Consider the following 72,089-nt stretch of genomic DNA (forward strand, 5'->3'; position numbering starts at 1 on the left):
CTTAAAAATGTATATAAAATAAATCTGAAATAAAGTCAATTTAAGTAAAATTAACAATTTTGTACATATACGTTATGAATGTTGTACGTTTTAGAAAAACTAATCAATTACTTTATTTACGGTAAATAAATGAAATCTTTGCATGTAAATTAGAAGTAGGGCGAGTGCAGTCATGTTGGGACAGCTTTTAACTCATAACAATTTAAAAAGTGTCCAAATCTACCTGAATTTACCCTTTATTTAAAAAAATTAACCCCTACAATAACCAAGATGGGTCAATCAGTGTATGATTTTCACTTTATGAGTTCCACACTATGCTGCGTTCCAGGCAGGTTTTTGAGCACGTGAATTACGACTTCAAACCACGATTTACGACTCTGAACAGGGAGTATGCGTTCCAGGCAGCCTATAACCCGTGTTTTTACAACCTTCTACCTGTGAAAAGTGCACTGGAACGGCAGTCAAACCCGTGACTTCCCACTCGTGAACTCGTACTAGATCGATGTACTCCCAGTTCAGAGTAGTGAGTCGTGGTTTTGAAGTCGTTATTTACGGGTTACAGGTTGCCTGGAACGCAGCATAATTATCACTGGCCTACCTGTGCGTTAGGAATGACGGAGTGTCCCGGAAGTCGCACCTTATTTGGTTTGTCATGCGCAACGAAACTCAATTTTGCCCGCAGGTGGGAGGGTGATACAAGTCAAGAGTGCTTCGCTCTTTGAATCTCTGACAAGTAATAAACTTCTTTTAAGCTTGGTAAAACTTTTCTAAAACTTTTCGGAACCGACAGAAATCACCGGCTTGGTTGTTGTGAAGGACACACCGAGGAGCGCAGTCTTCTGCTCTGTTTGTTTGTTTGTGTGGTGGATTTGGACGCGGAACTTGGTTAACATGAGTTCTGCCGTGTATGAACATGTAAGTCTTTATTTATTTAATCTTAAAACGAACTTGTCTGTGTTTTCTTCAATATTGTCTGTGTCAAGGTCGACAGTGTTAAAGGGCAGACAGGTGTTTTTCGTTCAGTACCTTTGTAAAGATATTTGAATACGTTTACACGTGGAGGCTGATTTTGGTCGAGTATTTTAACTAGATATTATGTAAAATATAGATTAACAATGATAGTAAGTTAAATGTAAGCTACCTTTCAATTTACTTTTCAGCCAAGATACTTATTCGAGATGTTTCACACAGATAGATGTGGCAGTTCCGCGTGATCATTAATCCATCACTTTTCTTACACCGGTCAAATAAAGTTGGTTATTCACACACATACACACATATATATTCATATTAAAACTACATGCGATAAAAGTTGCAAATGTCTGTTATAAAAACTGTAAGAATTTGACACAGTTAAGTTAATAAATCAACATGTGGTACGTAAACAAGAGAATGTGCACGCGCCAGGAGAAACACCTGAGGTAAGGTGATGTATTGAAATTAAGTGTTTTATGAGACTGTGAGGTCTGCAGTTAAATGCTACTTGATTGCATAGCTAAGCATATCAGTATTAGACAGGAAAATGACATTGCTGTTAATACCAGAAGGTTGAGATGAGAAAAAAATGATAACCTCACTGTAGCTAATTCTGTGTATGTCTGTTAATAGAGTTCCTAGTGTCAGTAAAGGTTAAATGTCTTATCTTTTCGGCTGAATATTTAATGCATTACAGACCTTTAACAGAATATCCTTGCTTGTTAGTTTGAGAACAGTTTTTATGCGTTTATATATATTGCAATGAAATAAGCTTGATTTACCCAAGAAAACGCTTTGTGAGAGTGGCATAGTATGTGTATTGACCCCTGGCATCATTATTCATTTGACAGGTTTTATTTAAAGCAAATAACACTTGCAAAAAGCATTCATGGTTTACTTTATTGTTGATACTGGGACTCAAACCCTTGACTTTGCTGTTGCTAGCAGCATGTTTTGCCAGTTGAGCTATAGGAAAATAAAAAAATGCCAACAGACACGTTGCTTGGGGGTAAATTGATTATAAGAGATTTATTCAGTGGCAATTTGTCTCTTGTCTTATGTGGTTGTGTTTGATGCATCTGGGGTGTCTTTTCATGTCAGGTAATTGTTTTGATCCTATTTGTCACATTCACAGCTTCATTTTTGCTGTTTGTCTTTCAAAAAAAGTACCAAAATGCAATTTTTTTTTCCGATTTATGCAGGTATTTTCAAGTCCCAATACCAGTGGTGTGCTTTTAAATAAATCATTCACCTACTACACTGTAAAAAAATGAAGTTAAAACAACTTGGGTTTGCAAGGCAATTCAACCTGCTATTTTAAGTTTTGAATTGTGATAAGTTGACAACTTAAAAACAAAGTTGACGTTGTTTAACCTAATATGTTAATTTAAAGTAACACAAAATATATGTTGATTTTACATAATTTTGCACAGTGCAGATTTGTATTTAAATTTTGCAGATGCTTTTATTCAAAGTGCTTTACAGTGCTTTACAAGGTATACATATCTTTATCACTATGTGATTTACCCATGACATAAAGCAATGTGTATACTGTAGATACATGTGTTTATACAGTAGTTTTTTTTCTTTAATTTAAAACAAGCAAATAATTTTAAACTAAAATGCCGTCATGTTTTCATTTTAAATAGGGACAACATGACAAAACATCTCCCTTGAACATAAAGGATGGATGGATATATAAATAGATGGATAAATAGATAGGTGCTTCAAAGGAGGTTATGTTTTATGATGTGAGATTTTTGGCATTATGCAGTATAGATTAAATGTATTGTCTTGGCTACATTAGCTTAACAGAAACTATAACATAACAGAGGTGTGTCCTATAAATAGTTTGCAACATGAGTCATTTCTATAAGGTACAGTATACATATCTTTATCAGAATGTGATTTACCCATGTCATAACGCAATGTATATAGATACTTGTGTAAATTAGTTTCTTCTTAAGTTTAAAAACAGGCAAATCATTTTACTGTATACTAAAATGCCATCATGTTTTCGTTTTACTGTAAATATGGTCAACATGAGAAAACATCCTCCATGAACATAAAGGATAGATGGATAGATAGATAGATGGATGGATAGAAAGATGGCGGTTATGTGAGATTTTTTTCATTATCCTGGGTTTCTGGCATTATGCAGTTGCCTATAGATTTATTGTCTTGCCTGCATTAGCTAAGCAGAAACTATACCATGACACAGGTGTGTCCTATAAATGTTTGCAACATAATGAGTCATTTCTTAGGCTCTGTTTTGACTTTGCATTAGCTCTGTGTCATTTAAGCATGACCAAATTTGTAAAATATGAAGAGCTCAGATGCAAAACCAACTGACATGTTTTGTTTCCAGCATATTATATTAGACTCCAATGGATTCTGACAATAAACCAGTGTTTCTGAATGGCCTAAGGCCAGGATTAAGCAGATTTTAAGTGAAAGTATTTAATGAGTAGGGCTGGGTATTGGCAAGGGCCTCATGATACAATGCGTATCACGATACATATGGCATGATACAATGTATCATGATACGATTTTTCTTTATCAAAAATGTAAAAAAAAATAGAGCTGAATTTTTTACAACTTTTTTTGAGCCAAAGTGCTTCCACACGTCGGCTTTGAAAGCTGTAGGCTTTTTAACATTTTCTGCCATTTTATCACTCCCGCTTACTTCTGAGACATTGGCCGAATGGCCGTATATAACAGACAACTGAAGAGCAACAACTACAGCAGCGGTGGAGGAGCTTGTTTGACGCACACAGAGGGATTTTATGTTTTTTTTTTATATCGACACACTATCGTGGAAAAAATTATCACGATAGTTAGCTGTATATTTTTGCACAGCCCTATTAATGAACGTATAAAACGTGCTAAGAGTATTCAATTAATATCATTATCTTATTTTTGACGGGGGTGGCGTTTAGAAGCTTTTGCATCTGAGCTCCTCATAAGTTGATTTGAATTAGATGGATGTATCCATATAAACAGGTGCGCAATTAAAATTAAAAACGTGTGTCAGAAACTCCTCTAAAGGGTGCTTTTGCGTACTAACGTTGCTGGAATGTTGTTACATAGTTACCTAATTTACTGCAACATTAGAGATTTCTGTGTTTCTAATTAGAGCTGTCGCAATTGGTCGATACAATCGACTGCGTCGGCGCTGATAATTAATTTGAATCAATTCCACTATTTTACCTTTTTGAATTTTGTTCTAATGCTAAAATAACAATCGTTTCCATTACACCACTAGTAGGCGCGAAGCTTACAATGGTGCTAAATAGCACTAAAAGCTTTTTATCATAGGGGAACAATTTTTAGTGCTATATAACACCTATAAATCACCTATGAAGAACCTGGTTGTGATATAGCACCACTATAGCACCAGATATGGTTCTACATAGCACAATATGGTGGTGCTACTGTATACGGAACTTAAAATGGTTCCCCTATGATTTTGAGCCAGCGAACCATTTTTAGTGCTATTTAGCACCGTTTGTTTTTAGGGTGTATGCCTCTAATCGTTTTCAAAGATGATGAAGTGAGGTTGAGTGCAATGTCAAACGAGTTAGTTGGCAAAAGTTTTCAAAGGCCGAAGGGGTCTTATGGGAGTACTTCAGATTTGCTGGTAATAAAAGGCCGGTTTGTAAACTCTGTATGGTTTTGTTAGCACATCACAGCAGAGTTCCAAGCAGCATCTCCAGTTGCTTCTTTGAGAACCAATCCAAAAAAATTATGTGCACATAACTAAGACCTTTACTGCATTAGGGGAAGACAGATATGTACTGTTATTGTGAGACACACCTACCTACTCTAGATTTCCATGTATTGGAGTTTCTTCAGGTCTTCAGGCCTGTTGTAACTTGATCGCTACTATCCTTAAGTATTTTGAAGCACAGCTCTTGCATTGTTTTGGTTTGGGCTCTTGTATATACAGAAAGCCCTTGTTATAGAAGGTTAGTTTTCTTAAAGAATAACACATTTAATAATTGCATCAAACTGTCAGTTTATTAAAGATAGAAAATAACAAAAATATTCTGTGAAGTCTTCAGACTTTATAGGTAAGAGAAATGTCTAACGATGGCTTTTTTATAGATCTGTTATTTTTTGCTTTTAATTCTTCTAGGCCAATGCCATTAAATTAGGTTGGCTATAATTAGTTTTTTTTGTTGAGATGTGGGCTCCAGATGCAGAGGTTGATAGTATTGTTAGGAACATTCTGATCCAACCCAGATCTGTAGTATTAGTTAGTAATGACAATTCTGTCATTCTTGCCCTCACAAACTTTTGGGGATAAAATATCCTGTTCGATTGATCTTTAAGAAAGATTGCTTTAAATACTGTATTTGTGTTGGTGTAGATGACATTATGCTCTGTTAGGACTGGTTTTGTCATTTTATTCACTTCATTGTTTGAGCAGCAATCTGTTTTATGCAGACTGTTTTATAGATCTTCATTGGCCGATGATACAACTTGGGAGGTCTGACACAGGCACGCACGCACACAATATATAACCAGAGTTTATATATAGAAAATGTATATTTGTGTATAAAGTTGGGTATCATAGTTTTATTACGATTCCCGCCCGGTCCCGCCCACTCCCGCTGACATTTTTTCCTGTCCCGTCCCAATCCCGTGATAAATAGTGATTTTGTTTCCAATTCCGCGGGGTTCCCGTGACCCGTGGGATTCCCGAAAAAATGTCAGCCTCTAATACAGTGCATAAGAGCTGAGTTCAGTACCCTGTTTTCCCACACCGAGATTATGTGTGTCGTCATGTCCTTATCTGACTCTGAACTGCATTCCTTTTATGTCTGCCTGCAGTTTTTGGTAACGTGATAAAGTTATTGACCAGAGTGCGTCTGACTTTTTCTATTTTTACCCAAAGAAGGAAGTTTGTGGTGGTAGAATTCATTTCTGAAAAAAAAACCACTACGACAAGACCGAGCTGAAACTGACATGAAAGTATTGCGTCGTAGACCGAACTTAATTTATGCCTTGTCTTTGTAATCCTGTTTCTCTTTCCTCCCTAGGCTGTTTTAGTACATTTGTGACCTCTTACAAGTTTTTTTGAAAAGAGTAACGCAAGGTAACAATGTTGAGATGCAGTGTTGGTTCAGTATGTCAGTTTTATAAATGATTAATAGTTCTTGTTCTCTTGTTTCCCTGTTTATTAATTAACAAAGCAGTATGACTTGATAAATCATAATCAATTTAACATTCAAGTTCTCAGTCATCAGTTTCTCAGCGTAACATCAAGGCCCTGTTTGGGAAGGACTTGAAGGTGGAGTCGCCGATTTGGAAAATGCTCATAACATTAAAGGCATCCGTTCCCACTATCACTGCAAATCGCAGTCAAAAGCCACGCCTCCTTGGACCACATGCAATTTTGAATGAACATGTTGTTCAAGAAATTATTGATACATGCACTCTAAAAATGGGTGGGTTATTTTTGAGCCATGGGTAAATATTAATTGTAAAAAAAAAATAATAAATATATATTGATAAAAATTGAAGGTAGTTATAATAATTATTATCAATTATTATAAATATTATAATAATTATTAACCCAATGTTGGGTTGTTTTAGCCCCACTGTTGGGTTATTATAACCCATGGTTGCATAACAACAACCCCCATTGGATCATTTTAACCCAGCATGGGGTAAGTTTTAAACCAGCCAGTATTCTGTCCAATATTTGCCCATTATGGGTTAAAAATATCAACAATTTTGGGGTATTGGAATATTTTGTTTGTCAATACTGTGTTGGACTTTAAATCCCGACCACTACATAGAATTCTTTATATTTCTGAAATTAAACAGTGGCAGGAAGTACATGGCATGGCGGTGTGCCAAATTTTTTTGCTAAGGTTTGCATATTTTAGTGTGTTCTCAATGACATGTTTCCTAAAATTATTAATATTTCAGTATATTGCATCGGTTTACAAAATTGTAATGTATACACTGCCCTAAATGTTATGGTCCTTTGCCATATTTTATATATGGATGGATGGATGGATAGATATACATATAAACTGTTTGTATGTTTGTTTGTTTACATTTGAATCATTTAACTCTTTCCCCGCCAGCGTTTTGTTAAAAAAAGTTGCCAGCCAGCTCCAGCTTTGTTTATTTTCCCAAAAATTGAATGCCTTCCTGAAAATTTGCTTTAAAAATTTAAACATACAATCAGGGCCGCCTTAACCTAATGTGAGGCCCTGGGGCTGAGAGGTTTTAGAGGCCCCCCATACCCTCAATTTATAGTCTTATTTAATAAAAAAAGTGTAATATCTAGGTAATCTACATCACAAAATGCATTAGTTTCATTCAAGACATACAACAGTGAGTTTTCCCTCTTTGACCCAGAAAACACCATAATATCATTATTAACATATCACTGAGCCCACTTCAGCATAAACACAAGACACTTTATTTAACAACCACACACAGCAACTTGTGGTGAAAATAAAACCAAAATGTGTGAGAGAATGTTTATAAGCTCTATGTTTATATAGTTTTTGGAATATACAAAATTGCAGAAAACTCCCACTCACTAACTAAATGCTAACCACAGTTTTAACAATATAAGAAGTAAAGTTAGTTTTAAAGTGAAAATGCATTAATGTTAACAAAAGAGAAGTCTTTATAGACAGAATCTTGTTAAATGCATTAATGATAACAAAAGATAAGTCTTTATAGACAGAATCTTGTTTGTTATTTATTTTGTAGGCTATTGAAGAAATATTATGCATTGTATTTAGTGTTTATGCATACGCATGTAAAACGAAGACGTATGAATATGCACAAAACAGACAGGGAACATACCTGTATATAAGATCTTTAGATAAGGAGATTATAAATATGAATGGTGCGATCAGGGGATGATCATTTGAGATGGTCTTGTCGCTCTTTTCTTTCTTAGACTTGCACCTTTACCGTTGCGTCTCTTTCTCGTCTTTCTAAACCAACAGATGTGTGTACTGTGAGCTAATGCCGCGTCAAACTGCATCGCTCCAGGTGCGCACGCGTCACTGATATAAACGCGAGTAAACTTAAACTTTATAACAACTAACAGCATTATGTGCGGGAACTCCTTTCTTTATTTGGCGGCACAGTTTCTTGCGCACGTTTAGAGAGACTTCTGCATGCCAGAAACTCAGCTCCACGAGCACAGAGAGAGCGAGCGCGCGCGCGAAAGAGAGAGAGAGACCTGCACCTCACTGGTGCTTATTATGAAATTTCCGAAATTACTCTTTCATTTGTTGATGGATTATTTCCCGTTTCTCTGTCACACTCAGTCTAACATGCAGGAAGGCCAAGTTGACAACGCGCACTTAATTGCATTAGGCTACGCGGAAAATCCGTTACGTCTGATATTTTATTTCACGGTAAGTTACTACGGACCAATCAGCAGCCATGGAACGTGCATTTAAAGTGATTGACAGAAAACCTAACAAGTTACAAAACAATATGACATTTTCAGCTCATCATGAACGTGAACATGGGAGGCCCCTGAACTTGGGAGGCCCCTGGGCTTCAGCCCAGGTAAGCCCGTGCATTAAGGCGGCCTTGCATACAATATATCAAATGAGAACAGAACAGACTCTCTGCTTTAAAAAAAGTTTCCTCCCACCTTTGTTTTCTTTTTATTACCTCTCAAATATGGGTAGGTTTCTTAGAAAATACCAAATTTTGAGCAAAAAGCTGAGATAGTAAATTTTTGTTAAAGACTTGCAATGATCAAAACACGCACTGCGTCTGAATTGTTTGGGGGGAGGGGTTGCTTCCTGGTTGCATAAGTGGCATGTGGTGGATAAATAATAGCTGTATTATGGATTGCCAGAGAAACTCGTCATTGGCAGGGAAGCGTTTCCTCTTAATTGACGAGTTAACTCATCAATGGCAGGGAAAGAGTTAACTTAGTGATTTCTATCAGGATTTTCATATCATGTTTTGTGTGTGCTTCAATAACATGGTTTTCTACCGGCCGGCTATATAAAAAGAAGTCTCGCGTGTTAATACACCAGTCACTTCCGCATTCAAAAATAACATTCCATAATTGCCAGCAGTAACTATGTTAAATTTTTTCAGCTTGCCACAGGAGATGTCTCACGATGTTGTTTAAAAAGTTGCTTGGTCACTTCCCAACCGACTGACTCAGTTAGTGATGGAACTCTGTGTCAGCAATACAAGCCAACTAGACTTTGAAGAAATGTCGTAGGCTTGGTTTTGTGGGTTGTAAATGCTTCCCTAATAGTACCCAAGTCTTGCTAACTGACAGACAGAAAATGGTCATGACGTCAAACTACATGAATGTTGTGAAATTAGTCTCAAGTATGTTTAGTAACTGTTAGCATTTGCTTTAGCATTAATGCTAGTTTGATGTGGGAGAATGACAAGGGTAACATACAATTGACTTGATAATTGGGTGTTTTTGCTGCACAAAAACCTATACATTTTACATGTTATGTCCTTGGCAGATAGCAGTGTTTCCCATACGTTGATTTACTCGTGGCGCACCGCCACAGAATCAGCGCTGGCCGCCACAAATAGATTTTTCATGATCCCCATTTACATTTATATTTTACTGTTTAAAAACGTCTTAATAGACCCTTTTACTGTTTGTACACAATGATGACGTGGCAGCGTATGCGCGCGCATTTAGGCAACGGAAGTATCGTAAGAATCAGCAGTGAAGCAACACAAACAGTAAGTTATTTTAAAAAAGTTGACTTTATCAACATTTTCAACACAGCTACCAGATCCGTGTACTATAGTGGAGTGGATAGAAGACGTTAGCAGATGGCCAAAAATAAAGTTGCCAGATACATATATACGTATATTAGTATATTATATTTGAGCAACCAAACGCAACAACCAGACAATTTGATGCTGGGAAACCGTTTTAATAAACTTTCTGAGTTGCTACCACGTTAGAACCAATGGGGAATAACACTTCTTCCGTTGCCCAAATGCGCGCGCAGGCTATTTGATCACGTGAGCTGTAAAAGGGTCTATTCATTGTTGCAAGTACTCAGCGCGCCCTCCCTTTCTATGTTGCATGCAGCGCGCGCGACCTCTCTCTCTCTCTCTCTCTCTCTCTCTCTCTCTCTCTCTCTCTCTCTCACACATGAGCCTGAAAAGGTGGCGGTGTTTCAATGTCCGTTCCTCCTTTTTCGCGTAAACGTCAACAGTCACAGATTTTACTGACAGAGAAGACGGCGATGACTTGACGAAAGGTTAGCATTAGTGTTTCCCACACACACCTGTTCTCTCCCTCTCTATAATGCGATATGACTGCGCACGTGTTTTGTAGTAATTTGTGTTACAGTTACTGTGTATTTTCTCATATTTCTGAATTTGCACCAAATTGTCGGCGCTATACGCGACAATAAAACTCGCATTTATATAAAAAGGGTCTCATAACAAGACATTGATGAGAAGAGCAACAGCAGTAAGACTTCAATGTAAATGTATGGTGATTTATAGACCAGCTGTAAACATGCACGTACGTTTCGTAATTTCCTGTTATTTTGTGGGTTTCTTTCAAATATAAAAGCGCTTAAGTTAAGCATTTACTTGGATTCTAGGCGAAAAACAAGTCAGTGGCAAGTCAGTTCCTGAATAACACGACACAAACTTTAAAAAGTCAAATTCACTTATCAGAGGCACAGAACTGTTCCTGAAACTGACGTTCTCCCCAAACTGAAATTAAACACAGTGTTTCGAGTTTTTCTCGTCTGTGTCATGTTGATATCAAGAAGCAACGTGCACATGACGACGAGAGAGGTGACCTGCTGCGCAATCGAGTTACCCCTCCCATTTCTGAATGTTTAACTGAGATTTCTAATCCCGTCCGAATTGACCATCAATATTACAGACGTCCTGTGGTAAAATTACATTACGCCATCTACAACCGTAAAACTAATCCCATCCGAATAGGGCTATAGTCTGCTCATTTTATGTCTGACAACAGAACTGATAAAATGTAAATAATAGCAATCAGTTGTGTTAAAATCCAATATAACGTGACAGATCAAAGAGTAGAAGTGAAACATATTTCAGGTGCCAACACTCGATCAAACGCAAACACGTGATGACGTCACATATATGCTAATTAGAATGTGACGTCATCACCGCCACAAGTCTCTCAAAATCCTGTGGGAAACACTGGATAGGTTTTTATTTTAGTAACTTATGTTTGAATAATTATAGCAGATAGAGAAGTGGACAAGTAAAGTGCTAGACCTCAGTTACTGCAAATACAGAAAACATTGCAATAAATTCCTGTAGCTCTGGTGGTATGCACTGTGTTAGCAGCACAAAACGCTGTGGGTTCGATTCCAGAGAACACACATGCTCATAAAATGCATAGCTTGTAATGCACTGTAAGTTGCTTTGGATAAACATGTCTGAAAATTGCATAAACTGAACTTTAAGTTCAAACCACATCTGCTAGAAGTTTTAGTCCTATATGCTGGATGCACAGTATGTGATCTTTTAAAAAAATTCTCAGAATTTGTAAGCCTGTTGAACGGGTTTTGTTTTTTCTTGCAGTCAGTCAGTACCATGTGGTAAACAGTAATAGGGAATACATAGGTGACGTCCAACATTTCATAAATGCCACACCTTGCAATGAGTTATCACTACACATCTGTCCTCAAGGCTGTAACATCTTTACTACACCATTGACTGTGGCCCAATATGTGTTTTTTTCTGGGATTTTAAAATATTTGTCGTTTCTTGCAAATCACAGGTATTCAAAGTGAGTAGACTCTCAGGAAAAAGGTACAGAAGTTGTCATTGGGATGGTACCTATTCAAATGTGCTAGTATATACCATTTAGGGACAGATGTGTACCTGTGATGTACCAATATGATGTACCTGACGTTGTCATACTCAATTCTAGTCAGATTTGAGTCTGAAACCGCTCCGTTGGGCACATTGTGACAAAATACAATGCATATCCTGCTACATACTACATTCTCCCGTAGACACATGCACAACCTACGCGTACAATGTACGCAGGATTCAAAAATCCAGCAGCGTACAATTGCGCACACATGCACGCACTCTTCTGATGACAAAAATTTAATTACGCGCACTTTATGCGAACCCCACGTACATGTAGAAAATGGACTATATTTTGGCCTTGCGAGTGTAGTCTTTAACTCTTTCCCCCCATTGACGAGTTATCTCGTCAATCCACAATACCGCTATTATCTACTAGGTGGCGCACATCAACAACTTATATAAAACTCGAAAGTATTGCCCTAGGGTAAACAGCTGTATGTATGTGTACGTTTTGAGGATCGCTCTGCATCTGATCTCTATCAAAAGTCCTTCACAAAAATGGAATTATCCCAGCTTTTTGCTCAAAATGTGGTATTTTTTAAGAAACCGACCCATATTAGAGGTGATAAAAAGAGAACTGATGATGGATGAAAGTTTTTTTTTCATTGTTTGAAAGCAGAGGGTCTGTTCTTTTATTTAATATATTGTATGTTTATATATTTAAAAAAGTGCATTTTCTGGGAGGCATTCAACTTTTGTGAAAATCATGAAAAATGCTGGCTGGGAAAGAGTTAAGGGAGGAAGAACAGGATCACGGTTTGATGTCACAATCTTGGAAAGTTCAGGCAAATTTCAGGAAATGTATAATAAATGTTATTTGTGATTTCGAAATATGCTCTGCTCTAAAATGTTTCATTGGCTATAAATTACGTTTTTTTAAGTTCAACCTCTTATTCATTTGCTGTACCAAGTACAAAGATCAATTCCTGTTTTATTATGTTCTTTAACTTACAGTCTGTATGTGTTTATCAGTCTGGCTACTGTCTAAACTGACCTCCTGAAACAAATACTTTGTTGACAATAATATGTTTCAGTTTCATAAAGACTAGGGGAGACGAGTATAGATCACCGAGGTGAAGAGAGTTTTGGCAGCCAGGCAAGAATTCATAGCCTGGTCCAACCAGACTCTCGTACATTCATTTCATTTGTACAGAGAGTCTGGCCACGCTCCATTGCAAAGCGTTACTTCCGTTAAGGAGGGTCCATTGTTAAAGTTTAAAACTACTGGATCTCCCCAGAGTCACTCAGGATCTGTCAAAGCCAATCGCTAACGTGTGGTCGTGACGTATATAATGCACCGAAACCGTCCGAAAACAACAAGTCAGAATAATCAGACAAACAAAACTTAGCAAACCTGGTTCTTGCTCCGGCTTTAACTTCTGTATATTCTGCAGTTTTGCAACAACGGACCGAATAGATTTTCTCACGTCTTTCTCCGCTGCCATTACTGAACTACAACTCAAACTGACACATAACCTCAACGTCATCGTTCTTAGCCACCCCCATCTGTTCGCTGATTGGTCCTGCAGATTTTTGCAGGAGAAAACGAAACTATAAAGCAATCCCAGACGTACTGCTGAAGCGAAATGAAAATTAAGCGGAAGCACGTAGGAGGGCGGAGCCAGGCTAAAGAATTCAAGGATCTGTAGTTAATATTGTATTACATTAATTTTACACAGTAACGTTAGCTTCATAGTAGTCGATACACGTTAGACATCTCAACAAAGGTAATTAACTCTTACTTTGCTTGTTATCAGAAATAAACTACTCTAAGAGGACTTTGTTGTTATTGATTTTATTGCTAAAGTTTTTTATTGGAAAGTTAAGTTCCACAAAAGCCATTTGTTTATGTTGTTGCTGCTGAGACTTTATGCAGTAATATATTTATTTGTTTCAGCTTAAAGCTCGATATCTACTGTCTTATCACTCCATTTCCCCAGCAGTTCTTACTTTACAGAATGAACGCAGCTTTGCATTATGCAGATTACACCTGTGAAGGGCCATCTAATTAGATTTGTCTACCCTGGCTAATAAAAGTGAGAAAGAGACCGTACAGTTTAGCTTATGGCTCAAACCGAAAGCGATATTTCTTCACTATGGCGGTTTGCAGAGGGTTATGGCTAGTATCACGTCGTGTAATGGCATTATTAGGCCGTGATCACTGTGAGTGATAACAGAGACACACAGCAGCAAGTGACCCCCCGTTCCCCGATGATTCTCTTAATCTTATGCCATGATAGCTATTAAGGAAATTCATTTAAGCAGCTCGGGTGCCAGCCGGCTTTCTGTAAAAATGACTTTAATTGCTGTGAGTTATCGCCATGTGCTGATGTAATCGTGCTCACATCTTAAGGGGGGTTAACAAGTCTGACAAATTGATATAATACCAATGCGCTTCTTGCTATTTTAATGATCTTCCGATTCCTCTTCTCCTAGGGCATAGATGCTCAGATTTTTAACCGCTGTTTAATTGCACCCCTATCCTTACATGCACAATGCACAGTGCGTGAAGCTCTGGATTATACTGCAGTCCCTGTTTAGCTCCGCTGTGATGGCCCTGCGGTGGGGTATCGGTGATTTATGGACAATTATAGTCTTTTTTTTGTGGAGTTAAGAATTTGTGTATGTGTGTAAAGGAGAAATGAGAGAGGAGGCAGGCTGGTTTCCAGCTGTAGTTGTCAGGCTGGTACTTTTGGTGGTTGAATCCTCTGGGAATTCTCCCTGTGCAATCAATCCATCTCACAGAGGTTCGCTAAACACGCCTAGCAAAATTGTGGCATAATTCATAGCAAAACAAACCCAGAACTGTGAAATGATGTCCATATTACTGTTACTATTGCATACTTGAGGTTAAGGGGCTTTGTGCGGACTGAGATTTGCTGTTATGTTAAAGCCTCGATTTTAGCCTGGTATGAAGAAAATGAACCAAAAATGATTACGTTGATCCAATAAGGTCAGGTTGGACATATTTTTAATTGCTTTACACTACAGCTTTATGAATAAAACGGCAACCGTACATTTGTGTAACTGTCTGTATGTGTGTTTAAGGTCACACAAACGGGCCTAACCTGTTGTGATGCTGCAATCTGCTGAAACCAGTCTTGGCTTGTGTTAATGAAGATATTAGGCTGATTCACACCAATCTGACAAACCCCTGTGCATGACCATTTTTAAACATGCATAGATTTTCCGGTTTGGACATTGAGTATTTTTGTGATTTATGGTCATAAATGTGTATGAATTTGTAAAATAATGCAGTTATTTTATCTTGATTGGCTAAGGTTTAACCTTCATTAAATTTAAATAAATATTGTTATCATATGCTCACTCATTAGCTCACATTACTTCTTTAATGGAAGATAAGAAAAATGAAAAAATATAGGTTTTTTTCTAAAGTTAGTCATTAAAGGCGGAGTGCACACTGTTTGAAAGCCAATGTTGATATTTGAAATCACTTAACAAACACGCCCCTACCCCAATAGAATCTGGACCTTCTTTTGATAGACCCGCCCCACACATACGCAACCCCGGCAAGGATGTCGGTTAGTAGACACGCCCCTTACTGCTGATTGGCTACAAGTGTGTTTTGGTAGTCGGCCCGACTCCCATTTCCAAAGTGTTTTTCAAACATCGTGCACTCCGCCTTTAACATTCGGCTTAAAATTTAGAAAGTTAAAGGGGCAGTTCATCCAAAAAAAAAATTGTCATTTACTTACCCTCATGTTGTTTTAAATCTGTATGAGTTTCTTTACTCTGCTAAATGTGAAATAAGATATTTTATATAAATTATGGAAAGCACACAGTTGAATGTAGATATTGACTTGCATAGTATTTGTTTTTACTACTATGGAAGTAAATGGGTTCTGTCAACTGTGTGCTTGACATTATTTTTTTTAAATATGTTTCTTTGTGTTCAACAGAATAAAGACTCATACAACATGACGGTGAGTAAATGATGACAGAATTTTCATTTTTGGTTGAACAACATCATGATGAAAACTATTTGCTTAAGACTTCAATTCTATATGTGTTTTCTTCTCAAAATAACAAATGCAAATATGCTTAGTTGGTGTGTTGTAACGATGTGGTTAATGAGTTGACAGTGCTCTTGGTGTTTAGTTTATATGGGTGTCAGGAAGGAAATGTTGGTCTAGATAGACTGTGGCTCTATATCGAGAAAGAGAAAAAAGCTGGTTGGCAGGATACTTTGTCTGAACTGTTATTAGTTTCATTTAAGATATTTAAACAGATGTCACCCATTTTCCTGTGTCCCTTTCTTTCTGTTTCTCTTTGTAAATCTTCATGCCTTTGGTTCATGCCATTGGTTACATTTAGTGACAATTTAGGGCATGTTCACACTTGTTGGTTCTCTTGGTTCTTTTGAGCCAGATCATAAAAGGGGAAAAAAACAAAGTCTTGGCTCGCTTTGCATTTGCATTGGCATTTTTTAACAGTAAACAAAAAATACCAAAGCGTATGGTCGGCTTTTATGATGTGAATTTCTTTGATGTGTCGTGTTCAATGACTTCCAAGTGAGATCACAACCTTAAATCCCTCCTAACCTAAAAAATGCACTTTTAAATGTGTTTCTATCAAACAATGAGCCGCCTGTGTGTGTGCAGAAACATCCTTTTTTTTATACAAATCCATCTATTCTTCTTTGTGTAATCTCCTTTAAACTGCAACAGTCACACAATACTGTTGGGGATTCTCTATCAATGTGATGTTTTATTTATTATGAAATGCTTTCTTTGTCCTGTTTTAGGGTGGCAACCATGAGCAGGTCACCTTCATGACGAATCAGCAGAAGGTCGCATCAAAAAGGAAGACGCATATCATTGTTGGGGTCATTGTTGCTCTGCTGGTAGTGGCCGCTGTGGTCGGATTTCTCGTGTGGCTCTTTCTTGGTACAAAGGTTTACTTTTCACCATAAAACAAATATACGTCAAACTATCGTCATGCTACACCAGGGGTTCTCAAAGTTTACATTCAAAGGTCCAAATATGAATTCTTATCATTTTCATTGGTCCGGAAAAACTTTATGTAAATCATTTGTTTATATAACAAATCAACACAAATAGTTTGGGAAAAACATTAGTGTATTTTGCATTTAAAGTAAAAAAAATTTTTTAAACATAAACACAAGAATAATTCCAAAAGTAACCAGGTGAAAAATACAGAGCAACCTAATTACATAAAAAATGTGTGGTTGGTATGCAGAGACACTGACCAAAATTAGGGGTGCACCTATAAATTGGCTTATGATTCTTGCTATGCTTTTCAATGAATAACGGTGAAATGCCGCTACATCCAAAAGTCAGGGGGCGCTCTCGGGCAGAAACTTAACATGCGAAGAATCAGCGAAGAACCAGACACACGCAGCTCCAGGAAATTTCTTAAGGATATATTTATATTGCTGTTCTTCAAACCTTTTCAGGTATTTTCATGATAATAAAGAATATGTATACAGATTATTGACGAGTGTTGCTTTTTCAAATGCATGTTTTAAACGACTCAAACCAACAGTGATTTCAGATTGATAAGGACTTAATGATCAAAAGCCGTAGTACATGAAGTAGCTGTGCATAATATCTGGGTGTGATGGCTACAGCGTCACGCAGGAAATTTTTAAATAACTCGTTTTATTTTCGGACCAGGAATACTCTTAAATCTAAAAAGAAACAAAACTAAACGAATGGTTTACAAGTTTAATATGCACATTTATCAATCACATAGAAATTAATGCACTTGTAATATGAAGTGGACGCGGGTCCGGATCAAGTTCCCGTCGGGTCCGGATCCGGACCGGAGTCCGGACTTTGAGAACCCCTGTGCTACACCCATTGATACTTACAGTACAGATTGCCCCCACTCTTATTTTTGGCAAAATATTAAATACATTTGCAGTTACTATGGATAAAAGCATCTGTAAATGATTTTATGTAGATGCAATGATGTTATTTTGTCATATGTCTACTACAAAATAGAAATTGCACTGCTGCTGGTCTATGATATTACTGCATATCAATATTATTATTTTTTCTCAGTCAGGACTAAAGAATTGGAAGACACCTCCACCATTCAGAAACGGGTCCCGTCCATGCTGGTTTACAGCGGACAAATTAAACTACTTAAACCCGAGTACAGCTCAGTTTATGACAACCCGGAAAGCCCGGAATTCCAACAGGTGGCGAGGGATCTGCAGGGAATTGTGAGTGTTGAGCACATAAACACATGCAGCTTACAGAAAACATCTGTTGTAGGTTTGTTCTGTTGTGTAAAGCAGAATAAAGTGATGTTCAATGCCAGTAATAAAATGCAACTAACCAGTTAATCAGGAGTCATAAAGTATCAGCTTGAAAAAGCGATACAGCGGGGGAAATAAGTATTTGACACATCAGCATTTTCTAAGTGGGCTATTTGCACAAAATTTCCACCAGATGTAGCCATCAAGCAAAATATTGAATCCAAACAAAGAAATCAGAACATTTAAGTATACAAGTTGAGTCATAATATATAAAGCTAAATGACACGGGGAATAAGTATTGGACACACTTTATTTAATACTTTGAAGAAAAGCCTTTGTTTGGTGATTACAGCTTCTAGACGCCTCATGTATGGAGAGACCAGTCGTCTGCATTGCTCAGGAGTGATTCTTCCACACAAATTTTCTTTAAATCTTGAAAAATGCTGATGTGTCTTATATTTATTTCCCCGATGTAAATGAACTCTTCCCATATTTTTGTTATTGTGCTGTGCTTAAGTGTTCTGCCTATGTAGAGACAAACTAAGGTTGCATGACCCCTGAGGGATGCTGACTCAATAGGCAGCTGTCTATGTAGGCAGCGAGGAAGCTTTCCAAGTTTGCTGACAGGAAACGACAACAGCAAAGTTTAGGGCAGCTCTGATGCTACACAAAGCTGATATGAAAGCTATAGATGCCTGCAAGCTGATGGTGGAGAGCGACAGCCCATTCGTTTGTACCAGCTGTCATGTTGTTATATTATGCAAAGAATCATGACAAGGATCCCGGCTATTCTTAGACAAGGCAACCAGGACTTTGTTTTTTAGTCCTTATAGTCCCTCTGTAAGGCAACATCATCTTCAGCATGTGTGACGATAGATGGGGCTTTATACTAGCAGGCCTATTACTGTTTGATTTAGTTTACAACCATCTGTAGCTGTCAGGTTAATCTCAGTGAACACGTTCTGTCAAATGTGTGTGTTTTTCACCAACAAGCATCCAGTTAGGGGTTAGTTGCAATGTAATGGTTTAGTCACATTGCAGGTTGATTTATGGGTTAATCACGGAAAGAAAGAATTTAGGCCAAAATCAAAAGGAAAATGAGGAATTGTAGTTCGCATAAAATTAATAAAAGCCTATTTTTTTTTCATTTTAACATGGGTATGACATGTAAGCACCCCCCCCCCCCCCCAAATCTCATTGATGATATTATAATACAGAAATGAAAGTCATCTTCTCTGGACACAATGATTTATTATTGAAATCAGTTTTATTAAATTGAGATGATCCCATTATTTTTATATTACAGCTATGAGAATTAGTTTTTTATATAACAGTAGGCTACTGTGTGTGGTGTGTGTGTGTGTGTGCGTGCGTGCGTGTGTGTGTGTGTGTGTGTGTGTGTCATAATTCAAAATGCTTAATTTTCTGTATATAAAATACAATTTCTTAAACATTTTGCGGTTTAAATATTCCTCACTTTTTTGGATAGTTGCTGTGAGATTTATGTTATGCATGTTTTATTGTTTCTCACATAATATGTAATATATTTCATTGTTGCACAGTCACTGCAGTAGCAAAGGCTATGAAGAAAGATTAAAAAGAGGGTTCAGATGTTAAACATCTCTATAGACTAAATATGACCTCATTTATCTTACTGATTTTGATCAGTGTGGCCACAAAAGACACTGATCAGATTGCTATTTTCTTTTCATCACAAATGTTTTTGCACTGCATATCTTTGATTATCTATATCAATATACTGAGATCAATCACAAATAATGCTCTGTTTGTTTGCAGATGAATGACACGTTCACCAAAGATCCGTTCCTTTCCAAATATTACACCAAGTCAGTCATCACTGCATTCAGGTACTCTTTAGCAATTCAGATTCAGTTTTATATTATGCTGTCTTAATTTAAGAGCTATAAAAAATATATATATTTTTTTAATTAAAGAATGTGTCACCATTTTAATGCTTAGTGGTTTCTTTGATGGAGATTAATAACAGTCTCATGGAAACTGTGCAAATATTCCCTTATTAGAATATAAATTATTCATTTCTAACACTATTAATGAGGGTTGAAAGGCAAGCGTAACTATTACTATTGCATAGAATTGCTGTTCAAATCCTTAACCGCAAGTATAGGTGTTAAACTTTGGCACATAACATGCTGACATGAATGAAACCTTAAATTGTTATTTTTCTAATAAGTCAGGTTTGAGAATTTCACTCGGCATATATAAAGCTACTGTGCTGTTTTGGGTTTAGCCAGATTGTAAAAACATATATAGGGCTGCAACTAACTATTATTTTCATAATCAGTTATTATTTCAAATAATCGACTAATTGAATTATTGCATGAAAACATAAATTTTACTCAATTACATTTTTTCACTTATTATAGCTAAATAAGGCACTAAATTGTGGTATTCAAGTGTAGATGTGTACTTTTAAAAGTGCAAAAGCCACACACTACAGAGATTTACTTGTATAAACTTTTTGATTTTAATATTTTAAGCCTTAAATAAAAAGTTTGTGCAGCTTTAAATAGTAAAACATCATTAAATGTAAAAATATAAATAAACAAAACAAATCAAGTCTTCATGGATTTGCTCCTTCATGGAAGGAGATTTTGCCACAGATCAATAAACTCATTTTAATCTTCAACTTCAGACCTTGCTGAGAATGAACATCATTATTAACAAATTAAGTTATTATGAGATATAAATGTGATATGCATGTGTTTTACAGTAATGAAAACCTGGATTTTCCCCTTACTTTAAAAAGGATGCTTAGTTTGTGGTTCATACTATTTTAATGAAAACCCAACAACAGTTATACTCGCTTATTAAAGGATGAATTTAAACCTTTATTAACCAGCGTTCGTCTTCCATCATTTCCATGTCAGGGTTGCCAGATCTGTATAACAAAACCAGCCCAATGGCCATTTAAAAATTGGTCCAAAAGCATCCCAATGACTATTTACAGCCTAAATACCAACAAATAATGATCAAATCCTTCCATCTCTAACCCGCAGAAAAACATCCACCTGCAGAAACAAGTTAAAAAATAGCCAAATTCAGAACTCTGCCGAAAGGCCAAGGACCTGGCAACACTGCCTTGCTTTTAACCAAGCTGGTTGTGCAGTGAAAAGAAGCAGCGCCTGATTTTCATTTATTTTATTTCATTTCATTTATTCATTTATTTTTTGGGACAGTGCACATTAATGAACAATCCAACATTTTTGTACAGCCAGGTTATAGCATAAATGCTAATAATGTGCAGCTTGTGTTGTATGAAGGTAACAGGCCTGACTTTGAGTGGACAGTTTGTGCGGTCCAACGTTGGTGCGGGAGCCTGTAACGTCACAGACCAACTAATCTAACGATTTTATCGTCCTAATAATATATATACCAATATCTTTGTCAAGCACTACTTTTCTTTGAAAATATACAACAATGTTTTTGGTTCTGATGCAGTGACGGATTAACAGCTTATCACTGGAGCCAGTTTGACATCCCTGAGACGGACCAGGAGATTGTCCCAGAGCTGACTGAGGATCGTGTGATCGAGGCTCTGCGGAAGAACATTCGGCAAGGGAGCAGACGCACAGGCACCGTTGCAGTCACTGACACAGACATCACTGCTTCAAGTAAGATATATTTGCTTGTTTTAAAGAGGGAACAGAGGATGAAGATCACAATGGTTTCCACAAATTACAGTGTTGTCCCGAATGCAAGACATTTTTTCCAGATGGGGCCAGTGACAGTATGGTGTACTGGCCCGAGCATCTCTCACCCTGGTCCCAGGCCATCAGGCAGTCCTTTATGTTAAGCCATGCAATACTATTTTACACCTGCAAAAATATGGTAGGTGGCGCCAAATACACATAAAGGTAAACAGGCTCACCTGGACTGAAGCAACCTGATAAATTACAGTTGTTTAGCAGTTAACTGTTATTAAATCCAGATGGACTGCAGGTTATATGGTACTGTATGCCATATTAAAGAATGTGCGGAACCAAACTGTTCCCCTTTGACATATTAGAAGTGTTTTTAAATTAAAGCATTTTCTTTATAAGACAAGAGTAGGTCCTGAAAAAAGCATTTTTCTTTGAAAAGAAGGGTTGTCTTATAATCGGGGTCATCTTATAATCAGGACAATACAGTACTTGAAATGTACTAAAACCTTTCATTCTATTGTGCAGCAAAAATTTTTCTTATGCAGTAAATTCTGCTCTTCCCTGTATAGATTTATGGGTGCTATTTTATGCCGTGCCCTAAATAAGTAGTTCAGGGGTCTCCAACCTTTTTGTGAGCAAGGGCTACCACAATGGATAAAACAATCTGGAGGGCTACTGTTTTGAGATATTTTTTATATTATTTATTTATTTTATTAATGATAACATTTTTATAATTAGCTTGGCTTCTTTTATGTATATGTAGTAATAGACTAAATTTTTTTTTTTTATTTATTAGAATGTGCTTTTCGGGCACCTCTGTGCCCATGGGCACCCTGTTGAAAACCACTGTAGTATTTATCTAAAATCTGAAACTGTCTCATAATTTACTCATCCTCATGCTATCCCAGATATGACATATAGCACATATATCCATCATTAGACCTGATTTTTCAGGTGTTTAATCAGTGTTCCTTATTTTGGTTGGTTTGCATCTTTATTGGTTTGAACCACAAAACACGTGATGTCCATTTCAGTGGTCTGAGAGGGGTTAACGTATTATCACGTATCACGTATAATGAATGTCTTCTTGAACAAAAAAGTGGTATGAGGGTTTGGAAATTATATCGTTTTTATATATTGGTGAACTATACCTTTTTAAGTGGTCATTAAATTTTCTATTTTATAAGAGGCCATTGTACTATGAAAGCATATTATTTTAGTCTGACCGGTTTGTGAAGCACGTTTCTTAAGTAGATTGGTTTTTTAAACCTGTAATTCAGGCTTTTGCAAGAAAGCTGTTATTGGATGGACCCGTGCAAATCACACTGAGCAAGTCAGAAATCTTACAGAGCGATTTCAAGAGCAGCAAAGTGCCATTGATCATTAAACATGCAAAACAAGCATTTGCATAGAAGTCTTGACAGCACAGCAACAGTAAAAGCGCATTTATTACTAAGACTCAGAATAAAGGGGTGGAAAACTAAATTTTTACAATTTTAACAAAATATGCACTGTAGATCCTTGACCTATTTGATTGCATATTTAATAATGATAATTTAGAATCACTTGGTAGCCTGCAATGCACTGTGTTGCCGCCTCTGCTGTGCAGATCAATGCAGCAGAGTAAATCTCTCTCTTTCTGAAATGAAGCTGTTACTCTCTGTTCCTCTCCTGTCCCCATTTGCATCGTGTACATGGGAGCACCAGGCCTGATTGACACCCCTGCACCGAATAACGTCTCCACACAGAGACCTGTGTAACTGTGCTAAAGTAAAAACTGTATTTGTGAACGTTGGAGATGGAAGGGCAGGAAGAACAGAATGGCTGACAGGCTTCTGCAAAATGGAAGGAAAAAGGACATAAAAAGTACAGCATGAGTCATTTTTTCTCTCTCTCTCTCTCTCTCTCTCTCTCTCTGCAGCAACAGACCCTCGGATGGCCCGCGAACCCAAATCCAGTGAGTAAAGTGTGTCCCATTTCAGTCACCACTGCGCTGTAATTTTCCACCTGGGTTGTCGAGCTCTTTCCTGTCACTCATTGAAAAATGCCTGCCCGCCTCCATCTCACGCTTTCCCTATCTCTCTTTTTTTCCTTACACTTACCTGTCTGTGCACAGCAGTGCAGGAAAGTGAAGGAAAAAAATTTCAACCTCGGAAACTTTTTAAAAATGCTGCTTTTCAAGTATCTGCACCTAGATGTTGTTTGTTTTTTCAATTTAAAATTAAATCCAAATTGACATGACTTGAAAATGTACCTGAAATAGTGGTTACACTTTAGCATACGTTTATATTTGTTACCCTTAGCAAATGCATTAGCTACTGCAACATGCACTAACAGTGAGCAATATAATTTTTCAGGTATTATTAATCTTTGTTAATATTAGTTGTTTTCCAATTCCGATTGTTTATGTTAGTTTATTGTGTATTAACTAATGTTTAGCATGAACTAAGATTATGTTCATTGTTAGTATATTATGCATTACCTAATGTTAAAGGAACATTGCACTTTTTTTTGAAAATATGCTCATTTTCCAGCTCCCCTAGAGTTAAACATTTGATTCTTGCCGTTTTGGAATCCATTCAGCTGATCTCCGGGTCTGGCGCTAGCACTTTTAGCATAGCTCAGCACAATCCATTGAATCTGATTAGACATTGCACTAAAAATAACTAAATAGTTTCATTATATTTCCTATTTAAAACTTGACTCTTCTGTAGTTACATCGTGTACTAAGACTGACAGAAAATTAAAAGTTTCACTTTTCTAGGCAGATATGGTTAGGAACTTTACTCTCATTCTGGCGTAATAATCAAGGACTTTGCTGGTGTAACATGGCGGCAGCAGGCGTGGTGATATTACGCAGTGCCCGAAAATAGTCCCCTGCTATTGAAAGTAACCACTGCAGGTTATTTTTTTTGTGTGATGCTAATGGTCTAATCAGATTCAATGGATTGTGCTGAGCTATGCTAAAAGTGCTAGCGCCAGACGTGGAGATCAGCTGAATAGAATCCAAAAAGGTAAAAATCAAATTTTTAACTCTAGGGGAGCTGAAAAATGAGCATATTTAAAGTGGAGTGTCCCTTTAACAAATACTTAAATGGTAGACTCTTCACCATTGAAGAGGTGTCTCTTAAGAACATTGTTTCTTTAAATTTTTTCAATGTCAAGACGTGATTTATGTTTTCCTATGTTTCTCAGAAGAATGCTTTCACACTCTTGAGGCTGACACCACCGAAAAGAACTTTGTGTCCCCTAACCATCCCAACAGATACCCAGCCAAATCCAGATGCCAGTGGCAGATTCGGGCCCCTAAGGACCACGCCATCCTTGTCAAGTTTAGGACTTTCCACGTGGAGGATGACTGTAACAATGACTATGTGGCCATCTACAATTCTCTTAGTCCAGACAGCACTCGGGCCATCACAAAGTGAGTCATGGGATAAAGGGGTAGTTCACCCAAAGATTGTTTTTTTTTAGCCTTGTCAATTTCTTTTTCTACAAAAACAACTTAGTTTATTGAGTCTAATAGTTTATAACAGTGGCATTTTGTAGGCACCTTTTGAATGACATTTGTGACCCAGCTAAAATCATTTTCTTATGATTTATTGTTTTCTACATACAATCATCCTACATAATGTGAAAATATAACCTTTATATCTTTAATATTTACTAAGTAAGGTCAATGATTGAATGGGTCACATTTGTGGAACAAATATCAAAAGCGGCCAAAGGGGCATGTAAGCCAATTCCTCCAGTTTTCGCTCTCAGTACATTTTTTTTATCCACATTGATAGATCAGACCAATGCTTGTTTGTATAAAGACTCCTAATCATTTACGATTTAGTTGTACATTTTAAAAGTCAATGACTAGTGATAGGACAGTATGTTAAAGTGGCCGATATATCAGCCGATATTTAGATTTTTTTTATTATCTGCATCGGCCAGAAAATTTCTCTCTTACTTAAATTAGATTTTTTTATAGTTAAAAAGACACACCGTGTCACTCAATGTAAAACCAAAGTCTGACAGACAGTAAAATATCCAATAATTTTTCATTTTTTAACATGACGTTACATTGTGTCACACACAACACTACACTAGTTCAACACACAGTATTCAAACAATACCGTGAGATGTCAGATTAACTATGTCTTATAGATATGTTTTAAGTACTTTAAAAGGGTATATTTGTAAATGTTATGCTTAACAAATGTTTTTTTTTTAGTTTCACCAATTTTCTGTTCGTCTCTTATTTACTGTAATACCATTTGTTTTATATCGGCCTCATATCGCCAAAATGGCCATAAAGCTTTCTTAAAGGCACACCGTGGAACTTTTTAGCCACTAGGGAGTGCTAGACTTTTATTTTTCACGTCTAGCACCCCTAGAGGCCACAAGCACCACAGCACTGTCGCAAAGGAAAAGAAGACAACTCTTTAGGTCACAAAGTCCTCAGTGTACCTTCCAGCATGTCCTTGGGTTTCTTTTTATTAGTTGCTGCTTGGGACATGACAAAAACATCAGGAAAATAAATAGTTGCGCTCTCACGTCAGAATTTGAGTAAGTGGAGATGTAACGTATGCTGTAAAGCAGATTTTCGTAGGTTTTTTTGTGCTCTGGTTACTACCCGAAACCCCAAGTTTAAAAGTAAAAGAAATACAGACCTCGTCAGGCTATGGTAGACATGTCTTTCAACCTATTTTAAGTTTATGTACCATCACAAGGGTCTTGAAAATATATTATGAAGGTTGAAAAACTACATAGTGTCACTTTAATATCGGCATCTGCAATAATAATAAAAAAAACATATCGGTCGATCACTATCATGGACATTTATTTTTTGCTTTAGAAACTCTTAAATCCACCTGTCCGATGTTGATTAACTTAAATTTTTTCAAAGTTTGTCTCGTGCGTTCACACCAGATGCGAATGAAGCGTCAAGCATACATATTAAATCAATGCAAAGATGCAATACACATCCTGCAGCGCGGTTCACATGAATGGGCCAGCGCAAATGATGTGGTGCGAATTGAGCATTTCGAGCAGTTGGCATGTGTAAGGAGTTAAAAAAATCTGAACTTTGGCAGATATTCGCACTGCATTAACCAATCAGGAGTTTGCTCTAGTAGTGACGTGATTATGACGTAGCGAGCTGAGGCAGAAATACAAAACAACAATGGAGGACAAAAACATTGTCGCTCAATGACACATCTTCGTACTGTTATAGAAACCGTAATAAAAAGGATCTTGCTTTTAAAAGTGAGTGAAGTGGTCGGACAATCTCAAAATTTTACTGAATTTGAGCTGTATATACATATTGAGACTACAAGCTAGCTTAAGCCAGCAAATTGAGTATTCACATCTGTATTTTATGCGCGAATTAAGCGAATTAACATAATGTTTAAGCGTCCAACTGATTTATTTGCTTCATTCGCTTCTGGTGTGAACGCCCAGTCAGAGATCCTGCCAAAGATTGGTTGGTGAAGACCACCTGACCTCTTCTGTGCCTCTCAGCTACATTTTAATGTTTAATCACCTCATGCTAAGCTTTAGTGAAGGGGAACATTTTCTTCTTGATAGTGTTATTTGTTTTCCTGACTATAACAAACACATCATCTAAAGGTCATAAACTGTACTGTGAAACCGGTGAGTTTTAAATGTAATTTTACAGCACTACACAGTTTCCAAGGTGACACAAAATTTCTGTGAGCCATGGCAATTCGGTTCTTAATAACATTGTTACGCCTCAGGTATCTCTCTCGCTCTCTTTTTCTCTCTATCTCTGTTGTTAGGCTTGCAAACTTGATATACCCGTTTGACTTTGATGCTTGTCGTGTAGTTTCACACAAGATTACATCTCATTTAATGCAGTTTACACACTTTATTTAATGTAGGGAAGTGTGTTTGTTTTGTTCTGTGAAGAGGGCTCTGCAGGTGGAAGTCAGATAGCATTGAAGAAATGTAGCTTTAATTGTGTTGTATGGTTACAATTTTCATATTTGTTTCTAGATTCTTTTGTGTGTGTCTTTTTTATTTCCTTTTTTTTTTTAGAAACACCAATACAAAAATATACCACAACAAACAATACATAAAGGACATGCTGTAAATGATGCATAAATGTAATGTTCAGGTTTCATTTTTAGTCTGGTATAAATGTAAGCTGGACATTAGTGAGATTCAGTCAATAAGCAATTCAAGCAATTTATTCAGTAAGCAATATGTCTACATTTTTTTTTTTTTAACGATTTTATCAAGAAACTTGAGTACACATTTTTTATTGCGTGTTCCCTGGCGACCGATAGCCGATTATTCAGTGATATCTGCCGATGCTAATAGTTTGGTAGTTATATTAACTTGCATTAACTAAATTCTAAATGTTATTCATTCACCATTCATTTTGAACGTTAAACTAGTGATGTTTCTTTACACTTTCTATACACGGAGCTCAAATTCATTGCATTTCCCTGTTTTCTTTCGATGACTATCGGCTGTTTTTAACTCTTTCCGTGCCAGCGTTTAAAAAAAAATTTGCAGCCAGCGCCAGCATTTATGATTTTCATAAAGGTGTAATGCATTCCAGAAAATGTTTAAAATGTTTAAATATATAAACATACAATATATAAATGAAAGAACAGACTCTATGCTTTCAAAAAAGGTTTCATCCTATCTTCGTTTGTTCTCTTTTATCATCTCTCAAATATGGGTACATTTCTTCAAAAATACCACATTTTGTACAAAAAGCTGAGATAATTGCAGTTTTGTAAAAGACTTGTTAGAGATCAGATTTAGAGAGATGATCAACACATACAGAGATTTTACAGGTTTTTTTTTTTTAGATCAGTGGATGCTTTAGTGTTTTATAAATTGTGTAAGCGCCACCTAGTGGAAAATAGCGGAAATATGGATTGTCGTAAAAACTCGTCATTGGCAGGGAAGCTTTTTGCTTTTATCGGCTTTTACCGATATTGGTCGATATATCAGTGCATATCTAGTTAATGCAGTATTTTAACTCTTTCCCCGTCAGCGTTTTTAAAACTGTTGCCAGCGCCAGCATTTTTCATGATTTTTACAAAAGTTTAATGCATTCCAGAAAATGTTTTAAATGTTTAAATATATAAACATACAATATATAAATGAAAGAACAGACTCTCTGCTTTCAAAAATGGTTTCATCCTATCTTCGTTTGTTCTTTATCATCTTTCAAATATGGGTACATTTCTTCAAAAATACCAAATTTTGTACAAAAAACTGAGATAATTGCAGTTTTGTAAAAGACTTTTGTTAGAGATCAGATTTAGAGAGATGATCAACACATACAGAGATTTTACAGGGTTTTTTTTAGATCAGTGGATGCTTTAGTGTTTTATAAATTGTGTAAGCGCCACCTAGTGGAAAATAGCGGAAATATGGATTGCCGTAAAAACTCGTCATTGGCAGGGAAGCTTTTTGCTTTTATCGGCTTTTACCGATATTTGTGGATATATCAGTGCATATCTAGTTAATGCAGTATTTTAACTCTTTACCCTGTCAGCGTTTTTAAAAATGTTGCCATCGCCGGCATTTTTCATGATTTTTACAAAAGTTTAATGCCTTACAGAAAATGTTACTCTTTGAATATATAAACATACAATATATCAAATGAAAGAACAGACCCTTTGCTTTCAAAAACTAAAGTTTCATCCTACATTTATTTTTTGCTCTTTTTGTCATCTCTCAAATATAGGTAGTTTTTTTTTTCAAAAATACAAAGTTGAGGCAAAAAAGATATAATTGCGTTTTTGTGAATGACTTTTGATAGAGATCAGATTCAGAGCGATGATCAAAGCATACACTGAGTTATATGTACGAAAATAAAAAAAATGAATACCAAAATAATAAAGAATTTATTTGTACAGTCATGTTTTGAAACTCTGGTGCATGTTCTCATTACAGGCAGTGTGGACTTCGACCCCCCACAAATCCTCTAGAGGTGACTTCTTCTGGTAACATCATGCTCATTAATCTGGTGACGGATGTGGTCCGGAGGCCAGGATTCAGAGCGGTTTACCAGGCTGTTCCTGTTATAACAGGTAAAATCTATGATCATCCAGTTTGCAGGCTGTATCATTAAAGTTGACATCTAGATTAGATTTGTCTTTGTTAATGTTTACTGATGTCAAGGTGCAGCCTTGAAACTTTAAAATAAATTAGAATACTGATTTGGACTGAAAGTCCTCAACATCATTTTCATAATACATTTTTCTTCTTCTCCTTTACCCATTTTAAAATCTCTAGCTGGAAGCTGTGGACAATCTCTGACCAGTCCTACGGGAAACTTCACCTCTCCTTATTTTTCCAGTTTCTATCCTCCATACGTGGATTGCTTCTGGAACATTAATGTAAGAATCACATTTTTTAAAAACTTTTTTCATTGAATACCAACAGACATTACTCTTATTTTTGTATTTATTTTGAAATAGAAAATTAGTTGTTAGGTTTATAATATTTTATAATAAATATTTAGTTCTTAATATATATTTTATAAACTCTGTAATATGTTATTTATTCTGTACAACAGTGGTTCTCAAATTATGTGTTGTTAAAAAATAAGGCTAACCAACATCACTACATTGTATAATTTATTATGTTTTGTTTAATTCAAATAAAAAATATGAGAGAGTTTTTGTCATACCGGTACTTTTTTTGGGGGGAGGGGCTGCACGTCGAAAAAGTTTGAGAATCACTGCTGTAAAGCACAAATGAATTTGAAACAGGGCCGGGTCTACGGGGGGGGCTGGGGGGGCATTGCCCCCCCAGATTTTCCTTCTGCCCCCCCAAAAATGTCCAGCCAACCTTAAAATAATGGAGTGTCTTTAAACAAAAATGTCTTCAATTTAGTATTACATAAATGTAATAAACCAACACATATTAATTTAAAACTTTTTTTATAGTAAAACATGCCCAAAAACATGCCCATATTTAGGATAAGGTGGTCATTAACCATGGTGGAGCATTTATCAAATACTCATTAAGGTATTTAAATGATTTGTCTTGAGGAACATTTTGTGTAATCTGTCTCCAGGTCGCTGCGGGCAAGAAGATAAAGGTTGAGTTCAACATGTTTCGAGTAAAAGAACCAGGGGTGGATGCTACCACCTGCCACAAAGATTACGTAGAAGTGTTGGGTAAAAAGTAAGTCCTGTTATAATCCATTGCACTGTAGCAGAAAGTTTCACATAAGCAATTTGTGTTAATTTGGACTAAAACTCTCTTAAAGGTGCATTGTGTAACTTTCAGAAGGATCTCTTAACAGATATGCAATAAATGCACATTTCACCCTTTAAGCAGCCTATTTTAACCTATTTTAACAAGGACAGCTTTTAAGATATTGAATTAAGCAAGGTTGTTTTAACACTGTACTGTATGTTTGTTTTTTCCTAAATAAGGTATTGTGGAGAGAAAACTAGATTTGTGTTGTCTAGCCTCACCAACAGTTTGGAAGTGAAGTTTCACTCTGATGAATCCTTCACAGATAAGGGATTCAGAGCCAATTACAATGCCTACGACCCTGTAAACCGTATGTAACCCTGGAGTTTTTACTGTTTATCATCATCATCTTTTTATCGTAGGTGAAAGTTTAAAAAAGAAATGTCTCTTTTATTTTTTATCTGCAGCATGTCCTGGTCAGTTTGCTTGTCCTTCTGGTCTCTGCATCAAGAACGAGCTACGCTGTGATGGCTGGAATGATTGTCAAGATATGAGTGATGAGAAAAACTGCAGTAAGTGTTTTTTTTTTTTTTTTTTTTTTTTATATAAAACAGTACGTTTATTGCTTTCTCGAAACTGGAGCCCATTGTAATGTTAAGTTTGTGGTTTGTGTTTTAAATAATTTGGGAAGCAATGACACATCATATTGCTTAGTCAATCCAGCTGTTTTGCCATTCAGACGTTCACATAACCATGCTGCACGCATCAGGTGGTTTTTACGAAAAACAGATAGAGTTGAATGACTCACAACTGACGTCTCGTCTTTTAAACTGCGCTCACACTGTGTGTTTCTGCAATGCAAAAAGTGATTTTCAAGAAAAAAAAATTCTTAGTGTATTTGTCTTGTTTTTAGTAAAAATATCTAAAAATTCTTAAATTAAGAAGCTTTATCTTGATTAGCAAAATGACCCAAGAAAATAAGTCTAGTTTTTAGACCCAAAATATCAAATTTAAGTGCTTTTTGCTTAAAACAAGCAAAAAAATCTGCCAATGAGGTAAGCAAAAAAATCTTGAACATTTTTCTTAAACACTAAATTCAAGAAAACTCGTTTTGCTTGTTTTATGCACAAAATCACTTAAATTTGATATTTTTGGTCTAAAAACTAGACTTATTTTCTTGGGTCGTTTTGCTTATCAAGAAAAAGCATCTTTATTTAAGATTTTTTTGATATTTTTACAGAAAATAAAATATCAGTTTTCTTAAAAAAAAATTTGCAGTGTGTGTGATGTATTTTCTTGATGAGCAAAATGACCTAAGAAAATAAGTCTAGTTTTTAGACAAAAATATACAATTTAAGTAAATTTGTGCTTAAAACAAGCAAAAATATCTGCCAATGGGGTGAGAAATTTTAGCTTGAATTAAGTGTTCAAGAAAAAAGTAACTTGTTTTAAGATTTTTTTTTTCTCACCCCATTGGCAGATATTTTGCTTGTTTTAAGCACAGATTTACTTAAATTTAAATTTTTGGTCTAAAAACTAGACTTATTTTCTTAGGTCATTTTTCTCATCAAGAAAACGCATCTTTATTTAAGAATTTGTATATTTTTACTGAAAACAAGACAAAAATACTAAAGTCATTTTTAGCAGGAACAAGTAATACTATGGAAGTGAATGCCGCCCCAGATCTGTTTGGCCATTATAAAAATCTACAGAACACAGACATTTTTACAGGTTTGAAATAGTGTTGGGCGATATGCTCCATTTTGAGAGATCGCTGATACACTATAGTATTGGGGGGGCAATAGTTTCCTCAATTATTTATTTGTTCATTTTTTACTCCTTTATGACAAGTCACTTGATTGGTAGACAAAAAAGAAGCTGATTTATTCTTAGGGCAACACTGTCATGACCGCAATCTTCTTAAAATTGATGCCATTAATCCAAGCACGTCTTTATGTTTAGGCGATCTGAAATTTCTTTGGTGTCAGGGAGCAGGAACAACAAACTCGCTGGTTTTAAACCCCTGCACACTTAACAACCTTCTCCGCTAGCCATTTTTTGAAAAGTTGCCCGCCAACTTTTTTTGTGATTTTCACAAAATGCATTCCAGGAAAATTTTATTCTAAAAATATATAAACATACAAATATATCAAATGAAAGAACAGACCCTCTGCTTTTTAACAAACAATAAACAAACAAACAAACAAAACTGGAAAAAAGTTTCATCCTATGTATATTTTTTCTCTGCTTATAAACCTTTAAATATGGGTATTTTCTTAATAAAAATAATTGCATTTTTTCTGAAGGAATTTTGTTAGAGATCAGACTCAGAACGATGATCAAAACATACACGAAGTTTAAAATTAGTAAATAATTTTTTTGCTTTAGTTTTTTTATAAATTGGGCAACTTTGCTGTCCTAGTGGATAATTGCGGTATTACAAATTAACATAAAACCTAATCAGGAACACTTTTTATTATGCAAATATTTTCTCTTAATTGACAACATAAAAAGAGTTAAATAATAACAGAATTTAAATTTTTTGGTGAACTATCCCTTTAAATAATTCAATGACTTCAACATTTTCTCAATATATAAAATTAGTTACATTGCACTTGCTAACAAAAGCCAATAAGCCTCCACTGAGCTTGTTAAATACATATTATCTGTTTATTTACACTGAATTGACCGTTTAATGAGAGTCCTGTTGTCTTACAATGGTGAGCGGTGTTGTTTAATGTATTGTGTTTTATAAATCTTCATGGTTTACGTGTGCTTTTGTTTTCCAGAGTGTGAAGAGGAGCACTTTGCTTGTAAAAATGGCCTATGTAGACCCCAGTACTTTGTTTGTGACAGAGTCAATGACTGTGGTGATAACAGCGATGAAGAGGGTTGTGGTGAGTGTCTCATCTTCACGTGAGAGCAAAACTGTGTACTTTTACCGAATGCCAGGTTTCGTCTCTGAAATCTGCACTTATATAATATTCTTTGTAAAAGGGGTCACTCATAAAGGTCCACCAGGGGTACATGAGTACTTCAGTCATATTATGGGAAAAAAGCCTTGTTGAGTAAAACTTACGAGGTACACCTATTGGATAAGACTTGCTGTAGTGTGGCATACTTAAACAAAGCTGCTTTTACCAATGATGGACAAACTTCAATATTGTTACGTTCCTCCATCTAGATTGCGGCAGGGCTGAGGTGAGGTGCGGTGACGGTTCCTGTGTCCCACAAGAAGTTATATGCGATGGGAATCGCGACTGTGCTGATGGGAGTGATGAGGCCTCCTGCCAAGGATGTGAGTGCATTTAACTTTCCTATAGGAACTTTGTTTTGTATATTTACTTTTTGCAAAAAATAACCTTCCTACAGTTTTACTTAAGTTTGAAGTACAGAGACCTGCAAAAACATTGAATCTTTAGCATGTTTTGTGACAAAGCTTCACTTTGTATTCACTTGTGTGAGTGTTTCTTTGCCTCAGCTGGTGTTAAACTGACATGTGATAATTAACCGGCTTTATTACGCTAAATCATAGGCAATTGTGAGCAATAGCTTTAAGGCTGGACTGAAATAGTAGTGAAATTACATTTGAGCCTTTTTTCTTTTTCAGCCTTTCTTCACCACCCACCCACTCTATCCCAAAGTTGTTCATTGTTTTTGTATCTTTCAGCAGATATACGTGACCTTTCCCACAATCAATAGGGCCAATCGATAAGCTGCCTCTTGCATTTCCGCAAACAAGGCGTAGCTCTTTGCTGTTGAAAACAGATGCATTTGATGTTTAATGTCTTTGTTTACTAAGCTTTTTATTCTCTTTCTTTCCATCTCTCCTTAGCCACTGGTGTCTGCACAGAGTTTTCCTACAGGTGTACAAATGGCGACTGCGTAAACAAAGTGAACGCAGAGTGTGACCGTGACAATGACTGCAGCGATGGGTCAGACGAGCAGGGATGCAGTAAGTCACGTGTGCTTTTTATGGTATATACCTGTTTCATGCTATTGCTACTATTTTAGACGTCTATACGGGCTAGACGGTATGTCGGTATTTACTATTAATTCTATAGTAGATATGTGTGACCCTGTGAGCTTAGGTGCCGGATTCCATCATTGATTAAATTTTTTTGACATGGCTCACTTAATATTAAACACATCAATGTTGTCTTTTCACAAAGTGTTCTTTTACATTATGTAGGATGATTTTATGTAGAAAACAAAATCACAAAAAATACTTTAGCTGGGTTATCTCAGACAAGGTCACATACTGTATTTGCACATCAGTAGGCAGTCATTTGGTTTGAATCCATCGCACTCTTATGGGGCGTACACACCAGAAGCGAATTAAAATATTTGCATGTGTGTATTACATACAATGTCAATTCAAATACGTGAATAGCAGCAAACTTCCGTGGGGTGATGCAAATGATGAATTGGGTCGCGCTGGTTTGAAAACACACGTTATTCGCATTAAGCGCATCGCAAGTTGAAATATTTAATTCAAACAAATTTGGAAAATTCACATGACACGAAGTTAAATCCCGTAAGTAATCTAGAGCGAAGAACCAGATGCTTCGCATTTGGTGTGGACACAGCATTATGAAGCATACACACCAAAAGCAAAAGTAACTGTTTGCATGAGTATATAACATGAAAAGTCAATACTAAGACGCAAATAGACGCAAACCCACGCATGGTGATGGGGCATACACACCAAAAGCGAATCTGACTATTTGCGCGAATATGTAACATACAAAATCAATACAAAGACGCAAACCCGCATGGGATGATGTGATTGATGCTAATTGGGCTGCGCGATTGCCGCAAAAAAAACACGTGCTATTCGCCTCAAACGTGTCTTCGCGAAAGTTGAAAATATTTTATTCAACCTAATTTAGAAAACTGGCATGAAGTTCAAGTTAAATCCTGTAAGTAATCTAGAGCGAAAAACCAGATGCTTTGTGTTTGGTGTGGACGCAGCATTATGGAGCATACACACCAGAAGAAAAAGTAACCTGAGTTTGCCTGAGTATATAACATACAAAGTCAATACAAAGACGCAAATAGACGCAAATAGACGCAAACCCGCGCATGGTGATGCAATTGATGCAAATTGAGATGCGCGATTGCTGCGAAAAACACATGCTGTTTGCCTCAAATGCGTGTGTTCGCGCAATTATTCAACCTAATTTGGAAAATGCGCATGACACGAAACTAAATCCCGTAAGTAATCTAGAGCAAAGAACCAGATGCTTTGCTTTTGGTGTGTTTATGGGACGCAGCATTATGCGACGTATACACCAGAAGTAAATACGTATTTGTGTGAGTGTATTACATACAAAGTCAATTTAAAGGCGCGAATAGACGCAAACTCCCGTGAGGTGATGCAAATGATGCGAATTGGGGGGCCTGGTTGCTGCGAAGAAACACATGCTATTCGCCTCAAACGCTTCTTCCCGCAAGTTGAAATTTTTGCAGCATTATGGAGCATACACACCAAAAGCGAATCTAACTATGTGCGCGAGTATATAACATACAAAATCAATTCAAAGACGCAAACCCACGCGGGATGTTTTGATTGATGCGAATTGGGCTGCGCGAATTGGGCTGCACGATTGCGCCGGAAAAGAAAACATGTGCTATTCGCCTCAAATGTGTCTTCGCGAAAGTTGAAAATATTTTATTCAACCTAATTTGGAAAATTAGCATGAAGTTAAAGTTAAATACTGTAAGTAATCTAGAGCGAAGAACCAGATGCTTCGCATTTGTTGTGTACACACCAGAAGCGAATCGAACTACTTGAATAACTTAAAGGTTATGCGATTCCTATTGTGCTTTTATAGTCTTTTTGTGAATTCAGAAAGTTTATAAACGATTCCGATCTCAAGAAACTTGCTGTGTTATCAGCAATGCGGTAATTAGTGTACAAGATTTAGATTCAGAGCCCAAAGCCATTAGCTTTTTTTTATGAAACCTCACTTGACATTGCTTGCTTTTATACTTTTATAGGCCTCAGGGTTGCTACAGTAGCTTCTGTTTTTTCTTCCTCTTGTTTTTTTATCTGCCAGTATGGCTCGCTTTTCCATATATCTCGCCTTGTTATGATTCTGCTGAGCCCTGCTAAAGGCCGATGGTCCTGTGAGTCAGAGCAAAAGCAACTCGCTGTCTTACAGTCCTAACTGCTCAAACTCTGATCTTTTTCCTACTGGTTCTTTTCGGGGCCTCATAACCTCTCATCTCAGCATGTCAATGCAACGCCCTTTTGCACTGTTTTTGAACGATTCCTACAATCTTGTTACAGATTGCGGAAGCCGACCCTACAAGCACAACCGTATTGTTGGGGGGCAGAACGCAGATGTGGGTGAGTGGCCGTGGCAGGTTAGTCTGCACTTTAAGAAACAAGGGCACGTTTGCGGCGCCTCCATCATCTCCAACAAATGGCTCCTGTGCGCTGCCCACTGTTTCATTCAGACTGATGATGCGTGAGTATACGCTTTTAAAGGAGTTTTTTAGTGTTTAAACTGTTTGTTGTGTTTTATGTGTTCATCACTAGTTGATTTTCTTCAGATATCTTGTTCAAATGTAAATATGAATCTGAGCCTGTAGTTATTCTTATTGGTCAGCAGGTGGAGCACTAGACATGCAATAAAATCTGGCTTTCCTATAATGATTTATTACATTGTTTTATAAAAATAAGCAGACTTTAAAGGTAATATGCTCTCTTGAAGCATGTTTCAAAGTCGGCAAGAAATTAAAATTGACTCAGTTTACTCTGTTTACAAGTTCATCATCAATACATTTTAATCTTGAAGGGATAGTTCACCCTAACAACGAAAAGCCTGTCACCATTTACTCACCCTCGGGTTGTTACAAACCTGTATGAATTTCTTTGTTCTGCTGAACACAAAGGAAGATATTTTTAGCAATGTTTATAACCAAAAACGTGTTTTAAGCACAACTAACTTCCATAGTATTTTTTTTCTACCATAGTGTTCATGTTTGTGTACAAATATCTTCCTTTGTGTTCAGCAGAATAAAGAAACTCATATGGGTGATATTCGTGAAATTAGACTTATGAGGTGTCATAAAACATTTTGATAAAAAAAGTAAATGCTATCAAAAAAAGAAGCATACAGTTACAAACATTTCTTTGTGTACAATTTTGCACAAGATTTTAAATGACATCATACAAAACAATTTTGGTGTTTTTTCCACATTTAAGGGGAACATTTTCAAAACCGCAACGTGTCCATGACTGGATTTGGGTTCTTTGATATAAATATTTGTAATTAAACAATCTAAAAAATAAAAAGCATCAGTGCATGTTATACTATAAACATTTACAGTAAAGAAACATGTGGTATTTGGTGATCACTGGTAAATGTAGAGACAATAATAAGGAATATAAATGTGTCCAAGACCAATTTTCTCATCCTCCGCAACAAAGCCCTCTTATTTGTCCAACTCCCCCTCCAACAACATACAGTTGTCACGTTGGCATATATTGAAACATTTTCAGGTCTGATAAACAGTTTAATTAAAATCTCATTCAGTGTCTTGTTGGCCTCAGAAATGCATAAAAAAGCTGATTGGTTGTGGACATGGTTTCATATTGGCTTAACTTAAAAAGGGGGTTTAATGGTATTTCATGCATTCTGACTTATTAACACAGTTTTAGATTTGTAATCCTCATGCTAAACAAATGCAAAGTGTTTCTGTGCTAAACTCTTTCCTACAAGTTTCGGAAAGTTTTTTTGTTCGAAACATGGGTACCCGTTACGTATCAGTGACCCCATATTCCTTTTATGGGCACTTCCCCTGGAAAGCGTGCCCATGCGTCAATCAGAGCGACTTCATTAGCGTTGTTCCTTCAAGCTTGTAAGTGCATATAATGTTAAAGAGCAACTATGGTCCAGTTTACGATTTTACATTTCCTTTGGTGTGTAAGTGTGTATTAGTTCATGTAAACGTTATGCTAAAGGTACAAACTCCAAAGTGAACGATGACGCGAGTTATTTCTTTTTTTTACTACAACATACACACGGATTTTAGGCAACAGTTTACTTCCTGGGATTGGTGATGCAGACAAGACCGACATTCTCATAATTCCTCCCGCTTTGGACTCAGCCTTTAAGTTAACTCCTGTTAGCATTGCATTGTGACCGAATCTTTCAAACATGGTAAGGAGCGTCACATTTCTGGATGACGTCAGAGATATTCAGACTAATCACAATGGACAGATTAGCTGGCCAATCAGTGACAAATTGGTTTTCAGATCTATGAGATTTTTACAAAATCATTGTGTTTGAGGAAAGAAGTCTGGAGCTACAAAAATGTACAGTATGTGGAAAATAATGTGTTTTTTCCACACAAACACATTGTGTTATACCAAATACACAAAATAACGTTGTTTTAGCATTGAAATAGGTGGACGAACGCAAGAGATGGTGGGTACGTGTGTGTTGCTTGCTCGTGACTCGCTCCTACTGCGATGGGGGTGGTGTTTTTCTGAAAACATTTGATAGGCTGATCTGATAAAAATAAAGACTTTTCGGAGATATGAATTATGTAATACTACTCATATAGGTACTTAAGATTAACATGAGATGAGTGTGTTATGAGAGCTTTAAGTTTTATTTCAAGAAACAAGAATTTGTCCTCAAAACTAAACTCTATGCTTGAAATCTCACTCTGCCCTACATTATCCCAACAGCTACAAAATGACATCTAATTGGGTGACATACAGTGGCCTGCGAGACCAGAGCAACCAGGAACCCGGCGTCCAGGTGCGTAATCTGAAGACCATCGTCACCCACCCAAAATACGACACGCAGACCTCTGATTATGACATCGCCTTGCTGGAACTTAGTCAGCCATTGAACTTCAGCAACACCGTGCACCCCATCTGCCTACCAGCACCAACTCACGTTTTTTCGTCTGGCAGTTCCTGCTTTGTTACGGGCTGGGGAACGATGCGAGAGGGAGGTGAGACAGCTTGTGTGCCTGAGGGCTGCCCTCTGCTCTTCTTCTTTCCTTGAGCTGTCTTTTGAATTATAGTCTCATTTTTGCTCTGAAGTTTGACATTTATCAATCCTTTGACTTGAGATTTTGTTTTGGCTGAGTAACTGCGTCAATTGTTTCGATGAATTGTCTTGTCTATATAAATGTGAATCTTTATTCAAATCAGGATTCATGTTTTTGGATGCGTGTGTTACAGGGGATGTCGCACAAATACTACAGAAGGCTGAAGTAAAGGTTATTAATGATACAGTATGCAACATGGTGACCGAGGGTCAGGTGACATCGAGGATGATGTGTAGTGGTTACCTCGGCGGAGGTGTGGACGCTTGTCAGGTAAATAAAGAAAACACACACACACTCATTGACTCCATGTGCACTCCAGAGTAGTTTTTTCTCACAAATTATATAGATTTGGTTTGTTTGACAGTTTGAAGAATCGCATTTCAGTTCTGATTAGGGTCACATTGTATGTGGTGATGCATTTTATTTATGTATATAAACACTCACCTAAAGGATTATTAGGAACACCTGTTCAATTTCTCATTAATGCAATTATCCAATCAACCAAACACATGGCAGCTGCTTTCATGCATTTAGGGGTGTGGTCCTGGTCAAGACAATCTCCTGAACTCCAAACTGAATGTCAGGAAAGAAAGAGGTTTTAAGCAATTTTAAACGTGGCATGGTTGTTGGTGCCAGACGGGCCGGTCTGAGTATTTCACAATCTGCTCAGTTAAAGGGAAAAACATCCAGTATGCAAAAATGCCTTGTTGATGCTAGAGGTCAGAGGAGAATGGGCCGACTGATTCAAGCTGATAGAAGAGCAACTTTGACTGGAATAACCACTCGTTACAACCAAGGTATGCAGCAAAGCATTTGTGAAGCCACAACACACACAACCTTGAGGCGGATGGGCTACAACAGCAGAAGACCCCACCCGGTACCACTCATCTCCACTACAAATAGGAAAAAGAGGCTTCAATTTGCACGAGCTAACCAAAATTGGACAGTTTAAGACTGGAAAAATGTTGCCTGGTCTGATGAGTCTCGATTTCTGTTGAGACATTAAGATGGTAGAGTCAGAATTTGGCGTAAACAGAATGAGAAGATGGATCCATCATGCCTTGTTACCACTGTGCGTGGGTGGTGTAATGGTGTGGGGGATGTTTTCTTGGCACACTTGAGGCCCCTTAGTGCCAATTGGGAATCGTTTAAATGCCACGGCCTACCTGAGCATTGTTTCTGACCATGTCTATCCTTTTATGAGCACCATGTACCCATCCTCTGATGGCTACTTCCACAGGATAATGCACTATGTAACAAAGCTTGAATCATTTTAAATTTGTTTCTTGACTATGACAATGAGTTCACTGTACTAAAATGGCCCCCACAGTCACCAGATCTCAACCCAATAGAGCATCTTTGGGATGTGGTGGAACGGGAGCTTCGTGCCCTGGATGTGCATTCCACAAATCTCCATCAACTGCAAGATGTTATCCTATCAATATGGGCAAACATTTCTAAAGAATGCTTTGACTCCCTTTCATTGACTAAACAAGGTGCTGAAACACCGTATTAGTATGGTGTTCCTAATAATCCTTTAGGTGAGTATGCGCATACAAAGTACAAACACACCAGAATATTTTCTGAAATGTTCGACTGCACAGGTACCTCTAAAAGTTTGTATCTAAATGATGCTACTGTATATTTTTCCCCCAAATTAGCATTTCACATCATTTAACCAAACCAGCCCCTCTCCATCACCATTCTCATTTAAAGTCTTTATATCTCCTCTACATAAGAAATTACACATTTATTCAATGTTAATGAATTCAAGGTGGTTTAATAGTCATTTAGATGCATTGTTGAGCCTGGAGTGTTTTTCATCCCGTTTCATTCATTCAGAAACACCTACAGTACAAATATGACATGTGCATAATGCTGTGGGAGCGCACCAGTAATGTTGTTGTCTTCCTGCAGCGTGTATACAGCCACGTAGTGGAGAAGATTAATTATTCTACCTTGTTTCCTGATATTTAAATGAGCTGATTTCCATAATTTCTACTTCTATCTCACTTGTTATTCATCTAGTTTCCTCTTCTGAACGCTCGGCGCGTCTCTCTTATTGTAGATGTAATCATCTCACTGTGCTTTTCTGTCATACGGGATCTGGTCTGGGTCTTGTGGTTCCTTTGGTGTCGTTAAACACTGTTGGTCATAAAGTGATCTTTTGCTGTCACTAGGGCAGTACCCTTTAAAAAAGCCATAATAAAATATAATTTGGTACCAAAATGTACCTTTTGAGGGACTAATATGCACTCTTTGGGGGCAACGATGTACTTTTTGAAAGGGTACTGTCCAAGTGACGGGTAGGAGGAGACCATAGGTTTGTGCTTCGCTTCATCCTCCTCACCCTCACTAATATTCTTTCATTCCCTGTGTTGTTTTGTCTCCCCCGCCTTTTCTTGTCCCCTAATATAAATATGCTTTATTGGCACGTCTGTTTACATTGCAACATTGGCAAAGTAATTAAGAGCCGAATTGTATTACACACAAAACAAATCATTCAGGAATAATTGTAATGGAATGAAATGACACAGTAAATAAGCAGCTTAAATTAGAGATACAAAATAATAAATGTTGAGTGATTACAATCAATTTAAATGTCTTCAGTTGCTACAAACACACACACATTTTTTCTTGATTTATTTTTGTATTACTTCTCTCACAAACACACTGATCATCATCTCCCACATTTCTCTTTGTCCCGCCGTCTTTAGGGAGACTCTGGCGGTCCTCTCGTATGTCGTTCCGATGTCGGAAAATGGTTCCAAGCTGGGGTCGTAAGCTGGGGAGAGGGCTGCGCTCGGAGGAACAAGCCTGGCGTCTACACACGGGTCACCAAACTGCGAGACTGGATCCGCGAAATCACATCTTTATAGTGGACAGTGCAACTGCAGCCAAAGCGCGAGGGCAGAAACGTTACAACAACGTGAATATAATGTATTTGAGCCTTCCGTGCACCAAAAAAGACTGAGTACAGCTTTGGACAATATTTGGTCAAATTGTTCAAAGCTTACAAGACACTAACTGATTGAAACGACTGGGTGGGTGGGTGTATGCATCGGTCCGTACGGACAAAATGGTTTTGACTTTATGCATCATTTTTGTACATGCACACTAAAAAGTGGATGATACATTTTTAAATGACATTTTACAAATGTGACCGCTATGTTTTAATGTCTCTATTTGTTTAATTATGATTCTTTTAACCGTTACTTCGTATAAAGCACTTCAAAGCATTTTAAAGACCACCACCACTAAAATGTGGAGATTAATTCTTGAATTTTAATTGTTTTAAAGACATTTATCGTATGATCAAGATATACTGTGCCTTTCTTACGAGGTGGACCCTGTTTTTTATTAAAAGCAATGACTCTTGTGTTTCTGGCTTTGGCACCAGCTCCAATCCCAAGCCTTTTTTTTGTTGCTAAGGTGAAAAGCTTCTTTGCAATCTAGAAATTTCTGTAAGCATACAACCCTAGCTGACCTTTTTTTTTTACAACTGTGTGATGTCGGGACCTCAGTGCAGAAACTCTGAAATGGAGGATTAGGTAAAAATGGGATATTTCCATCATCCATTTGCCAATACAACCAAGGCCAACGTAGGTCACTCACTTCTGCTGAATGGTAACGTTCCGGCCAATCAAAGTCAAAGCTGTTGCCTGAAGCTAGCTAGCAGGATGGTCTCTCCATCAAAGAGGGCCAAATGTATTGAGGAATCTGTACTGCCATTTCCTCATGGATGTGAAAAGATCCTTTCCAATGGAAAGTCCACTTGCTTGGTAAGATACTCAGGGTTTGTAGTTTAGTGACTCAAAAGCGGAGATGTTATTTATGTACATAATAATAGTTTTAAAGTGTCAAAATGTTCAGTCCTTTTTAACTGCAGGGACTGTGTGTGGCAGTTTTTAATTGTTTCGGGTGACTTATGTTTGTAAGGAGTTTATACCCCCCCCCCTTGTTAACTTAGAAGATTAAAGACTTGTTGGTATTGTGTAACAGTGCAAACGTTTTAATGTATTCAGATTAGATTTTACAATGTTTTCTTTGCAATAAAATATATGCTGGTTATACATTTGTCATCTTTTAGTTATTGCGTTTTTATTCTTGTGCTGGCTTGAGTTCATTTTCTTGTAATTTGGTTTTCCAAAATGCAGTCGAAAGTGAATATACTGTACAGTAGCTCTATTTCAATTTTAAATAAGCTTGGACATGATACAAACCAACATCCACGTTATCTTCAATCATTATTTGCATTGATTAGTGGTCTTTTCTGTTTTTTTTTAACCATTTAATTTAATAATATAGGGGTTCCCAAACTTTTTCAGTTTGGAACCCACTTTGACCTGGGACTTGGCAACATAATTTAAAAATGGTAATATGAGGAAACACACTTTTTTCTCTTTTATAGTTATGGTTTTTATTCACCCAGCACTTTGATTAATGAAATATAAGTTTGCAATATTAAAATACCATATGGTATATCATTGCAGCCATATCACCCTGTAGCCCAAGACTGCTTGCCCACTGAAGCTAAGTAGGGTTGAGCCTGTTCAGTACTTGGATGGGAGACCTCCTGGGAAAACCAGGTTCCCGCCGGTAGAGGTGTTGGTGAGACCAGCAGGGGGTGCTCACCCTGTGGTCTGTGTAAGATGGATGATGCAACGTCGCTTCCTTCCATTGTAATGAATCGAAGCCAAAAATGTTCGACCATGGGTGCTGCCATGTTACGTAAAAATGTCAGATTAGAGCCAGGGTATGCATAGAAGGAATCGTCCGTGGAGCCAGAGGCGAAGCTGCGGTATCAAACTTCTGCCCAAACGCTTGCGTGCCTAACTGTGGGTTCACACCAAATGGGAGTAGATTACATACAAAGTCAATGCGAATGACGCGATATGGGCGGTGCGTTTGCAGTGAAAACGCATGCTATTCGCCTCAAACGTGTCTTCGCCCAAGTTGAAAATATTTAACTAGAGCGAAAAATTCGCATGACACAAAGTTAAATCCCGCGAGTAATCTAGAGCGAGTAACTCAATCCCCCGCGTTTGGTGTGTACGTAGCATAAGAGGGCATGCACTCCAAAGCGTTTACGCCTGTGGCTGGTGCATGTTTTCAATTTTTTCCAATGGAAGTGCAGCGCTTTTCAAAAAAGCCAACAGCTAGCGGTTTCCTTCCGCGCTGAAAAACCAACGTTCGGTGTTTTTTCCGCCGAAAAATATTCAACTTTGGGTGAAAAGCTCCGCTCGTCAATGTCAGTTCTTACACAGACGTCCAATTACAGTGGAGGAGGGGTGGGACATTACCACAGCAACCAACCGGCTCACAGCTCTCAAGTATCACAGCTACCAAAGAGCTCGGCTGAACCTTTTACGCCTGCTTCTGGCGCATGATTTCAATTGTTTCCAATGGAAGTGTGTGTTTTTTAAAACGTCCAGCAGCTGGCTGATTTATTTTCACGCTGGACGCCGCCGCTTGGCAGTTTTCCATGCTGAGCGTTGAGAGTTCAAAGAGATTCAACTTTAGATGAAATTCTCCGCTCGTCAATGTAAGTTCTCACACGGCCCTCCAATCACAGTGGAGGAGGGGCGGGACATGTATCACAACAACCAAAAGACTCACAGCTCAAGCATCACAGCTATCAAAGCTCTCAGGTGAAGAAAGCTGACACTCAGCAGAAAAACAGCTTGCATTTGGCATCCTCCAGGCGTTTTCACCCGTGTTTAAAAGTTGCACGGCCCTTAATTCAACCACGCCAATCATAAAGCCACGTCTCGTTTTTATAGCATCAAATTACTAGCTAAAACTTATCACAAAAATGAACAATTGAACATATATCAGCTTCATAACAACTCCCTAAATGACCAAAACCATATTTCAGAAAATTTTATTGGAAGTGTAAATAATTTTTTATTTAGAGACAAGTTCGCATGGAGAGGGCGGGGTTTATGACAGGGGGCGATCAAAGAGCCAGTGACTTCACTTTTCAAGTTGTATGAGGCACACCCGTTCCTAACCATCTATAGATATGTATCATAAGGGCTAGGTGTGTTACGTCATCACCTGGCGGCCATCTTACCACAGGGAGCTCGTTCCCTATAGCTTTGTGTTTTAATGGTGCATGTACTTTTAAATGACCATAACTTGCTCAATTTTCTACCGATTTTCAAATGGTTTGGTTTCTTACAAACGTTATTAATGTGGCTATAATTCTGGATGCTTTAACATGTTTCATGATTTTTTTTAGCATAAGTATGCAGTGTCATAGGTACATATTTGACGTTTATAACAAACCAAACCGTTTGAAAATCGGTAGAAAATTATTCAAGTTATGGTCATTTAAAAGTAAATGCACCATTAAAACACAATGCTACGAGTGAGCGAGCGCCCTGTAGTAAGATGGCCGCCAAATGCGGACGTTCCACTCAATTTGCCAGCAGCGCAGGCGAGACATCTAGCCTTTATTATACATATGGTCCTAACATCTCAGTATAGAGATGGGGACCCTATACTGTCGAAAAGCACCGTCATTCAGCTGAGACGTTAAACCGAAGTCCTGTCTCTCTGTGGTTGTTAAAATCGAAAAAGGGTAGGGGTGTGCCCCGGCATCCTACCAAAACTTGCCCCTTGGCCTAATCATCCCCTCATATACTAATTGGCTATATCACTCTGTGTGTGGTGGGCATTTTGGCACAATATGGCTGCCGTCGCATCATCCAGGTCAGGTGGATGCTGCACATTGGTTGTGGTTGAGAAGATTCTTTTTATATAGAAATGTAACGAATTATTATTACTATTAATATTGTTAAGATACCAAAATAATTTTCATTGCAAGTCAGTTGGACTAAACTGCACAACCCACCTTATCCCGCTGTGCGTTCCACACAGTTTAAAAACCCCTGCCATATATACTGTATCTGCTCTAGAGTTCACGTCATGGTTTTGTTATAGATGTAGGTGAACATAGATGTTTTAACCTCACACCAATTAAAAGAGCTCTAGATGTAATTACACATTGCACTGCACTGCACTATAACCATTGTTTGAAATAGCTGGCAGTGTTGAGGGAGTCTTGTAGACTAATTACCAGCCAAATTTGACCTTATACTGGCTTTATATTGGTGCTTAACCTTTCATATTATTTCTTACTGGACATGGTCATTTTTAATCATGTCAACCAAGATTGTTATCTACTATTTAATTGGGCAACATAAGTGATAGCACTATGTGATGATTGTGTGTGAAATAAGTAAACATCGTGACTATTTTCTTCCTTTTCAACATTGTCAGACTTTCCTGTCTTTTCACTCGATCACATTTGACTTACAATATTTATTACACATTTCAGGCCAACATTATACTTTATCACACCGCAATTAACACACATTTGAATATTCCTGACGCGATGTTAGTCAGTCGTCACCAATATTTAAATTTATGCAAATTACGCAAACCTGTAGCAGGCGCGCGCGCGGCTCCCACTCAGTTGACGAGAGGGATTTAAACGTTAATCCGAAGGGTGGTTAATGTTGTTTGTACCTAATTTTCCGTTTTGTAGCAGTACTTTCGTAATACATGATGTACAATATATATTACACCTATCAGTAGGCTATTAAAACTTTAGATAACTACATTTAATGATCTTGGAGATCCTCGACGTTTATGAGAGGAAAGCAGAGAAGATCGCTTCAACGCAGGTCAGTGAGGAGAATGAATGCACAAATTCACTCAAAAATGTAAACAATTTCATTATTTCAAGGCCCTCATGCACATTATATATGTACACTTTGATTTTATGTAACGCTAATTCTACTTTCACGGCATTCAGTTGATTAATATCTACACATGACCCTGTAAGTTATTTACCAGAGTAACTTTGCCATCCGTTCAATCATCATTACTGTTTATTTCTAACTACGTGTTTATGTCCTGATGTGATAGGCTGTGTTTGCGCCCACAGCGGGGATTTGAATCTCATCCGTCTTTATTAAAAAAACGCGCTGTCGCCGCAGGAAATGGAGAAACAACATAGGCATCACTGCTAATTTATGTATTCATCATCATCTCAATGCCCCGGTGTTGGTCCTCCTCATGCCGTCTGACGAGACCCACTGATGTGTGCCAAACTCACTCCAAAGCTTGAATTATTTGAAATGGTTTTATTTAAATATAAATATGTGTACAAAGTTACAAGCAACAATAGCTCATTTTAGCAAATAAAATTATTTTAAACATTATTTAAAAAAAAAAATTAACAGAAGAAATAAGAGTCAATTAATTTTGTGACACCTAACCTTGCACCTCTCCGAAACTTATAAGTAAAGTGGTAGAAATCATTGTGAACCAAATAAAGTCAACTTAAGATATAGATATATGCATTTATAATATAAAGGTACTTTACAATAGAGCAGCTTACACGCTGTACATTAAGGCTTATATAAAATATAAAAATAAAGACAAGCAATGTTTTGTTTTACCTATCTTACAGTTCATTTTCAAATGGAGCCAACCATTCCGGCTCAAAGGAAAATGGCAGTATGGAAACCTGCGTTTCCAGGTTTCCCGAATCGAAGTAGGGTGCAGTAAGCGATTTCTTACACAAGGAACAAACAGATGAGAAGAGATGCTGAATACGTTCACATACACACGTCATCTGCATGCAACAGACAGGAGTGAATTTCCCAACAATTTTTACAGTCGTCGGAGTGGCTCTAAGTGGATATGGATAGTACTGCATTTCACTTGCCATTTCTTTTTATGTTTTTTTGTAATGTAAACATGTTCGTGCTACCTGACGGTGACAGCATAACAATCACCTTGGCACACTTGTCTTAAATAAAATACAGTGGTCACGTAAGGAACATTACAAGAGTATTACTGCACACCGCAAGGCCATGTGGTCATTTATTTTTGCGAAACGTGGCTTCAGTTTAGAAACCAAAGTCTCAAAATGGGCACTGAACTCTGCTCTCCAACGAATCCTTGGGAGTACAGCTTAAAAAGACCACACATTTAAATTTGTGGGATATATTTGGGGTTTGGCCAATCAAACCTTATGGTTTTATCCGTATACGTTAAATTACTCCAATTCCAGTTTCCTGCACTGGAGGATTTACATAAATACTCCCTTGAGAGCCCAAAAGCAGTGCTGACCGCAGAAGGAGCTTTTTGGAAAATACAGTACTCGACATCCTCAGCTCGCCTGCTTTGTGGATTGAACTTTGAGCCACGTTATTTCGGCAAGACCTGTTGTCATTGATACACAAATGTGCTTACAATTCCATCAGCATGCCAACAAACACATGTATTTTTTTACATTTTGTACTTTATGTATATTTTGATTGTGTTTTAGCGTAGTGTCATGATCTTGTCCCCTTTAGCTCAGAAGAGCAGTCCTTTCTTCCCCATCACTGCCCTTTCCAGGATCTGGAATTGTCAGCGCTAGAACATTTTTACGAAAAACAGTGTCACGTAGACAAATTGAAGGACAGTAGTGTTCATTTGTCTTCAAGTTCATCATTTGGACGAAGGAAATCACATTAGTAGCTTGAACAATCAGAAGGTGACCTCAAGCCTGAGCGGCACATCACAGTTCCTTCGAACGAAGTTGCCCATCAATCCAACATTGACTTCAGGACACCGATAAACCCGGGACCGCATTTTTAACTCTTCAACTTCAATGCACACTTGACTCTCAATGTCTGATCTAAGTCCTTCTGTCGTTGATCATGCAAGACCCTCAGTGGGTCTTTCAGGGAGCCGATCACACGTGAGTCTGCATGCGTTGCTGCGAAGGCCGGCCATAGTCAGACTGCTGCGATGACACCTGCGAAGATGCGTACGAAAAGCGGGAGGAATTGGACACTTTGCTGGCCTCGTCTGAAGTCTCATACGAATCGACCTTCTCGTAGGACGTAGGCTTGACGTAGTTAGTGAAAGCGCGTCCGTAAGTGGCAGGCAGGTAGGCGGAGCCAGGGTAGATGGGCTCCTGGGGATAGATTGTGGGAGTTTGCTGTTGTTGAGCTTGTTGTGGCTGTTGTTGATCATAGTTGGTGCGGTTGGCCGGGGTCGTTGCGTACCGCTGGGAGAAGTCATAAATTCGGGGTTGGGTGGATTGCTGGCCATACAGGGGGCTCGGTGAGGGAAGCTGAGAGGGAGTGTAGACCGGCCGCGCATTTGACACATATTCAGGGAAACCGGTTCTGGAGATGTGGCGGTCATCGTGAGCTCGTACGTTGTAGTAGCCATTGGTGGGGTCCTGAAAAAGAGTAAAAGAACATTGTTAGATGTGGATTGGTTTCGGAAATAACAAATAAACTATGTGTTTGATAACCAATCATTGTTTGTTTTGGTTTAACATGATTCAGGGTGTGGTGTAACACACATGGAAGATCAGCAAGCGTTATTAAGTACTGTAGTTTCCTCAAACCTTTGAAAACAACCGTTTGCTTTTTGAGTCATGCTTTGTGAAATGTAATACCTTAATATCTGATCTTTCATCATCTTCCTCCTCCAGCAGGTCACTGTGCTCTGTGCGAGATGTTCCTGGAGACTCACTGCTGTTGGGTGCCTGATACAAGTACAGAGATTTGTCCTTAAGAACGCTTTGTTTTTAAACTAATTTCAAGTTAAATTTGGCATTACACCACTGGTGTCATCAAATGTAAACTAAAAAACAACACAGTGTTTAGAATTGAAGATTACAGATGCAAAACACTGTAAGGGCGCACGCACCTTTGGCCAGGTTGCCTTGAACGGTGCCCGAGCAGTGAGCACGATTGGCCCCACTCCCCCACAAGCTTGCACTCACACTGACTGTATTTTGTTCGATCCGTGCCCAAGCATGCTTTTCGTCATTAAAATGCGATTGTTTCGAAGAAACAAAACAAAGTAAAGTGCTCTTTTAGAATGATGGACCCCATTGTAATGTTACATTTGTGGCTTTTTATTTTGAGTTGCTTGGCACGTGGTGATACACAGCCCCCTCACATGCCTAACACACTTATAAGTCGATCTATCGCTCATGCAACTCAGATGTGTAAAAATAACTGAAGAAGGTTTTTACATAGGCAGATGATATTGAATGACTGTCATGCAGCTGACATCTCGCCTTCTGAACCGCGCTCTGGCACAATTTGCACACACCCTGTGGGTTCCAAATCCAACTGAACCATGCCCGAGCCCCTCTCTGCAACCAGGAATTATTCCCCTTATACCACGGTAACCACTAACATTGCTCTGGGGGTTATTGTAAGACCTCTGACAGGTTAGGTGTGCGTTTTACAGAAAAATAATCAACCCCCATGGAACATTTCTCAACCAATCAGAATAAGGCATTCAACAGGCCCGTGGTATAACCTATCATATTCGGTATATCTTCTTTAACCAGGTAAAAAACGCTTGCAGCTCGACAATTGAAATCCAACCTACGTGTGCTATCCGTTAGCCTGGCTCCGCCCTCCAACGTGCTTTCGCTTAATTTTCATTTCACTTCAGTACTACGTCTGGGACTGCTGTGTAGAGTTTCGTTTTCTCCTGCAAAAATCTGCAGGTCCAATCAGCGAACAGAGGGGGGTGGCTAAGAACGATGACGTTGAGGCCGTGCGTCAGTTTGAGTTGTAGTTCAGTAATGGCAGCGGAGAAAGACGTGAGAAAAGCTAATCGGTCCGTTGTTGCAAAACTGCCGAATATACAGAAGTTAAAGCCGGAGCAAGAACCAGGTTTGCTAAGTTTTGTTGTTCTGATTATTCGGACTTGTTGTTTCCAGCCGGTTTCGGTGCATGATATACGTCACGACCACACGTTAGCGACTGCCTATGGCAGATCCTGAGTGACTCTGGGCAGATCCAATAGTTTTAAACTTCAACAGAGGACCCTCCTTAACGGAAGTAACGCTTTACAATGGAGCGTGGCCAGACTCTCTGTACAAATGAAATGAATGTACGAGAGTCTGGTTGGACCAGGCTAGCTATCCGTCATCCAATTCTTCTTCTGTGTAAGCGTGCCATTTAAAAGATTCTGTCAACAAACCAGTATTCTAGGTATTTGATGAACATTTGGTCAATACCATAATGTATTTTTTGACAAAGTTGCCATTTAGTGGCTTTTGCATCTGAGCTATTCAAATCTTAAACCTACTACTGTCAACTTTAAGGTAAATCCTTTGCACAGTATGGTTGTCAAAGAGTGCTTACCATAGGCTCCTTCACGTCCTCTTCATCATCATTTCCACGGGCGGCGTTGTGATCGCTGTGCACGATTTGTACTCTGATGTCACTCTTAGACAGGCGGGTGCCCTTTTTGCCTGGTTGGAGAAATAGCACAGTGGATAAAGATTAATGAGGTGAGCGGTGAGAAGATTTCCAGAAAGGTGAAAAGGGCAATGCTGCTGTAGGCAAAGAGGTGGCCCCATAATTACCCTCTGTCTAGTTAGTCGATTTGATTTTTCTAGTGTATCATGTTTTCGAGAAAAAAAAAGCATAAGAGTTCTCTGATGACACCTGGCCTTTAACCTCACCTTTAGCAGCGTGTCGGCAGCAGATGGAAACCAGGGTAATAACACAAACGATGAAGACGCAGCCTCCTCCCACTGAAGCACCAATGATGATAAGCAAGGGAAGAGCCTCTGCAAGAGAAGAAGAAACTGTGACTGAACTGAATTATTTGAACTGAGATATTTCAAGATAAGCACGTATTGACTTCATTACAAGGTGAACAAACATACAAAACCAAAAAACAAGTAGATTTGTTTCTTATTCACACTAATAGTACACAGCTGAGGTACTAAAATGAACTCTTTAGGTGCAAAGGTGTACTTTTTGAAAAAGATATCGACCTAGTCACAGCTAGGAACCATTTTTACCGCTTGTTCTGATAGTGTATGATAATTTTTCACCCTAAGAAAATCTTTGAGAAAAGATTGTAGACTACCAAGAATCGTAAGAAATATGCTTAATTGTCATTAAGATTGTCATAAGGCATGAAATCTTAATGATTCTAAAAATATTGTTCATTCATAATTTCTCTTTTCCTTTTGATATTCGGCTATAATATGACCTGGACATGTACTTGACAGATTCTAGCCCTAGAAATGATTTCATTTTCGTTTCATCATAGGCATGTCAGGTCTCCAGATGATTCGAGAATAGCTCTCTGCTTGTCAGTGCGCTCGAAAAGAAGCTGTATTCCCAAGCCTTACTATACCGCATTCAAACCGAAGCATCACATATAGAAATTAATCTAGTGTGATCTGCAGTGGCATCGTAGGACCCGGCTATTGTCTCTAATCTCTGGTGGAAGAGGAGTAACCAGGCCTGACATACAGCGAGGCAGCCGACAGTAATCTAATTAGAGATTCCAGGAGATAGCACGGCCTGCCTCTCCAGAGGCTTGGCTCTGTTGCCTTGATGCAAATTGCTGGCGAAGACCTTATTTTTGGTGTCTCCCAGTACAAAGGCTCAAGCAGTCTGCCACGCTCTTAAGTCTTGTTTAAGCAAATTTGTGCACTATGCATTTGAAATGAACTGACCAGCGAAGCGTCACGTGCCAGTGCAATACTTCGGATCTTGATTTAATTCATTCGGGCTCAAAATCTATATCTTTGTTATGGAACGAATGTATTCATTAAGTGGACCATCTCCTGATTAAATGATATTGATTTGTTGGTGTATAATTAAGATACGCACGGAGTAGCAGGGTGTTTTGAGATGTGATTCCTGCATAGAGCTGACTCAAACTGGATTACGGCTCGCCATGACTAATTTTAGATAAAAGGCTCTGACTATAAGGTGGACGGACCGTGCTACTTACTGTCAGTGTTTTGAAATCGTCCATCCTAACGTGATTAAAATGGCGGTGCCAAACAGAGCCAGGCAAATAGCCAGATCTCAAACTTCTGCCATGTTCACTTTACTTATGGCTATTTTCCGCTCTTTCCTCCACTTTAACTCTCCACACTAAACTTCAAAAACATTTCCTCAACGCTCACTGATTTATATAACCAGTCAAAAGTTTGCACACACTGACTGAATTTGTTTTTAAAATCTTTGTTTTAAACATAGTTTTGTAGACAAACATAAATGGTGGCTACATACGCATTTCTTTATTATTAAACGGACACTTCACTTTTTTAAAAAATATTCTCATTTTCCAGCTCCCCTAGAGTTAAACATTTGATTTTTACCGTTTTGGAATCCATTCAGCTGATCTCCGGGTCTGGCGGTACCACTTTTAGCATAGCTTAATCCATTGAATCTGATTAGACCATTAGCATCACGCTAAAAAAAGAATGAAAGCGTTTCGATATTTTTCCTATTTAAAACTTGACTCTTCTGTAGTTACATCGTATACTAAGACCGACGGAAAATTAAAAGTTGTGATTTTCTAGGCCGATATGGCTAGGAACTATACTCTCATTCTGGCGTAATAATTAACGACTTTGCTGCTGTAACATGGCTGCAGGAGGCGCCATGATATTACGCAGTGCCCGAAAATAGTCCTCTTCTATCGAAACTCTTTGGTTATTTTTGAGCGCCATGCTAAATGGTCTAATCAGATTCAATGGATTATGCTATGCTATGCTAAAAGTGGTACCGCCAGACCCGGAGATCAGCTAAATGGATTTCAAAATGGTATATAAGTTAATATAATATAAAAATCTGGATTTTTTCCTACAGGTGATCTTGCATGAGAACCCCTTACCTTCTTCTTCAAGAGTGACCAGCGCAGTGCCTGTGCCAAAGCGGTTCCAAGCAGTGCAGTTGTATTTGAGTTGGAAATCTTGGGCGAGAGTCTCTGAAAGGATGAGCGAGGAGAGGACTCCGCGATCGCTGTTTACAGTCTGCACTGAGAAACGACCAGAAGAACCAGACACCAACATCATGTCCCCAAATGTCCACACCTACAAGAAGAGGAGACGGATATAAGGTGTTAGGTAACACTTTCCAGTCTCACACAGTCTCTCTATAGCCCTTTTCACACAGAGATTTCTGAAAATACAAATGCGTTCGGGATCGTTTGATTTGTGGTTCATTCAGACTGCCAGGAATTTGTGCATGCATTCACACACACACATACAGTAAAGACAAATGGCGTTTATAAAGTCCTGCACTTGGTACATCATTGGTATGTATGTACAATAAAACCAAGAACATGTGTTTTACAATGTAAACAGGGTCAAGGTTTTGTAAGCTTATTTTAAGCTTTGGTATATTCAAGACTAGTCCAGAATACACAACAGAACATCTAAAAAGGCTTATGTAGGGGTACAAATATAAATAAAAGATTCATCACCCTTGTAGTAGTTGTTGACTGTCTTAGTGTCAAGGATTATAATTTTCATTCGCTTCTTTACGCTGTAATGTCGCTTTTGGTTTACCACCAGCGCCGTGCCTCATGAAGCAGCTTTGTGAAAAAAATGCGTGAAGTCTAGCAGCAGGTCAGTCTGGGATCTCAAACAAGCTATTGTTTCTTTTCTTCACCTTCCCTTGCGGAGAGGTGAAATAGCGTGTTTGAGAAGACCTCCCACGACAGGCCTGAGGTGAAAGAACAACAGATAATAACACCTCCAATCCCCACCTATCGCTGCCTGCAGGATCAAGTGTTGTTTCTTTCCTTCTTTATCTCTCTGTCTTAACTTATTCTTGCTTTATCATTCTTTATTTCCCTGCATTTCTGTTCTTCACTATTTTTTGCTCTCTCCAATTATCTATGGATAGGTCTTCCTTCGTACAATGGGTCACCAAAGGTCAGTGGTGTTATGTGCTAATTGCTCTGCGTTGGGAAGGAGCTGTGGGGGTCTGAGGTCCGCTGTGAAGACCCTGGCATTAGAGCGGTTCGCCTCTGCACGCTTGAGGGCGAAAAAGGTGAGATGCAGGATAAGCCTTCTCATCGAGTATTCTATAGTAGGGCAATGGGGCTGTGTAACCGTACATGTATGCGGTTATGTGGGTGTCACGATTCGCGAATGGACCGAGATAGGCACACCGAAAGATGAGACGCACAGCTAAAGACACCACAGACACAGAAATGAGAGGGTATATGCTTACAATCTTGTCAGGGGGTGGGCTGCTGCCCACCAGGCACTCCAGCTTGCCCTTGGAATGCTTGACAGCCTGCTGCGTGGCATCAGCCGTGATGATGGGAGGGCCTGAAATGTGTGTGTGAGAGAGATGAAGAGAAATTGTAAGTTTATCACACATAAACTCTTTAATCATACAAGAAATAATACATTTGCTCATTAGTAATCTGCCTTGATGTGTACCACCTGCACCTGCATAGGGGTTGAAATGAAGTCATGCATACTGTAAGAATCTTTTGTGCTAGATTTTTTGCATAAATAATGCAATAACCTACAAAATATATCTCACACGCAAAAATATTGACTTAACATTTCACATTAAAGATTGTAAAGTAGAATTTTCTCATTAAGCCTATAGATTTTTTGTATTGAATAAAATGTGTTTTTTAATTGGCATATCTCTTCCTTTGTATAATCTTTTTGCAAGTGATGCTTATTCGTATCAATCGAAAACACAGATGAAATGAAAAGACAGCGTTTAGTTACCGTTGACAGTTAGAGTTACGTCTCGCTCTGCCACACCAATCCGAGGTACAATGGCTTTGCAGGTATATGTCCCAGAATCCTCTTGTGTCACTGCCTTCAGCTGCAATGTGTTACTGTTGCTCAGCACCTGTTACATAAAATTATAGTGAGCAGGTCAGATCCAATGCTATACGGGACATTTCTCATCATCAGGTTAGCCACATGTCACAAACCGAACATAACCACCTTTAACTTTCTTTGAAATATTGATGTTTGTGTGGTAGTACTGAAAAAAATCCTCAGACTGACGTGGTTCAATTCTTATCTTTATACCAAGTCGTGGAATGAAAATCATTACTCCGTGTCAATATTTCCACAGGAAGGAAAGATTGTGTAGACACGCAGCGCATTGTTTGTTCCAGACAGATCGAGCTGTGGCCCTCCGAGACGGCCATTACCATCGGTACCAGTCATCCATTTCGTTGCTTGTGGCTTACATGAGGAAAAGACCAATGCCACCAATACCAAAGGGAAAGCATTGACTCCGCCTGTAATTTCGTCTGCAGCAATCTTAATTACTGTCTAAAGCGCTCCAGCCTGGGTCCTCTGAGTCGACCCACTGCTCTAATTAAACATACGACAAAGGCTGTGCAGAATTTTCCAGCGTGTGAGCAGATACTTGTGCTACTTTGCCTGTGGTGCACTCGCGCACACGCCGTGGTCACTTGTTAGGCGGGAATGATCATTAGAGCACCCTCTCTCCCCGTCCACCCATCTCAACGCCGGCAAACTGTGATTAATCCGTTTAACACTCCCCTCGATTTTTCATTCGCCGGCACTCATCGTATTAGCCAATTAATCCATATCTTGTGGCGACAGATTGAACGGACTACTTGCGGAATCAGATCTGCCCGTTCTCGGGAAGGGCAGGATGGAGGGGTGTAGTCATGGCAAAATTAACTGATTACCTCATTGGAACCTTCTGGCTTTTCATCTTTGCCATCCCTCCCTCTCTCTCTGTTTGCTTTCTCTGGCTCTTTACAAAATCCGATTAAGCGGCAGGAGAGAGACACTTACAGGACAGGCTGATACATTTCACACATCTACCGAAGCGAAACTTTCATTTTAGGCTGGGAATCAGTTTATCCAATTGCCAAACTTCCATGAAAAGGATAGCTACGGTTTTCCAAATGCACCATCCAAGTCTGAATAGAAAATAAAGTGTGTGGGTCTCACACGCTAATATTAGAAATCTATTTTAGTATGATTTAAGAGAAAATATACACATTTTCCAGCTCCTCTAGAGTTAAACATTTGATTTTTACCGTTTTGGAATCCATTCAGCTGATTTTCGGATCTGGCACTACCACTTTTAGCATAGCTTAGCACAATCCATTGAATCTGATTAGACCATTAGCATTGTGCTAAAAATAACCAAAGAGTTTGGATATTTTTTCTATTTAAATTTTGACTACTCTGTAGTTACATCGTGTACTAAGACCGACAGAAAATTAAACGTTGCGATTTTCTAGGCAGATATGGCTAGGAACTATACTCTCATTCTGGCGTAATAATCAAGGACTTTGCTGCTGTAACATGGCTGCAACAGGTGTAGTGATTTTATGCCATGCCTGAAAATAGTCTCCTGCTATTGAAAGTTACCAAGGGGAGAATTTTCGGCTGCTGCGTAATATCATTGCGCCTCCTCCAACCATGTTACAGAAGCAAAGTCCTTGATTATTACGCCAGAATGAGAGTATAGTTCCTAGCCATATCTGCCTAGAAAATCACAACTTTTCATTTTCTGTCAGTCTTAGTACACGATGTAACTACAGAAGAGTCAAGTTTTAAATAAGAAAAATATCCAAACTCTTTTAGTTATTTTTAGCGCGATGCTAATGGTCTAATCCGATTCAATGGATTGTGCTAAGCTATGCTAAAAGTGGTACCCGGAGATCAGCTGAATGGATTCCAAAAAGGTAAAAATCAAAAGAGCTGGAAAATGAGCATATTTTCAAAAAAAGTGGAGTGTCCCTTTAAAGAGGATGACTGGCACGGGTTGTTGAACACATCGTGTGCCATATTGATGAAAAGAGAAGAGGTCAGCATACCACACTAGAGCCTTGTTTGGTCCAGGCCAGCGTGAGGGGAGGGTTGCCCGTCCACGAGCAAGTGAAGGCGGCATCCATTCCGATGTCTACTGTCTGGGGTTTAGGTTCAGTCAGTAACCTGGGGCCAACTGCAATATCAGAGACGGAGAGCAATTTACATTGAGTATGTTTCATTTCAGTCTGTGCACATGAAACGAACACGAATCTTATTACAGTTTTCTCATTTGCAGTCTTATTAAGATTAATATGCTGGAATACGTGAAGGAAATGAAAGGAGTGATTGCGTGGGGGGTACTGTTATATATTTTGAAAGCATACGATGTACGCATTTATTGCTTACATATTATTTATTCTTATATGAGAATGTATCGTGCAGTCTCACATTTGGAGTATGTGGGAGGCTTATTATGCCTAAATTGTACCATTGGATTGCCTTGAATAATAACAATTATTATTTTATAGATGCTGCCAAATTCATTTTCATAACAACCAACCAAAGTAACATGCTTGTTTTATTTATGAAAGATTTTCTTCTAATGCAACTTTTAGTACACCAAGTTTCTACCAGAATTCAACATTTCATATAAGGATTATTTAAATGGTACCTTGACTATGTCGCAATTTTTTAAAAATTAATATCTGTGAGCTTTATTATGTTTTTAAAATTCATGTGCCCTCATAATTTTTAATTAAAAACGCAAATCTCCTCCCCTCCTCATAAATGATTTCTCGTTACTTTCGATATTATGGTATGGCAGGTGGTCTGGGTGTGGGAAAAGATCACAGTGATTAGCAAATAACAACATGAACCAACTTCCAACGATCCAATCAGTTCTCATTGGACGAATTCAAGTCCAGCCCTACCCCTTTTTTTTTTCATTTCAGAAGCCGTTTCTCTCAGATACACGTCATCACAAGAAAAATAAGTCAATCGCTACTTAAATTTCATGGCGACTTTAATACTTTATATTTGTCGTCTACCACTAAAATCACTTGATAGAAAGAAACACAAAATCGCAAAATGCAATACTTATTTTAAGATGTGGAGACCGCCAGTATTTTTTATGCATAGTGCATTCTGCATCGATGACGTGTAATGGCTTTACTATAGTAAATAAATACCATGGTACTGTATCTACTATAGTTTGTGTGCATTTATATCTGCTGTTCATTTTACCATCTACTGATTGAAGACTTGTTTACCTCACTGTAGTGTTAATAGAACAGGTTTTGATTGCAAATTTTTGACGTCATGTATTGTGATGTAAACAAAATGGTGGCCTACGAGTGAAATGAAATTGATTAAAACCATGACATTTGTACTGTTGTTAATTTCACATTCATACAGCCAATCCCAGTATTAATCTATTACTTGTGTTTATAGCTGGGGTACCCTTTAAAAATGCTGTGTAGTTCAATGTCTTCTTAGTTCGTTAACCTTTACTAAAGAAAGCAAAGTGATTACTGAAGCAAGTTGACCAATGAAACTTTTCAGTAAAGAACTTACATTGTACATCGACCAAGGTGCTCACGTTTGTACTCCCTACTGAGTTGGACACTTCGCAGGACACTGGGTCTGTAAAGTAGGAGTGATCCACCGTAACCTCCAGGCTGTCGCCATTGGCCTCCGATATGGGAATCCCACCTTTAGCCCATCTGTTTGAAAATATGGAAACGTATATATGTCATTTCTATTCACAGTGTTCGCAGTCACTTATTGACTATTAACATCTGTTGAAGCAATCGCGCACAAAGCATTTTATCTGTTACTTATATCCAATTTAGGATTTGCTTTCGAATCTTAATCTTCTGAAGTGGATAATCTGGGATTATGCATTGAGTCTGTTGTGATATGAAATGTGTTTACCTGTAACCTGTGATCTCAGGGTTGGCAGAGGCAGAGCAAATGAACAACACTTTTGCTCCTTCCATCACCGTCTGAGGCTGAACAGACAGAGTCACAGACGGAGGATCTGGAGGAAAACACGTGGGATTAGATTCACTGCAGCAATAGAGGCATTACAAATCCTTCCCAATGACTTTACTGCCAAGCTCCAGGTGTGTAAATCTTGGTGACAGTCCTTTTTTTAAATCTATTTCCCTGTCTTAGTACACGTCTGTTTAACCACAAAGCTCTGCACATACAGATATACAAACATATTCACTCGTAGTCTTGCATTTTATCGAACTCTAGTCTTATTCTACATGAATGCTATATGTGCTGGTATTATTATTTTTTTAATAACATATTATAAGATGTAAAATAAGTCTTTGGTGTCCACAGAGTACATATGTGAAGTTCAAAATACTATATAGATAATGTATTATAGCATGTTAAAATTGCCACTTTCTAGGTGTGAACAAAAATGTGCTGTTTTGGGTGTGTCCTTTAAAAGGCAAATGAGCTAATGAAATGCAAACACTGATCGCCATGATAGTGGTTTGTTGAAATTGAAACTCAGTTGTGATGTCTATTATTTTCTCTCTCTCTCTGCACTTAAAGGTCACGTTCTTCCTGATCCCATTTTTTAAACCCTAGTTAATCTGTAATGCTGCTATTATTGCATAAATAATCGCTTTAAAATGATAAAGCTGAAAGTTCACTGCCAGGCACTATATTTTCTTTAACAGAATTCGTCTTTCAAAGCCTACAATGAACGGCCCGTTTGGACTATAGTCCTCTACTTCCTGCTTTAATGACGTCATTAGAAAAGATTTTTGACTAAACTCCGCCCACAGGAATACGTCAGTGGCCAGTTCAGCTAACGGCAAGCTAAGCTGCTATCGAATCACAACACACTAAACAAGCTACACAATCAGAACTCGGTACGTATTTCCGAAGGTGAGACTTCAAAGAGCAAGTGTCGCTTTGAAAAAATGATTTTGACATCACAAGGGGAGCCAAATTTCAATTACCCGTTTTTTCACATGCTTGCAGAGAATGGTTTACCAAAACTAAGTTACTGGGTGATATTTTTCACATTTTATAGCACTGGGGATCCAATTATAGCACTTAAACATGGAAAAAGATTTTCATGACATGTCCCCTTTAATGTCCTATAGTTTTAGGTATATACACATTTTATATACTGTATATGGGATATGTTGCTTTTACAAACAACTACCTTGCTCTTGGCCTATAACTAAACAATAAGTTCTACATATTGTGAATCACACAGTATGTAAAATAAACATGCACTCACGCTGAACATTGATGGTAATTGAAGTTTGGCGACCAGCAGGGGCAGCAGGGTTTAGGACTCTGCATGTGTAGGTACGTCCGGAATCGCTATCCTCGGGCACCATGGGTAACAAGCTAACAGCAGTCTCTCTCTTTCCATCCTCCATCAGACTCTGAAAAGACAACGATATGGTGTACAGCCAGTTAAAAATCAAATAACCTGAAAATAATCACCAATGATGTATTGACAATAATGTCAAGTTCTTTACAAAACTATCCACAACCATTGTTTTTATGCACTGTACATTTTGAATTCAAAACAAGAGACGTGGATAACGGACAGCATGGCTATTAATGGGAAAATACTTTTTTTAGTGAAACATTGTTTCGCCCGAATAAGTTCTGATATAAAACGCAGCTGTTTCTCTCATCTTATTATCACTGTTCAAATCACACAGACATGATAATCCTAATCTAATTGTCCTATATTTCCTGATGCGAGCCCTAATTTAATAAGAAATTCCCATGATGCCCATAATCCCATTTGATGGTAAGCCTGTGCCAGCCTGTAGGCTGAGCATCGTGGAGAATTAAAGCCTCCATCAGTTTGGCGAGCCAGGTGAGCGTCCGTGTTTTACGATGCTGCCGGGGCATTTTGCCGTTAGCACTTTATTCCAAAGACCTGTCTATCAGCTCTTCCCGGTGCACATCATCTTTAAAATCTATTTATTGTGCGCAGGAAATCAATACGCCTAAGTGGGAAGAGGTGTACAGTCTAGGCAGATTGCTGCCCACTGGAGAGCCTTAATGGAGATGAGGTACACTTTTTGGATGGGGCTAAACTAGAAAATTGGAGGGAAGGTGCGCAGCTCTGTACTGATGGTGTAGGGGAATTATGGGAAGAGGGTTCCCTGGGGAGCCCGGGAGGGGGGTGGGGGGGCAAATCGATGATGGGTCACATGCTTAACCTCAGACACGCTGAAAGCATTTTTATGCTAGATGGAGTCACGTCGCCGCCTGTCATCAGCCATCTTCCACTTTCTACCCTTTCTCTACATGACTACCTTCATCACGTACATCTCCTTTACTATAATCGCTTCTTTGAAATGTAATTTAGTGTCCTTACATCAAAATGGCTTTGCGTTTTCCTCTTTCTATTCTCTTAAAGGTCTTCTATGTTCATTCTTCTCTAATCTACTTTCCAAGTTTTATCTCTCTCTCCATTCAGTTTTGCCTCTCTTCACTCTATTCACTGCCGGCTCTTGCTCCTTTAAATGTGTCGTTTAGTGTCGTTTAGCGTGGTCAGAGAGCATGACAAATGTGACACTTTCGCACTTGCAGCCGGTTCACGCTCCACTGCACTTCCCATTGTGTTTCGGCATTGTTGTGGCTGATTTCCCCTCTCTCTTTTCCTCTCTCTTTGCTCTTTCTCTCTCAACGGAAACTGTATCAAACGCTTATGCCTGTCTGAGCTTTGACATGCTCCAGTTATGCTCGAGTATTAGAGCAACAGAGAGTGAGAGAAAATAGAGGCACAAAAGAAGGAAGCTGATGAGGATGTGCAGGGATTGAATTCAGGAAAAAGCTAGAGTGTTTGAAACTTAAGGTAAAAACTGTGAGATAGACGTAATGTGAAGGGTATAAAAGAGGGATCATCTCTAAGTTGCAATCAGGCATGATAACTTCGGATTTTCACGGCTGTCAGTAAATCTATCAACTAGCCTTAAAGGGATAGTTCACCAAAAATAAAAATTCTGTCATCATTTATGGCCGATTCACACGGTACGCGGCAAGCGACGAAATCGTCGCGAGCGTTTAGATGTTTCTCTTTAGGATTTTGGGTGCACAAGCAAGGTGTGCTGACCAACTCAGCTTTACCTCTGTAACTGCCCCTGTTTTGCCGCTTTTCGCAAGTCTTCTATTGACAATAAACAAGCTACTCGCGGCTGTCGTCGATTGCCGCGTACCGAGTGAAACGGCCATTACTTTCCCTCATGCTAAACCTGTGAGTTTCTTTATGCTGTTTAATACAAAAGAAGATATTTTAACCACACAGTTGACAGTACCCACCGACTTCCAAATTCAACTGTGTGCTCATTATCATTTATCAAAATATCTACTTTTAGGTTCAATAGAATATAGAAACTAATACAGGTTTATACAACATTAGGGTGAATATGTGATGACTTTGCGTGAACTATCCCTTTAACCCATGCACCCACAATCTTACCTTAGAGTAGATGGTATTGTGCATTATCTCTCCATCTCTGTACCAGGTAATCTCCGCAGCGGGTTTCGCTCCAGACGCTCGGCATGTCAGGTTATGAGGGGTGTGAGCTTTCAGTTTGACCACTGGCCCTCCCTCCACTACAGGATCTGAAGGGGGCACTGTATAAAGAAGAAAAGTGTATTTTAATTGGGAGAAAACTGGTATTTTAACAGCAATATACAAGTATGACACATGGGGGCGGTTTCTCGGACAGGGCTTATCCTATTCCCAGACTAAAATGCATGCCTTAATTTAAAAACACCTTGCACTGACATATCTTAACACACATCGTTGCCATTGTTGTGCACACCAGTATTGTTTTATGTATGGTTTGTTTGTAAAAACTTGAATGTCTTAAAATGACTAAGGCCTGGATTAATCTAAACCCTGTCCAGAAAACCACCCTATGGAAACCAAAGTCATTTCCAATAGATAATTCGAAAACCCACGGGTGGCAAATAACACATCAAGGCTAATCTGTGACACTGCAAAGCTAGCAAACACCATTGTGAGCCTTACATAGCTAATCAGGTGTACACACCAAACGCGAATTCAAAGATTTGCGCGAGTAGATTATATACAAAGTCAATGCAAAGATGCAAATAGACGCGAACTCGAGCAGGGCGCTGTGAATGACGCGAATTTGGGTGCCGCGATTGCCACGAAAATGCATCTTCAGGCAATTTTAAAAGAATCAACTGCATGACACAAAGTTAATCCCAAAAGTAATCTAGTGGGAGGAGTGCGATGCTTCGCGTTTGGTGTGTACACGGCATGAGGCCGATAGCAAATAGTATGCAATGCTATACATATAACTTAGTGTTATATAACATACAGAACAAAATTTGTATACTATTTTTAGGTCTGCACTAATATAAAATGTCTGTAAACAATACCGATATTCAATTACTTAGAAACCGCTAGATGCCGATAGTTTTGCTTTTTACTCCACGTTTCAAATAATTTTGTGATAAAGTCCTAAACATTAGTTCCGGTGCATTTTCCCGTCACCTTTGATTGCCAGGATAGACAATTGGCTGATGTAAACAATCAGCTGATGTTTAATAGTGGGGAAAAAATGCTTTTATCTGCAATATATCGGTGCATCACTATATATATATATATATATATATATATATATATATATATATATATATATATATATATATATATATATATATATATATATATATATATATATAATATCACTGTCAATATCACTGAGTTTGTACAATCTCGTACAGTCACTGTGTGTTTGTAAATCTTTACACCCACATATATAAATTATATACTCCAGCTCCTTCTTGACTGCCCTGCTGAAACATTTATTTTTCGCAAGCTGATGGTTGACCTATAGACTGGTAAATGTACAGAAAGATTGAAAGAGACTGGCTCTATCTGAAAAGAGGTTGAGACACTGCTCGTGCCCTTTTTACATGGGTGAGATTTGTCATTATGAGTCTATTTACAGGCACTCCGCCGCAGGCCCGTTTCATCTGAATTACTGATTCGTTCATTTGTTTGCATGGCTGTGCGCAAGCCTTGGGCAAATAGTGTCTGCCACCTTTGATGAAGGTGTCCATCTCGCCGAACAAGCAGAAACACACACACACACATAAAAAATACTTGTCTCCATCTTCTCAGCCACGTTTTCTCTTGCGTCTTCCCTGCTTCTTTTCTCCGAGCCAATTTCTGTTTTTGTATCGGAATTGTCAGAGGTCTTTTCGTCCGTCCTGCCCAGGCGTTAATGGAATCCGTGCACGAGGTGATTCTAATTTCCATGCGGATTCCCTGGACTGCACTCCTGTCGTTGACTTCTTTGACTCTGCTGGATTGCTTCGGTCTCATCCGGCGGCATTGATTTCCCCACATGCCCCTACATGCACGTACACACAGAAACGCTCGCACATACACGCACACAACTCACTCTGCTTTAGTCTGGGAATCCGTTGAACGTCGGCGGCGTGCACAAAGCCTATTGTTGTTAGCCGTGCTTTTCTTCAAGGTGTGTGTGTGCCAATTTTGCCTTGTTCAATAAGAGGTAGAGTTCTTGTTATTGCGCAGTTTGCAAAAATCTCTCTCAGAGTGCAAACTCTTTAAATTGCCCCATATTCTCTGCTATTCATGCACTTCTGCAGTGGAGGGAATTTGTTTCCTCAGCAGTTATAAAATGCATCCTTAGCTGTGTCCAAGTTGGACCACCAGGTGTCAGCAGTGCAGTACTGAAATCCCTAGCGGTTGCCCCCCTTCCCACCCCCTGTCGCTAAATGCCGGAGAATATGTAGATCAATCACATAGCGTTAATGTAAAAGCAGCCCTGCGGTTGATGAATTCTGTGAGTCACTGTAGAATGTGCTAACTGTGCAGACTTTGACTTTTAACCATTCACGCAAGTCATTTGTGACTGCCGCAATCACATTTCCCTGGCCCTTCGCCTTGTTAAGTGTCAGGAGGCTACTGAGAGAGAGAAATGTTGAGGTGGGGGTGGTACAATTGCTCAGTGCTTCTGTGGACTTCTGTTTTAAAAAGACAGTCCTGTTGTGGCGTGATTTAAAATTGCGAATAAATAATGAATGTATGACTTATGATTGCACGGGGGTGGGTTACACACAGGGTTTAATGCAGAGAAGAGAAATTTGCAGTGTTACGCATTTCAGGCCATATTTTAAAAGATGCTAATGAAATTGGGGACCATGAGGAATGTTCTAATCCCACCTGTTTTAATAATTAGTTTTATGGCAAAGGTTTTTCCTAGCTTTCAATCACACCTACTCACTTAAATCAAACAGTTCTTACCCAGCACTGTGAGTTTGGCTCTGTGTGATCGTAGCCCAGCCTGCGTTGCTTGACATTCGTAGATCGCATCATCACCCAGCTCAGCTGAATCGATCACCAGGCTGTGCTCGCCCGATAGCGGGTCACCCACCAGTGAGTAACGCACCCAACCTGGTACAGCAAAACACAAAAAACACATTTGAGATATAATACAGGCAATGAAAGACAAGACTAGACCCTATTCTGTGTGGTACATTAGCATTTTTGTGCAACCCTCGGTCAACAGCGTGAGCTCTGAACGACAACACGTGCAGCCAGACGAGGCTTTCAAAAGAGACAGCTTTAACCGTACAGGTTGCTAGTTTCAAAGCTGCTCGGGAAATTGGTTTCAAATGTCAACGCGTGACATCGGCTGTGATTGATTCTCTACCTCAGCTCGACCAGACGGCTGAGATGATTAGACAAATTAAACGCTAGTTTGCATTAGCCGCCGTGTTTGTTTGCGTCCACGTTTCTTCGCTTAATAGAGCCGCCTCGGAAGTCAGGCAGTGACATTATTCAAACACACATCTGCTGCTGAGGAGAACGGCTGCCCTTTACGTTACCTGCCAATCTATGATAAGTTTTATCTCCCTGTTGCTAATTGGAAAGGAAAAGATGGAGATAAGAGAGGACTAAGCCTCGGTAAATGGACTTCAATACGCATTACGCACCTCCTAAAAGCCGAAGTATGGTCCATTTTTACATGTAGCTATGTGAGAGTCCGCGTACAGGGAGTGTGACGCAATTTTCGTCATTAGAAAAGTGTGCGAGTACTATACGCACACCGCCGCATTTTTTTAAATCCCACGTACATTGTATGGCAGAAAATTAAAAGCTGCGATTTTCTAGGCCGATATGGCTAGGAACTATACTCTCATTCTGGCTTAATAATCAAGGACTTTGCTGCCATAACATGGCCGTAGGTCGTGCAATGACATTCCGCAGTGCCCGAAAATAGTCCCCTGCTATTGAAAGTTACTAGAAAGTTACTAGTTCCTAGCCATACCCGCCTAGAAAATCCCAACTTTTAGTTTTCTGTCGGTCTAAAGGGGATCGCACACCGGCCGCGCAGCTCAGCGCCGCGCAGCGCCGCGCCTAGCAGAACTCGGAGGTATTGTAAACTGGAAGTGCACATTAAATAGTGCGAGGTTCGTCAGATAGCGTCTACTTCAAAATGCAAAATATACGTTAGCAGCCAATGTTAATCCTTAATGATTTGGGACAAATATGATGTTATTTAATGTTAAACTATGTGAGTGGCGCTGTGTGGCGCGACAGGGATTTGAACAACTTCCTGAGTCACAGCTGGGCGGCGCGGACAGGCGCCACCTGGCGGCGCCGGTGTGCGTATACTCATAGAAAACAATGTGTTCAGTTGATTTAGAACGGCGCTGCGCGGCCGGTGTGCGATCCCCTTTAGTACACGATGTAACTACAGAAGAGTCAAGTTTAAAAAACTCTTTGATTATTTTTAGCGCGATGCTAATGGTCTAATCAGATTCAATGGATTATGCTAAGCTATGCTAAAAGTGGTACCGCCAGACACGGAGATCGGCTGAATGAATTCCAAAACTGTAAAAAACTTTTCTTACCAGGTAAATCTCGTTCTCCCCCCAGTGCCAGGCCATCTTTTGTCCACTGCACCATGCCTCGATATCCCACGATCACACAGGGCAGGGTCACCGATTGGCCGGCAACCACCACTTGGTCCTGTGGCTGCTGGGAGAAGTAGGCGGCTTCAGACACTGCAGGAAGACCAAAACATAGCAGCAGCAGATTAATACCTCGGTTGCTATTTGATCTTATGATGTAATTATGTATCAGAAGGCACGTTAAAGCAATACATTAGGAGCAACATATAGCTGCAATAACCTGATTCAATACATCATTGCGCTTTATGATAATAGACAGCAGTTTGAATCCGTGCCATCGGCTGCGGATACAAAGGCAATAGACTTTAGTCTCCCACTTCAAGCGTTCTTTTAACTTATCAATCTTGACTATTAGGTACTGTAGTTGGATTATCATGGTGAATTACAGAATAGCTCTCTTTCCTAATGCCTATCTATCTTTTCGCTCTAACCAGTCCAGCTTTCAGGTCAGTGATTTTGCTCAGGGAGAGAGATGGGGAAAGCACAGAACACATTAGCGTGATAGTATTTTAGTGCTGATTCAGCAAGACCCATTCCAGCGCACATTCACAGTCTTTCTGCCGCTTGTAATACCCTTCCAGTTACACAATGAAACATGGTTCGCTTGCGATACTATGGGGTATAGGAACATATAGTACTCAATCGACTTCAGTTCCTCCTTTTAAGAGAAGTTTCACAACTGGTCACATCACTGTGCCGGCTTGTTTTTCTCCAGCACCAGCAAGTGGCATATTAAAGTATGCGAAGTGATTGATGCAGAAAAGGCTAATGTTGCATCATCTTCATGCTGGCCAGAGAAAATCACAGTCCACAACACATTTCACAACAGTTTGGTTTCTGCACTTGTTGGCAAGGAATCTGGGCGTCAGCTGGTCATGACTTATTTAACTCTTTTCTATGCCCATATGGTAGCGACGCATAAAAATGGCATACCACGTCCTAGGGGGCTGTGCTGTGTTTTTGTAAAAGTGTATGTTAAATAATCAAAGCAGCTTTGGGTGTCCCATGAGGGCTATACGTCGTAAAACACAAGAGATTGCACCTGCCACGTCACCGTCTTTCTTTTCATATTTATTTATTTTTAGGCTCCGCTGCCATCATTTTCCTGTTTTTAAAACTTTGTCATTCCGACTGAATTTGCAAAACGCTCTCCGTTCTTGCACTACTGAAAAAGTAGACAAAAGCAACAAAGAGTCAACTCGTCTCTTTCTCAACACTACTTTCATGTACACACACAGATGTCTTACACACATTACTGCATTGCAAGAGCTTTATGATTGGATCTGGTGCATCATGAGCCCTCTTGAAAGTAGAAAGATGGCAACCGGCCAGAAGTAACTAATCCATTCACGTGGGATTTTAGCGAGAGTGAGAGCACAATTTAATGGAGGTTTAGAAGGGGAGGGCTGTAACTGGTTTCTCTGAAAGAAAAGGATCGCCCCCCAATTTTTTTGCTCTTCCTCCCTATTCTTTGGCCTTTTATTTCTGCGTGGTTAAATAGGAGAATGGGGTGCCAGTGGAGTATAAAGAGGGATCTATTCAGCTGGTGCTAAACCCCTCTGAAACTTCTCTCTTTGGACCAGAGATGTTTAAACAGACCGGGTAGGGGGCTCCACCCCGGGGGGGCCGGCAAGACGGTGAAAGGAGGGCAACATACGGTGGCCAGAAACACGCCATTGTCCTCTTGTCCCTTGGTTTTAATAGGCCTCTTCATTTCCAATCAATCCTGCTAAATGCAGGTTTAATAGCTTTTCAATAGCGCCCCCCCTCCCCGAGGGAGCTCGGGATTTTCTTTCTCCTCCATACTCTCTCTGTTGTTCTCACTCACTCTTTCTCTCTCTCACTCACTTCATCACCCTCGCTGTATTTCTTTGAGCTGAAAAGAGGCTTCCGAGCTTGGCTGACAGAGTTTGGTCGAGACTCAATTATCCACTCCATCAAGGGGTGCAGCAAAGTCCATCCCTCCCTTCTAACCTCCTACACAACCCTCCCCACCCCATCCAACGTTCTGTCTCAGAAACATAAGCTTTGTCACCCTTCGAGGCAAAGGCCAGTGCAGATTTCGGGTTTTTTTAAACTTCTCTTTTCTCCCACTTGTGCTGATGGTCCTATTTTTTTTTCTCTCGTGAGGATGGAGAGAAAAGTAATAGACAGAGAGAGATGTGGTGAAATAAACTGAGAGTATGCTATTTCTGCTAGAAGTCTTACTACTCTTCAACTAGATGGACAAATAAATCAGTAAATAATGATACAACGGACATATTTTGAATAAAAGTGATATTGCCGTTTCAAAAAGGAATAAATAGAGAAAAGATAAAACGTTTAGCCTTTTTTGCTACCTACTACCTTCCCGCAGTTCACCCTGTAAATCACAAGTGCCCCATTCCCATGGGAACTGCGAGAGTACCAGAACGGCCAGATCTTTTTCTGAAAAATACCGGTAGTGGTGTCTTGAAAAAGCCTCGACTGTTAGTTTCTGTGCTGCCTAATGACCTCTCCAAACTTTTAGTATTACACATTTTTCATTACTTTTTTGTGGTTACTATATTATTGCTATTGCAGCTTTTCTAGTTTTTCTCATCTTATAGTTTTTGACTATGACACTATTCTCACTTAACTCTTTCCCCGCCATCGTTTTTTAAAAAGTTGCCAACATTTTTCATGATTTTCACAAAAGTTTAAAGTTTACTTTTTTTTGAAAATATGCTAATTTTCCAGCTCCCCTAGAATTAAACATTTTGATTTTTACCGTTTTGGAATCCATTCAGCCGATGGTGGTACCACTTTACCATAGCTTAGCATAATCCATTGAATCTGATTAGACCATTAGCATCAAGCTAAAAAATAAGTTACACCGTGTACCAAGACGTGTACCGATTTTCTAGGCGGATATGGCTAGGACTATACTCTCATTCTGGCGTAATAATCAAGGACTTTGCTGCCGTAACATGGCTGCAGCAGGTGCAATGATATTACGAAGCACCTGAAAATAGTCCCCGGCTATTGAAAGTAACCAAGGGGACTTTTAATTTTCTGTGGGTCTTAGTACATGATGTAGCTACAGAAGTCAAGTTTTAAATAGGAAAAATATTGAAACTCTTTATTATTTTTAGCGCAATGCTAATGTTCTAATCAGATGCAATGGATTATGCTAAGCTATGCTAAAAGTGATCCCTCTTCTAGCCAAAATAAACTTAAATTTGATTGACTCAATATAATACATTTTATCATATAAGCAAAGTCAACAGTGATTACAAGGTGTTGGTTTCATTTATATATTTTAGACATCTATTAAATTAATTAAATCACTGACACCCCAAGTATCAGCCTAGACGTCTGGGCTATGTTTGAGTGGCTATTAGTTAGATATCTTTTAATGCAAAATTGCTTGCTGGGTAATGACTCATATTAAATGTGTTTTGTAAATAATGGTCAGTATTAATTTGTATGAGTTGTTTTTGCCATGCAACAATAATTCAAATATGAC

General features: G+C 38.6%; 2 protein-coding genes across 3 annotated transcripts in view; one reads left to right on the forward strand and one right to left on the reverse strand.

Moving 5' to 3' along the window:
- Positions 1 to 653: 653 nt before the first annotated feature.
- st14 (ST14 transmembrane serine protease matriptase) lies at positions 654 to 44,103 on the forward strand. 2 transcript variants are annotated; one of them, XM_065280648.2, is made up of 19 exons: positions 654 to 915; positions 16,607 to 16,748; positions 17,889 to 18,052; positions 19,886 to 19,956; positions 21,569 to 21,741; positions 23,693 to 23,728; positions 24,970 to 25,195; positions 29,701 to 29,837; positions 30,043 to 30,146; positions 30,830 to 30,939; positions 31,194 to 31,324; positions 31,422 to 31,526; positions 33,744 to 33,851; positions 34,139 to 34,252; positions 34,790 to 34,909; positions 37,250 to 37,430; positions 39,662 to 39,933; positions 40,166 to 40,302; positions 42,750 to 44,103. In XM_065280648.2, the coding sequence occupies exons 1-19, from the start codon at positions 892 to 894 to the stop codon at positions 42,909 to 42,911; spliced, it is 2,517 nt and encodes an 838-aa protein (XP_065136720.1). In that variant the 5' UTR covers positions 654 to 891; the 3' UTR covers positions 42,912 to 44,103. The 2 variants fall into 2 exon arrangements, with proteins under 2 accessions (XP_065136720.1, XP_065136719.1); XM_065280647.2 differs by having other exon boundaries at positions 655 to 915; positions 24,967 to 25,195.
- Positions 44,104 to 48,271: 4,168 nt separating this feature from the next.
- The window catches only part of kirrel3l (kirre like nephrin family adhesion molecule 3, like), a 52,905-nt gene continuing 29,087 nt past the window's right edge, over positions 48,272 to 72,089 (reverse strand). The window contains exons 2-15 of the mRNA XM_065280660.2: positions 68,543 to 68,695; positions 66,930 to 67,079; positions 64,095 to 64,252; positions 61,887 to 62,037; positions 60,551 to 60,656; positions 60,191 to 60,339; positions 58,684 to 58,811; positions 56,594 to 56,720; positions 56,076 to 56,176; positions 54,730 to 54,928; positions 52,547 to 52,654; positions 52,224 to 52,333; positions 50,510 to 50,599; positions 48,272 to 50,287 (exon numbers count right to left, since the gene is read on the reverse strand). Coding sequence (XP_065136732.1) covers positions 49,793 to 50,287; positions 50,510 to 50,599; positions 52,224 to 52,333; positions 52,547 to 52,654; positions 54,730 to 54,928; positions 56,076 to 56,176; positions 56,594 to 56,720; positions 58,684 to 58,811; positions 60,191 to 60,339; positions 60,551 to 60,656; positions 61,887 to 62,037; positions 64,095 to 64,252; positions 66,930 to 67,079; positions 68,543 to 68,695 — 2,225 coding nt within the window. The 3' untranslated portion in view covers positions 48,272 to 49,792. The remainder of the gene's footprint in view (positions 50,288 to 50,509; positions 50,600 to 52,223; positions 52,334 to 52,546; positions 52,655 to 54,729; positions 54,929 to 56,075; positions 56,177 to 56,593; positions 56,721 to 58,683; positions 58,812 to 60,190; positions 60,340 to 60,550; positions 60,657 to 61,886; positions 62,038 to 64,094; positions 64,253 to 66,929; positions 67,080 to 68,542; positions 68,696 to 72,089) is intronic.

This window comes from Paramisgurnus dabryanus, chromosome 8 (genome assembly GCF_030506205.2).
Source record: "Paramisgurnus dabryanus chromosome 8, PD_genome_1.1, whole genome shotgun sequence".
Classification (NCBI taxonomy): Eukaryota; Metazoa; Chordata; class Actinopteri; order Cypriniformes; family Cobitidae; genus Paramisgurnus; species Paramisgurnus dabryanus.

Bases quoted from the DNA above. Each gene is read 5' to 3' on its own strand.
- st14 (XM_065280647.2), top strand. From the start codon at position 892: ATGAGTTCTGCCGTGTATGAACAT. The intron at 34,910-37,249 runs GTAAGTCACGTG...ATCTTGTTACAG, and splicing joins GTCAGACGAGCAGGGATGCA to ATTGCGGAAGCCGACCCTAC. The intron at 40,303-42,749 runs GTAAATAAAGAA...CGCCGTCTTTAG, and splicing joins GAGGTGTGGACGCTTGTCAG to GGAGACTCTGGCGGTCCTCT.